Source organism: Apteryx rowi, unplaced genomic scaffold (assembly GCF_003343035.1).
Source record: "Apteryx rowi isolate R43461 unplaced genomic scaffold, aptRow1 scaffold_896, whole genome shotgun sequence".
NCBI classification, from domain to species: Eukaryota; Metazoa; Chordata; class Aves; order Apterygiformes; family Apterygidae; genus Apteryx; species Apteryx rowi.
Genome location: NW_020451200.1, coordinates 202,703 through 273,659, shown reverse-complemented (window position 1 = coordinate 273,659; position 70,957 = coordinate 202,703). Strand labels below are relative to the sequence as shown.

General features: G+C 35.5%; 1 protein-coding gene across 4 annotated transcripts; it reads left to right on the top strand.

The window, feature by feature from the left end:
* Positions 1-14,014: 14,014 nt before the first annotated feature.
* FAM49A (family with sequence similarity 49 member A) lies at positions 14,015-56,180 on the top strand. 4 transcript variants are annotated; one of them, XM_026091043.1, is made up of 13 exons: positions 14,015-14,068; positions 15,875-15,942; positions 32,399-32,614; positions 34,471-34,550; positions 45,959-46,080; positions 46,997-47,102; positions 48,204-48,340; positions 48,424-48,501; positions 48,772-48,888; positions 48,980-49,059; positions 50,498-50,624; positions 53,330-53,451; positions 55,519-56,180. In XM_026091043.1, the coding sequence occupies exons 3-13, from the start codon at positions 32,610-32,612 to the stop codon at positions 55,580-55,582; spliced, it is 1,038 nt and encodes a 345-aa protein (XP_025946828.1). In that variant the 5' UTR covers positions 14,015-14,068; positions 15,875-15,942; positions 32,399-32,609; the 3' UTR covers positions 55,583-56,180. The 4 variants fall into 4 exon arrangements, with proteins under 4 accessions (XP_025946828.1, XP_025946830.1, XP_025946829.1 ...); XM_026091045.1 differs by having other exon boundaries at positions 53,381-53,451; positions 55,519-56,106; XM_026091044.1 differs by lacking the exon at positions 32,399-32,614.
* Positions 56,181-70,957: the final 14,777 nt, after the last annotated feature.

Here is a 70,957-nt window from a genome sequence, read left to right as displayed (position 1 = left end):
ACACACACACACACACATATATATATGTTTAAGTTTGTCATTTCGCTGTCAAAATATGTCTCACTGATTTTGCTACCAGTCAACAGAATGCAGATTTCATACATATCATGCATGAAAAGCAAAATCCTTTGAAATATATCACAGATCCACAGCACAGGCCCATTTCCTCTGGGAGCAGATGAGTGCTATTTAACCATAGCTCAGTTAATGACTTCTGTCATTGTGCAAATCAATAAGGCCTCTACAATGGTTCACTTTATTTATTTTCCCGTTTGAACATGAGCAAGTATAATTGTGTTCTTTAATTAAACCAATTTTAATTATATTTTGCATGCTTAAATGCAGTATTTTTGTACTCTGATGTACAGTCTTAGACATGCAAATAATAATAATACAGCAAGCATCATGTTCATTTCTCTGGTCCTTTTAGCAGCCTCCCAAAGAAAGCTATTTTATTTGCCAAAGGAGCTGAGGACTTCCCAAATGTGAGGTCCTACCAGTCAGCAGTGAACTTTTATTTCAGTAGGAAAATAGCTGATGGTAACAATAGCCCAAAGACAAATTATACTTGCCAAGAGGAAATTTATTTCTGAGCAAAGAGGAGAAGGCATTATAGATATAATACTACCTACATCATGAATCCTAGGCACTTGGACTAAAATTGTATGGAAACCCAAATAGTTGAAATGTCTCGGCAAGTTCTTAATCCTAAAGTACTTTTCTAAAAGCATAGCAGAAAATATAGAAAAGTATCTTGCTACCATCTTATAAGGCAAACATGAGCATCTTCACAAAATGTCATAAACCATCAAATATAATATTTTCCTTCTTTACTTTTATTTAGAACTGTTTTATTGTATTTCTAAGCAAACTATGCTTTTTCACCGTAACTTTCCAAAAGCGTGTGGTGCTGGTCCAGCCCTGCTGACCATTACCTCCTAGATCGATATGAACACAGCCTTCAAACTTTTGTAGTCTCATTTATTACCACCGTGTCAGGATGTTTGTTTTCTTTTCAGTTTTCTTTTGGGTTTTATAGTCTTTAAATATGTTTGTTGGGATGTTGGGTGGAAAGCATTCGAGTAAGCCAACTCTGTACTAGCACTTAGTAAAGAAAGCTATGTTTAGTTGTTATATATTTGTTTATTTGTATAAGGAAAGAACTACTCGGCACAGTAGAAGTAGTTAAAATTGACTGAATAAATTTGGACAGTTAGTCCTTCTCCCTTACACTTCACACTATATCACTGCCCAACGCAGTGGTGAACTCCCCCACCGACAGCTACCGCGTTCTGAGTTTTACTACGAAACAAATCACCATCAGTGACTTTGTATTTCTTGTTACGGACAACATTTTCACTGTAACTTTCCCAATTTTTCTGTGATGTTGCAAGGCAGACATGGCCTTGTAAAAATAGAAAATATCACTAATTTTTTGAGCCCACTGTTCGCATCTGTTGTTTGTCTATCATGTTGCCTATGTTACTGAACTTTCCAGATTTTGCAATCATGCATATCTCTAATGTCCACTTGTCTAGTGAAGTGTTATTCAATTGCAGTGCATGGACCACTGGTATCTGCTAAATCTCAGAAAGTGGAACGCAGGATGCAAAGCAGCGTCATTTACAAAAGGACATGATGGATCTTGAAGTCTGAATAGCTTTCCAAATGCATACCTTAGCAAATTCAGAAGATATAGATCAGAGGACAGAATTATCAGAGGAAACATTAAGAACTTTACATATATTAATCACTCCATCTCACCACTTTCAAACATACTGGACACTGGATTTTTTTTTCCAGAAAATTTAGCTAGTTTTCAGATTAAAAAAAACGACAAACACTGGTCTAATGCATGTTACCTGAAGAGTGTTTGTTCATATAAAATGCTAATCATATTGAAAAAGAGAAAAAAAGGACTTCATAATCAGTCTTGCACTGTGTTAACTTGGGTTTGAATCTTGACTTTGGTTTAAGCTTTTCAGTAACATCCATTAATTGTGTTGACCACTTTCAGTAACATCCATGTCAAAATGCTACTTTCTGTTACAGCATTATATCTGGAAAAATTATAGGTCTGAAGTCTGAATTCTGCAGTCACTGACTTTTAGAGAATGAATTATGTGTTCATCCTGAGTTTGACCTGAGTCGTCTTTTGCTTACAACTACTGCAACTCCTCTGAGTTACAATGCACCTCCTCTGGCTTGACGCGTCCTTGCGGCACGAATTACTAGAGTCTGTAAATGCATTCTTGGAAAGTATTGCTACACATTTACCTTATTTTTAGGATTCTTCCCTGTCTGTTCATTTTTGACCATAGTTTGTGATGGGATGCTGGACCAGGGGCTGTTTTTGTGGGAAGTCAAAAGACCATCTAATTTCCCTAACTGTGCAAAAGAAGCAAGATTCATTTTCAAATTATTTAAAGATTATTAGCTGATATCATTGTGTCACTCTCTATCCCGCTGTTCTCTGCATCTCAAATTAACTAAATGCAACCTCTTCTGACAGGGCTGTGGAGTGTTTCTCTATCTCTGCTATTCACTCCTGGGAAAGAAGATTGCTACCTAGGGTTACATCCTCAACCTGTGTAAATTGTCGTGGCTCAACTGGAAATTAGTGGAACTATAGCAATTTATACCTGCTGAGGATCTGGTCTCTGGAGAGCACTGAAAAGAAGGTAGAAAGCTTTATTGATGTCTCACATCTAATTTAGATTCTCATTTAGGCCTTCTTGGCCAAATTCTCTTCCAGTACTACTTCCCTGAAATTAATGGAATTATGCCAGCAGGGAATTTGACCTTCTATTTTTGGACCAGAGGTTCTTATTTTCAAATAGAACAAAACAGGCTCCTCACAGTTGAAGCAACACTGGAAGGCTTTTGAGTTTATGGCAAACACCAGGCTGGACAAAAATAAGCTAATTTATGCAATGATGCTCTGAATCAAGCCAGGACTGGTTATTGTTCAAACTTAATCATAGAGCAAGCCAGTTGCCCTGCTTCCCTGTGTCATGCTATAAGCAACACATTCCAGATAGGGAAACTTTCCAAGTTGGCTCCTTCACCAACCAGAAGACTTGGCCAGTGGTTTATTTCTCCTTTTGAGAATAAAATAAGGGATGTCAGAAGCCAGCTGCCTCCAGCATTGCTCTACACATTAATGCTCTGTCAATTGCCATTCTCTTGTGGTATTTTTTGGTGTTTCCTTTGAGGCTCAAGTATTTATTTTGTTCACTGAACAGAAGCTCTATAAAGATAGTGTTGAGTGCTTGAAGCAAGCCTGAAAAAGCAAAGAAAAATCAGAGATCAATACTGGCCAGCCGAAGACAAGACATAGTGGCAGTAAGACACGTTACGTGAGTGATCTGAAGTTTCTTAGGAGCTCAAGGCAAGATCCAAAATAGCGTGTACATGAATAAAGTGACATTCGTGTGGAGTTTTGAGTGTCTGAATGTAAGAGAGAAGGCATTTGTTCCCAAAGATTTCACTGTACGGTATTTGGCATTCTGGATTCAATTGCATTTAGTTAATCATAATTTATATAGATGTTACAGGCATTTTCCCCCATGATTTCTTAACAAAATTATGACTCTCTGCTGAGCACCATTGCCCCAGTTAAAGCCTTGTGAATCTGCGTAAGGAAATCTGGATCTGTGATATTTCTTTCTCCAAGCTGCGTAGATGCGTCAGAGAGGGTGTTTTATGTTTTCTAGTCAATCTGTGATAGGATCCGAACTGTTATGGCCATGTCCATAATGTGCCAATTTCTTTTTATCCTTTCAGTTAAAAACAAATTATAGGCAATTACCAGTGTGTTTATGGAAATGTTTTCTATCCTTCACAGAAGTAGCATAAAAATAGTATTTTGTTAAAATCATTTTTAGGGTATTTTTTTTTCTTTTTTTCCACCTCTTTCTCTGCCAGTTCCTCACTTTCTGCTGAGGAAAATATGCAATTAAACAGACACCAAGCTGGAAAAACAAAAACACAGCAACTGAATGAAAAATGTCTGTGAAGCTGAAACATGTTTATTTTGCAAAAATATTCCACTGTCAGCTTTCTTTATATGCATCTAAAAGAAATCATTAATTCAGAGATGCAGTTTATTGTGACTAAGCACAGAGCTCAGCTGATGAGAAGTTCTGAAGCTCTCCTTTGAGAGAGTCTGTTCTGTTGTTGATGAATAACATGAATCACTTTCGATTTGACAAATAATTTCAAGATCTAGGGAATCTGGAAACTTCTTTGCTTCCAGACTAGCTTTTCCTCTCTGTATAATTTTCCAACACATTCAGTTTTCATGAGCTTTTTACCTTACTCCCAGCCATTTCAGTATCAGATGTCAAACATGAGAGCTACTGGGTCTTATAAAACGTCCCGAGGAGTCCCTGAAAAGCTCCGGATACTGAAGTGTCCTCTGCGTTTCTCCCTGTGCACTGTGCCTCTCTCTTACCAGTATCTTTGCAGGCTTTATCTTTTGCATATTTTTCTGTGTCTGATGGCTGAAATGTCAACGTTCAGTCATGGACACAGAGGGCAACAAAACCTCAGTAGTAAGAAATCAAAAACATAATAAAAGAAAATAATTATGGTATTATATAAATGGACAGTACACTTGCATCTTGAGCACTGCAAGCAGTTTTGGTCATCCAGGGCTGCAAATGGATGCGGTAAAGCATTTAGAGAAGTGCGAGAAGTGTGGAACACCTTACTCAGAAGGAGAAACTAGATGGGTTAGGACTTTTCAGCATCAAAAAGGTGAAGTGGGGGAGAGAAGACAAGGAGAGGAGGTTATGGAGAAAGGATGTACAACAGGAGGAAAGACATGAAAAGGTAACTCAGGAGCGTGTATTCACTGTTTTTGTAACAATATAATTAGAATGCAAGAAGGTTTCGAAACAAATGAAGTTATTTTTCACATGCTGCACAATTATTTTGTGCAACAGGATTTTGGGGAAACCAAGAATATAAATAGGTTCAAGATGAATTAGAAAATTCTTGGAGGATAAGGCTAGGAGTGACTATTAAAGGCAATAATCCACATGCAAAATATATTGCAGAAAATCCCAAACTACTGCAGGCTGAAGAAATACACCAAGAAAATGATCTTTTTGTTTATGTCCTTATCTTTTTCTCTGAACATTATTACTAGCTGCTGCTGGAGATAGAATCCTAAACCACATATTTACTGGTCTGATTCATATAATTTATATATGTGTGTGTGTGTGTGTATATGTGTGTGTGTGTATATATATATATATGTATGTATGTGTGTGTATGTATGTGTATATATATGTGTATATATATATATATAATTTATTTATTTTAAGGACAGACATTCTTACCCTGCAAATACTTATGTGTGTTTTAACTTTGATGCTTGGGCTGTGACCCAGCAAGTGTAACACATGTAACTGAATTCATTTGTTCACAGGATCAGTCCCAAAGAAAGCAGTGACATGCTAGTTACAATATTAAAATCAAATTCAGACTGATTGCACATAAGTAACTGAAGAAAAACAATGTGGGTCCAAATCTACAATATATATCCTGTAATGCCGGCAAATTACTTAATTCCGCAAAAGATTTCTGCATGTATTGTGTAGGTCTCTGTATGTATGCTGTGTGTGGTCTGGCTGATGTACACTATCACCTGTGCTTGGAGAAGAAATGGGTATTCTTGTAACTTCTTGATTCTTTAGCTATTTATAGGTAGCAGTCCTCTTGCATGATTTTGGCTTTTACCTCTAATATCAGTTATTGAGGCTGAAACAATGATTTCTTTGTTGATCATCAAACACTGCTATTATTTCTTTTTGCCTGGTATATATGGGATTCAATATATCATTTACCTTTCCCTAGTTTTGAGCCTACTGAGCCGTTCTTGATGGCTCTCTTGAAGAGCCCAAGTTTTGCAAGTTAGATCAGTAGTCATTTTCTCTGATTCTGTCTTGTAGAGCTGTGTTTGGTACTGAACAAAAAGAATTGTCACTAAATTGTATGTGTGTGATAGGGTCCAAGGCATTGTGGAAAACATATAGAAATATATGGAATAGAAAGTACTATATTTCACAAGAGTGTATTTTAATTGCTCTTCTGAGTCATGCTGTCACTATGACTGTTTCCAAAAGAAGACATTTGTATGCTAGTGATGGGATATTCATGCAAGAAAGGAGATATTACATAAGCAAATGAAAATATTACATGCCCTTAATCCTTTAGTTTTTAATGTATTCTTTAGTGAGTAGTTCAGCATGCATGAAGCATTTTGTGACAAGTAATTATGTATGTATTGAGTAAATGACAGTTGATTCATGGTGTCCTTCTTTCAGAGTATATATTCTTCATAAATATATATAATTCACTGAGGTAGGGAGGAGTGAATAATATTACAGCTTTGAGCTTCTTAATTCATGTGGCAATGCAGTCCTGGTTGTGGTGCTGACTTCCTTTCCTCTGTTTTACCCATAAAAGGAGAAAACTGTTGCCATATGACTTGTTTTAGAAATAGTCACGAGATACGGATTGGGAGGGGGAGAGGTTATTCAGGTAGCTTTCGTTCTTGTGCTAATTCTTTCACATGATGAGACATTCTGCTTTCTGTGTTTAATTTGATAATACCATTAGATTGTGTTATGTTTTACTTCTGTTGATGTCTGTTGAAGAAAATACTTTTTCTTATCACATTTTTTTTCCTATATGCATGGGAGATTCTGAAGGGAAATTGGATACAAATGAGTTTGGAATGAAGAAAAATCCCATTTCCTTGGAACTAGGCTATCCTCCAAGCCTGGAGAAACTTTCCTCCTGGTGATTAAAAGAATGACTGTGTGTGGTATTCTCCCATCTTGTGCCAGTGACTGTAGATATGCCTGCCTAAGTTTATTGCTTCATTTTGCACTATTAAAGTTTCTGCTCCAGTTTCTCAGGAAACAGAAATACTCAGGTGATTCTCTGAAGACTTGCCCAGAAATCAATTCTGGAAGTCTCAGGTGCCTTTCCAAGATTGGAGTCCTTTTGCTCACTTGTTCTGCAGTCTTGTAATGACTTCAAGGGCAAGTAAAGTAAGAGCTTCCTGATCTTCTTTGACATATTCTGACAAAGAGCAATGACCTCACATTCATGAGGGTCACAGTCTCTTCATAGGGTGAAGACAAGTAATGGCTCTAAGTTCCACCCAGTTTATACTATGGTTTACCAGATGGCAATCAACTGGCTTATGTCTATGCTAGTATCAAAGTGTGCAGCCAGCACTGCAGTTCTCTTTACTTAACGATGCTATGAAACAATTTGACTTGGAGACATGTAAATTAGCTGACTCCCTTCTTGCTCTGTATAATCCAAGATGTTTTACTGGTAGAATGGTCTACCAGTGGAAGCCAGACTTTTTCTTGGACATCTGTGGAAAATAGAGATGTTTGACCCAAATATTTACCTTTGTATGAACTGAAGTATTTTGTCAGGGCCACTGGATGAAATGAAGCTCTTGGCAATGATCAGTTRTTTTCCCAGCATCATCGTTATCTAGTGTCACCATAGGTATTTTGGGCTCCGTGTCAGAGGAAACACAGCAAAAGAAATAGAATAATTTTGATTCTGAAGTCTTTTTTTATCAAAGTGGTTTATTAATTTTTTCCACATCAGAATTGGGATTTAGGCCAACATCTGTAAGAAACAGATGTCTGTCTCATGCCAGTGGTGTTATCACTGAGGTTTTAATAAGTTGTTACTGCATTTATTTGGGAAGATTTTTGTTGTGTTGTAGACTTGGTTTTTTTGCGAGTTTGAATTGACAGTGGGTTTTCTGGTTATACACAATGATCTTTAGGTGAGTGTTGATGTCATTTTTGGGGTAGGTGTGGCATATCTTTTTGAAAGACAGAAATTTTACACATAGTTTAAGGGACTATGATTAAAGTACTTCCAGGTAAATGGAGGCATGGGAATTCAACATCTGGGACTTTTATGTTAGACAAAGGACTATCAAGATTGCATGATACTTTACAGTTTTTCAGAACAGTTTACTGGACCAGGTTGGTAGACAATACTACAACAGTTATAAATAAATGGTCAAGGTTTTGTAGAGTAATATGCAGGTTTGTCTGTACATTACTCTTGCAAGGCTACTTCAGGGTAACTAAAACTGGGATTTGAGAAGCATGTAGTGAGTTGTTCTGTCAGTATACAGTTATGAAAAGAGGGCATATTTCTGCACTGGCAGTATAACTTTTTCATTACCTGCAACATTGTGTAATCATTTAGATCTATAAGAAGTTTAAAATATAGTAATTCTTGTTAAGTGTAATATTTATGTCCAGTTTGTACCACTGTAGTCATATTTTCCTTTGGAAAATCTTTATATTGTTTTCTGCGTTTACAGAGGACTTTTGCCCACTTGCATTGCTTGTGGTCTTTTTTGTGCAAATTGAGAGTAAACTTTTTTGTCCAAGGTTTGCAAAAAAACTTTTAAATAAATTTGAATTTCTGACTTAGAAAAAAGAAGCAAAGTCATGTAGACATAAGTAGTTTGAGTTATTGAAAAAAACACAGCAAATTTACAACCTCTTTAACGCTAATCTTGTAAAATGCTTGAATTTGCTYTTTGCCCCCACAGCAGTATATGTAAAGTTTGGAGAACCAGAGTCTCAGCTGCTATATATTGGCATAGGCCTGTATATACCAGCTGACAGTCTCGACCGATATTCTACTGGCAGTGATCCAGGCAGTTAAAATGAAGAAGTCAGATGCTCATCTTCAGTCTATCTGAACATGTTTTTAAAAAACCTAAAACCTACAGAGTGCAAAATTTCAGTCACTTATGGTACATATTATACTTCCAGGTACGCAAATATTAAACTGTTAACCAAAGAACAACAGAACTAAGTAAGTTTAGCTCTAGTTTTATATGAACCCTTGATTTAAAAACAGCAACCTAGATTAAGATGTGATATTAAAGCTAGAAGCTATAATGCCTTGAAAAGGAGAATTCTGAAATGCATTGGCTACTGATGGAATTAACTTTTAAAGTGATGTTCTCCAGAAGCAACTGGGAACTATAATCATGATATGTGTTTATCAGTAGTAAACTAAATAAGGAGCAGCTATGGCATGTGCTTGTCTGTGCTGTTACATTTTTAGTACCGTTTGTGGCATGGTTTTGTCCTTTGCCAACTAACACTCTCCCAGATAATGCCCAAGCATAGTCCTGGGTTTACTATAGACAAGGGACCATTAGCAAAATGCTATTTGGGGCTGGCCATCCTGTTTTGGAGGGATAGGATTTTAGCTGTACAGCCGTGAGCTGTGCCATGCTAGCTGATTTCAAGCTCAGAGAAAGACTTTTTGCCCTGGTCTATTTTATTTACTGATATATATGTAACCACTGATGCTACTTTCCAGGAAGCTAGGATTCAGAAACTTAGGAATGCAATGGCAGGATTATCTTTGCAAGCTCACAAGGGCAGAGAAAAAATTCTGTTGAATCTGGAAGCGAGAAGCAATGTTTGGAAAGCTGGAAAAGTAATTCAGAGGGACTTCCATCATAAATAATTGAGCTTCTTAATGTTTGTGTAAGAAAAGCCCTGGGGTRTACAGAGGTATAATTAGCCATTTGAAGCATTATTTAAAAACAAAAAAAAATCAAGAATTATGGCCTGCCATTTTAATTAAAAATAAGCTAAATGTAAACAGATGGCATTTCCAGCATTCTCTGACCAGAGGATATATATACTGGTTATAGTGTAAAACTTGCACCTTTCCTGCGCTTTGCCTTCTGTTAACTAAAGTAGCGGTAGCAACCTGCTAGCACCACCCTGAATGATGATCTTTAGGCTTTTTAGGGAGTCTCTGCCTCAAGCAGATGTTCTAACCCTCTTTTTTTGTTGTTATTGTTCTAACCCATATGTGTGTGTGTGTGTTTGGTTTGGTTTTTTTTCCTCCTTTTTTTTGTTAGCAGTGTTAAAGCTATTAGCATCCTAATGACTTAGCAGAGTCTTGTCCAACTGACAACTCATGGGTTGAATCTAGTCCATGGAGTACTTCCATCTGTCTCTCAACCTCTTTTATAGGAAATGAGGAATAGCTGTTTGGACAATGTGGGCTGCTTTGTGAACTGAACATGTATCCCTCTGCTTGGAAATGGTCCAGCATTCAGAAATGGAGCCACTGCCTCCTGGTCCCCACGGGGGCAGTGATGGGCCAAGTGTGTGCCATTTCCTGTGCTGGGAATTCCTAATGCAATTTGTGATCTGAGGGGTGTGTGGATAGTGGATCAAAACTAGGGTCAGGTGCTACTACTGTAGAGGATGGACTGCCCTAAACAGAAGAGCCCTGTATTGCCAGACATTTCTCTCATCTTTTTGTGGTAATATGTAAGCAGTACCGGCTTGCTACTAAAAGCTTTAACAGGCTTGTACTTTTTCAGTCTATATTTTGACAATTGTGTGCTTCTTTCTTTCCCCCTCCCCTATATCTTAAAACAAAATACAGTTTTGTAACTTCATTTTGAAACATGTACTGTCTACCTCTTGAGACAAGGAGTTCTGAAATATGRAATAATACTGCTGTTGCATTGTTACGATTTAGAATCTGGCCCCTATATAGCACACTTCATCTTAACTGACTCCTCTGTTTTTCCTTTGATCTGCAGCATTATGTAATCCCTTGTGTAATGCAACTTCACTTAACTTTTTATTTGCAAGGAACTTTGCTATTAATGCTCGTTTGAATACTGAGCATACAGCCTTAATTATTTCTTACACAGCAGGAAACTTTCAAAGTAGCAGCTGTGTTTTGCCTTAAGTTAAATTGGTTGTGGACTATGACTGCTCAAATCCCTGAGTGTATAATGAGCTTTACTCCCAGCAAGCTCCCTAGACTACAACCATAAGGGTACTGAACTGACTTCTGTGTTTCATGTCATACATACATTTTAACTAGGGATAAATTGACTTAGTGGGTGTTACCAAAACAGTAACAGAGAATTCTCTTCTACATTAATATGTGATGGTTTTCCTCCTTGTTGCCTGCCTTCCCTTAAAAAACCATAGGGATTTTTTTGCTAAGGTTTCAAGAGCATGCATCAATTCATGTTGTTCCTGTGCATTTATACCACATTGGTGTTTAAGAAAAGATCACTTTTTCTTTCTTCCTGAATTTTCATGATGAAGAGAACGGTTGCTAATAAAAATGTTTATTCACCCTGTGTTTAGGTCAGAGTGCTGTAGAGATTATATTAGTATTTAGTTATTTTATAAACATTTTTAAAACATTCTCGATTCCCCCTGACTTTGCTGCAGAAGACTCTAATACCAATCTTGAATGTTAATTTCTAATTTTAAAGGAATATTCTGTTTTAAAGACCAAAACATGGAAATGTAAAGCTCAGTCAGAATAGTTTATCTTTCTCCCATAGTGCTTGCTTTCCCAGTGGATGGTATCTCACTCGATTCAAATGTTTTACCTCAACAAACTTGCCTTGTAGGCCACTCCACACATTTATTGTTTGCTGAACAAAAAGTGCTTCCTGACATGTGTTTGTAGACATTCCTGTTTAGTTTTGTTTTTAATGTGCATTTTATACCTCGTTGTCATATTAGTGTCACTCCAATTTATTACAGCTATTTTTACATGCCATTTGAGATTTTTAGTCTAATTTTGTTTTAGACTGAAACAAGTTTGGATAGCTGGAATAAGTTTTTTTTAATAGACTGAAAAGTAGACTCCCAGAATGTAATAAATTTTTTCTTAAAAAAAAAAAAAAAAAAACAACTAATAGTGTTAGCTAGTACTTAAGTTATGCTTAGGATAGCTATTCTATACAAGTTTCAAAGTTTTTGTAATTTTGTGATTCAGCTGAGCAGGAAATGCCCCTTTTTTAGTTCTTGGGGATTTATTTTTTCTTTTAGTTTCCAAAATGTAGTCTTTCTATACAAGAATGTGGTTGGCCTTCAAAGTAGTTGTATGATTGGCACTTTCCAGGCAAAACCTGTAACCTTTTTGTGAGTATATTTTGCACCTGCAACATGAGAGTTTACTGTTGCCAGCACTGTTTATTTTCTCTAAATAAACCAAGTTATATATCAAAACAAACTGGTCTACATAATCATATGGAAACAACCAACATATTTCAAGAAAATTCTCATTTACATTTCACTAGGTTTATGTTAGATTTCAAAATGTTTAATTACTGTTACCAGTACTATTAGGCAAGGCTTATGTTCTCTGAACGTACACATTAAAAACAACAACAACAAAAAACTAGTCTTCTTGTTTTGCAATACACATCTTCTAAAGTTTCTGTCAAATATATTTTATCTTCTATTCTTACATCTACTTCATATCACTTATCCTATTTCAATTCTTATAGCATTTTTGCTATTCTGTAGAGTTTTAGACTAGATTTTTTTGTGTCCCAATTACAATTGGCTTAAAGGTTTCAGGCATTTTTTTAATGATAATTAAACTTTTAAGTCCTGTTCTATAATTAATTTCTCTGAAAACTGTACCTGTTCAAATGGGTTTGTGAAATATATTCTATGCATTTGAAGGAAATGCAGTTGTTGTTCACTGTTAAATTATGATTTTTGTAGTCATATTTCCATTTAATACCTCAAAAAGAAGAGGAAATGTAGTACCTTCCCCTCCCCCCCCTCCAGTATGTCTTTACTTCTAATTTATTTCTTCAGTTAAATTCAACTGTTGCCTGTGGCTTCTATGACTAAAGCTTTTTGAGCTTCCTCCGATCATAGATCAAATAAATAGTTCTGCAGATGTCCACTCTGGCATGAGATTTTATTAAATACCATTTATTTAAATTTAAGCTGTTTGGATAACAAATATTTTCCTCCCCTCTCTCACATTCATTGAATCTCTTTTCGTGTCAAGTCATTGTGTACTTCCAACAAACAGGTTAATATGACGTGAGACTGTTCTGTGCTAGATTTGACTTTACAAAAGCTAAAGATTCCTCCTCTTTCTTTTGACAAGCATCTAAACTTCACAGGCYTGTTTGTTTATCTGCATTTTTGTTTCTGCTCTTTTCAGTCGCTTCCCATGTGTAATCCTTTCTTTTCCTTTTTCTCCATTGTGTAAATCTTTGTTTCGATTTAACACCAATCTTGTACATGCTGTTGCTTAACTACTCTTTCCAGTTAACGGATGAATTCATTTCATAAGGTTTGGAAAATGCCTAAAACGCTTGGTAGCTCGGGAGTTGAGAGATGCTGCGTGGCCCACCTGAGGGGGTGCCCCCTTCCTGAGTCCCCAGCGGCTGCGCGATGCAGTGGCGCTGGGGTTACTGAGCAGGGGGCTTCCAACTTCTCCGGTCAAGAGGGAAAGAGTCACTTTTTCTTTTTTTATCTGACCAGTAAATGCTCTAGAAAATCATGGTATCTAGTGACTGTTTTCCGCAGTTCAGAAATTGTCTTTTACTATATCACTGCTCCGTGGGAGTTCTTAAGATTTCTGGGTCCTGTGAGGTGTTTCCAGTGCTGTCTCTTTCCCTAGGTGCTCCTGTTTAGCCCTTGCCCATGAATAGCGCTGATGCCTCTTTTCCTGACTTTTTTCCCATGAGTAGTGGAGTTAAAACAGTTCAGAGTTGTGGGGGATTTTTAGCTTGGGGTTTTTTTTGTTTGTTGTGGGTGTTTTGGGTTTTTTTTTTTTCAGTTTCATTTCTTCATGACTGTGCATAGCAGCAGTGAACTGCTGAGAGTCTGGTCAAGTTTAACTCTTCAGTATCTTCCTAAGCTTTGTGTGAACTTTCATTTGCTATCTTAAACACAGTAACAGTAGTTCACTATCCTGGTGTACTCTACTATGAGAAAACGGACCTTTTAGTTTGGACRTAAATCCACAGCAGAAGATACCTTGCAGCAGTACTAATTACTTTAAAAAGAAGGATATTACTATGATGTTTTGAAGGCATTTGGGTAACTTTTCTCGCTTTTATTTAGTAATTAAAAACTGTTTCATTAATAACAATTCTTTCTAATATATATATTTTTTAAATTGACAGACTGCAGTTTCTATCTAATTATAAGGAAGGCTCTGGATCATCCTTAACAAGGTAGGAGTTAACTCATATATGCTTGTTTTACACAGAACTGCTGTCTGAAAGATTAGTGTTGTAAATGATAAATGAACTCTCAGCCTCCCTTGAATGACGTACTTGTATGTAGTTTTACTGTTGTACCTAACTGATGCTTTCAAAATTCTTCCTGGGCATAATACTCTGGCCTTGGGTTTTATTTGTTTGTTTTTGTTATTATAGCACAGCTGAGAATTTTTTTCCTATACAGTTTGTACAGTTACTCCACTACTTGTTTTGACACATTTCACTATGATTGTTACAAGTTTTTGGTCTGCTGTGTAGACCTTAGGACAATTAAAAAATTTGGCTAGACATGGAATAGAATTTGTTCTCATCCCTTTTGGAAGTCCTGTGGCTTTTAGGCCTTCTACTGACAGTTTTTTCAAATCTCAGCAAGGTTCCTATAAAATGTCTCAAGTATAAACTCTAAACACCATCCACTGCTTCTGGCTGTAAATTATCTCTGGTTCTGAAGCAAAATAAAGTAATGCTGAAAATAGACATTTTTTCCCTAGAGAAAGGGAGTTCCCTGACTTGACCAGCTACTAGTTGGTATAAAGGTTTTGTTTATACAGTGGAGCTATTCCTAATTAGTTCCCTGTGTGGGTGCTCTACTTGAAATTAATGTTTCATTCTAATTTAATTTAGTCTGCTTTTATAATACTTTGTTATAGCTTGTAGTAAAGCACTTATTTTTAGGAAAAAAGTATCTGCACCCCACCACCCCGTGAGTTTCAAAAGAGAATTCTCCTCTAGGCAGTAATCAAACACTCTTACTTTTTTAAATTCAATGACTAAAAATCCATAGTTACATAGAACCAGTTACTATTCATATTTTTATAGTTACAGCTGCAGAAGCACAACTGTGCAGTTTCCAGAGCCAAAACAGAACTCAGATGATTTATGGACCTGATCACCTGACCTCTGTTCCCATAGTCATGAGAATAGGGAACCAGTACTTTTGTGAAGACAACTGTTTGAAGTTATATTAGCAATATTGTGGTGATAGTTGAAACAAGTTCAGTTCCAAGCTCTCTTTTAGTGCCTTTTTTGTTTGTTTGTTTTTAGCTGTCTTCACCTTTGCTCTGGGAGCAAACTTGCATTGCTGTAAGTTCTTTTATTTAGAAAGATGAAAAAGTGCAATAGGAGCAGCTGTTCTTAAATTCTGGCTCTTATAGGTCCTTATGAGGACCTGGGTACCTTGTTTTTCTCAGCCTCCACCATGCGCTTGCAGAATAAAATGGTCACCGGCATTTAAACTTCATTCTTGATTTTCATAGTTTTGAAAGATTGGAAACTTCATTTGTGAATTTAGAACTGCTTTAACGGGACTTCTTTCAATGTAAATATTGTTTTAAATAAGTATAGCCATTATAATAAATAGATAAATATTATGGAAAACTGTTTGCATTTTCATTATGATTTATTTTAGTTATTAAAATAATGTATACCAGTACCAATGATTATTATTTTTCTTTGGCTGTACCAGTCCTGGCAACAGTTTGTCATAAGATCCAAACTAACTTGAATCTGTTCCACAGAAATTGTATGGAATAAAAATTCAGCTTAAATACCTGAACATTTCAACTTGCTAGCATTTTTGAATAGTATAACTTTAAATGTGTTCTGGTGTTCCAAATTTCACTCTTAACAGAATAATTTCAGATTTCCACTGCTACAGTCTGGTATATTCCCTTTTTAAGCTAGGAAGTTTCATTTTAAAATTGAGAGAGGACAAAGCACAGTGATTACAAGTGTAAACTTGAATGTTTTTCATGACAGACGGACGTTGAATGTTTAGCATCACTTCTTTGGATTGTTGAATGTGAATTGGAACTGCTATACTTTAGGTAAGATATAACCAAGTGTTCGTGTTAAGTACCCCCTTTCTTCTTCACTGATTATCAGCAAACTGATGAATGTAAAATGCTATACTTTACCATGTATAAAATGTTTATTTTTGTTGAATGTGCCTAATTCTATTAGAGATTTTAAATAATAATAGTTCAGTTGTTCTAAATGTTTACTTTCCATGAGAGAAACCACATCAGCAACTCTGCATGGTCTAAATATGTTATTTGATTTTAAGATGGAATAAGTAGTTGTCTTACCAGCTTATTGCCACTAAAAGTAGTGGTCCAGTTCTGTCTGCCCCTTCTCTTGCACCAACACTTGTGCTCATCTGTAATGTATCAGTTCAGGGAATTTGTTGCTGAAAAATCTATGGGGTTTTGAAAGCTTCTTGGAGGWTATTTTTCTATCAGTTTAGACCTCTGAATCAGCTCATTGTAGGATCAAGTAAGGGCTGGTGTTGACACAAGGAAATCGGTGCCAGTACCTGTGGCAACGAGTTGTTAGATTGGCTTTACTGTGTCTTCAAACTTCATGCTCGCTCTCTGCTCCAAGAAAAGGTTTGAGGCGTGAGAAAGAATATGAAGGAGTTGTGGACTCCAGACTATGACTGCAGACTTCAATAACTGAGAAGGAAGGAGAGGGTGATAGAATAGAGCTAGATGGTTTTGATAGGTRGGGGTAATTATCACAGTAGTTGCTGCTGAAGATTGCCTTCTTCCTCAGAGTGAAATACAGGAAGTCATACTAATTTGGATACTACTGGTTACCACGTAGATTAGAAAAACAGAAGAGGGAACCAACTTAAGTGTCACTCTTAGCATATGGCCAAATTGTGGTCAGTACTGTTACAGAGCTGCAAGGCTTTAGGTCACAGAAAACAGTTCTGTTGGTTCTGACCCAAACAAGCTACTTCTTACCAGCCCTTTTTAGGCTGCTAGGAAATGTGAAGCAGACATGACATTTGAGCTGGGCTATCTACTGCAGCATGTAACACTTAAAATCTTAATGGGAATAATCCCATATTTTATTGGAGGAAGGAAGGCTCTGTGAGATAGTGGCTTTGATCCAATGGTTTCTAGGAGGAAACAGAAATCAAGTATGGAGAGGAATCTTTTAAGCTAACCCTGCTTTAGTTACAGTGAATGCAGTCAGTAGTTCAGCTATTGTGAGAGTCATTCAGCAGGGGATGCTGTGAGCAAATGACAACCAAAAAAATCAATTTGTTTTAGGCAAAAACAAGCCCAACATGGCAACAGTCTGCCTGGATTGTTGTCAAAGCAGACTTGCTGTGCCCAGGTGAACCCGGGGATCTCGGTGTCACTCTATCAAATTAAAGGTATTTGTTAATGGCTGTTTGTTCAAAAGAAACAAAACCACCTGCAGAGGACTTTGGAGGGTCTAAAGATTTGTTAATTTAAGGCTGCAAAGGATTCTACTGAATGCRGAACCAGTATAGCTGAAAAGCAACAGTATTCCTATTTTATTTCACTGAATGGCTGAACAAACTGTGGTCCAAGGGAGGAGGTGGTTGTGAGGGGTGGAAGGAAGGATTTGTGCCTAGATTAAAGGCTGTAATCATAGCTCTAATAACTTCTGCAGTGGAGGAAATTATTCTTCCCTACCTTGTAAACTAATGACACGATACTTGTAAGAACTGTGTGCTTAACCAATGCAGCTACTTTGTGTATTTTATTTTTCTGCTTTATTTTCTCCTTTAAGGGTCTTTTACTTTGTTACAGTCCTGTGGAATTCAAAAGAGGAATTATGCATATGACATACCTATTGAATTGTATACAGATAATATTTTAATTAAAATTTAGGGCCCGTTCTACTTTTAAGTGAAGGAAGGCCTTTTTTAGTTGAAGGAGCTCAAAATCCAGTGCTCTTCATAGGCTCACACATCCTGATTGGGGAACTGAGATGAGCTGAATCATGGGGTAAGGAGGTCTTTGGGACAAGCAAAGTAAAGTGAAAATGAAGAATAAAGGAAAAAATGATAGGAATGTAGATGAAGACTCTGACATGTTAAAAAAAAAATGAAGTGATGTAAAACAAGGAATGTGAGTGAAATGAGGAAATAGAGATTTACTAAATTACGGATTCTTTTAAATTTAGTCAGTAGAAAGTTAATAATACAGTACAGTGTAATTCACAGCTTTTATTAGTTCCATTGGTAGGAACTAATAAACTGTGAGGAACTATAACTGATAGGATTTTTTTTTTTTTTTTTTTAAGCTGGGTAAATTCTTGAAATCCTTATTGCTTGCTATTAGAGACCTTTTACAGATGTTAAGAAAAAATATTATTTTAAAATCAAGCTCTTAAATATGCCTTTAATAGCCTTAAATATTGACTTGATCAGATTTCTATGACAAAATACAGACTGGAGTAGCATCTAAACACTTTGTTCTAAAAGAAAAGTTTCTGAAAATCAAATCTTAATGACAGCGACAAGCCAGCAATAATTTCTTAATACCAGTGCAGCAGAAGGAATTCTTTGTACTCATAGCTGTGCTCAAAAAGTCTTATGATGAGATTTTCCACTTTTCTTAGTGAAAAGAGGAAGATTGAATTTTAGTCTGTTATCAAAATCATCTCTTAAAAATGTTTTGAAGTGTATGATATGAAATATTGTTATAATTCTTCAGAATTTGAATTCCCTTATCAGATTAAACTCTTGTTGTCAAAAATGTTTTTTGTATATGTATATGCATGTGTATGGTGATCTATTAAAGCTGCTTTTTAAATGACATTAGGGGATGGGAGAATGTGGGATGGGAAGAGAATTCATTTCCAATTTCCTGTTTTCTAAGAATACACAGTGAAGTTTAACTCAATATCATAATAAACAATGAAGGATAAATTATGGTGATATTGTTCAGGTCTTCAGATGATAACCCTTTGGTATAGTCTGAAAATAGGAACTGGTTGACAAAAATTACATCTGGTCATTTTCTACCAAAAGTGTTTTGAATTATTAAGATGAATACAGCAATGCAGGGAGATCACCTCAAACATTTAATTCAGAGATGCCTTTTGAAAGCTTCATTGACTGCACAAGGAGCTAGCATTAATTCAGCTAAAGCTGAATCTCTAGTGTGAATTTTTACTTCACACACGCACAAAATATGTATTTTTAGATGTTATATTCTTAGATATCCTCAGGAGTGGTAACTRTTAATAACTTTTCAGGTTCCACGATAAAATGAGTATTTAAAAAAACCACCACCGCCACCACTACSAACAAAAAACCCCATCAAAACCAAAAAGAATAGTGTAATCATAAACTTAGAATACATTTTAAGAATTTTATAGAAAATAATTCAAAGTTCAATAACAAGATAATGTTTCACATGTCTATTACTGTGAATTCTTTGGGAAATTGTTCTTTTCTATGCTTGCAGAATATCTAGTACAAGAATTCTGTGCTGTGAGAAGTAGTTGCATATGACATCAATACAACTGTGTAACAAATAATTTTCAACTAAGATTGCTAGTTAATTCATTATCAGATGTTTTACAGATATCATATGAATGTGTTTCAGGGAGATGTATGAAGAAAGGTCACATGGTAACTATAATTCCTTGTCTTGTGTTTTTTGCCAAACATGTTTTATGAAGAAGTGGGTACACTCTGAATCTGGAATTCGGCTTTAGGCCTGATTTTTATCTGTAATGGTGGACTGCAATTCAGTAAGTGCCCAACATCCAAATACCTTTCCTGGGTTTTCCATCCTCAGTGGAGTACTATCTCCCAGCAGGTGTTAATGGCAAGGTGTTCTCTAATACACAGTAGAAAACTTAATGAAGTCCTTGAAATCAAGGACAGAATTTTTTAAAAGTAAAAAACCCACAAATTCTATTGACTCTTCCTGAAACAAAGACTCTAATTTTTCACCAGTAGCAAGAGGAATGGCTGTATAATATCTTCCTTTTAAATAAGAACTGTTTCAAAGATCTTTTTCTTATTTAAAAAAAAAAAAAATCTCTTTTGCAATGTTCACCTTCATTAACACAACTTGCTGACTTCCTTCCTCAGCTACAGTTCTTCCTACACTCAGAGGTCAGAAAAGAGCAAGATCAACAAGCCGCACATCTGGCTGTCTCTCTTTCCAACTGGAACAAAGAAACAATTTTTAAATGGCTTTTTGAGTTAATTGTAAACAATTTGCTTTTGGAGTCACTGACTTTCAGCAAATGTTTGTTGTAGGCGGATGTCAGGAAAAAGGACTATGTCCTAATGCAATTCCTCCATGACCGGTGAGGAAAAAAATCCCCCCAAAAATCTCTCTYTCAGAAAAAAGAGAATGTCTTGTCCTTCTAGCATTGAAGCATGCACAGAATTTTGAGTGCATGTGTAGGACACTTCACAAGCTTAAAATACATGCTTTGAAGTAGAAAAGGCAGACTTAGAAGTAGTTACTTTATTTTATTTTCCCATACTCTCTTATACAGTGACAATGACTTTTTTAACATTATTTTCAGTAGCTGTTTATGTATGTACAAATTGACAGTGATAAAAAAACAGGGACAAACAATAGGAGTAGAACAAACTTATTTTAGAGTTCTGTTCTAATACACTTATTGTATTTAGACCTTCTCTTAATGCTTTTGTCCAATAAATATTTCTGAAAATAAGTATATTTACTTTCATTAATCTTTAACATTTTTTAAAACTAAATTCTAAACAATCATTGAAATGCAATGTATTTCTTACTTTTCCAATGATTAGTTTTTAAAAAACTAACTTTTAGTATCAGCTAGAGATAATCCAGTCTAAGCCTATTAAACTTTTTTTTTTTTTTTAACGTGTTACCTGAAGTAAAGTATCTAAGTATCTGGTGACTTTGGCGCTTTCACACTTTGCAACAGGAAGTAGAAGATTTGTTGGTTTACAGCATTTCTGAAACCTCAGCCACTTTTTAAGTTTTTGAGCTCATGTTTCTCCAATATTTTGGTTGCTTTGTTTAATATGTCTTTCTATTATGATACTTTTATTTCTGACCTGACCCTTGTGCTACATATTTGCAAATGACTTGATATGAAGAGAAAATTGGTAGTTCTAGCTTACTAATAAATTTGACTATTTGGAATGATGCCTAAATTTCTGACATATTTGAATCAAACAAATCACCCAAAGATAATTTTTTCCTTCAATTTATTTGTAGGAAGAAAAACGCACTGTGCTAAGATTGTCAAATTGATGTATTTGAGTTCATAATGCCACTTAGTGGATAACTGCCTTAACTACAGTCTTTTTCGCAAAACAAATCGAGTGGCAGAAAGCTATATACTGTGGTTTTTCTTCTGTCTAGAATATGTTGATAGTAGCATGTTTTTCAAAAAAACAAAAAAAAACACCCCTTCCATTATTGCCACCCATTTTTACAATAGCCAATTCAGTTTCTGGATGAAGTATATTAAAATGTAGGTATCATTTATTTCAGAATATGAAACTTCTTAGAGGAAAATAAGGAACTTCTCATTACTTATTTCATTATACTGGAACGATTAATCTTCTTGGTCTTCTTGCACTGGTTCTTTAGGTTAATGAAGTATAATTGTAGTCTGCTGATAATGGTGTTTAAGTAAGGGTTTTATTTAGCATTTATGGTTGGAAATTGGTGACTCGGTAAACCATGAAATAGAACAAGCTGATTCTTCAAGAATTTAACTGAAGAAGACCTGACTGAAGGTAGTTAGTAGACCTTTTCCCTGAAGGCATTGTGGAAGGCATACACAAAACAGGAGTATAGCACTAATTTAGTTAGAACCTTTTGTAGACATCAAATAATTTTTCTTTGGAATATATCAGAAAGATGGGATAGACACAAAGTCTATTCAGTTACAGTGATGCACAATTACTACTTCCTGAAGTATATTCTCTGCGCAAAAACATTTCATTACTAAGTAGTTTGGATAGTAGTATTAATAACCTGGTGCATCTGGTGCCAAATTAAAATTATTAAAAAAACCTGAACTTTTGTATCTGAGACAAATATGTACACACACACACACGCGCGCGGTGTATATATGTGTATTTTTTTCCTAATATCATTGTATTCCAAAAAAAAAATACATTCTATAATAAAAGAACACTGTCCTTCCTCTGCAGTTTAATTGCTCTTATGAAAGAGATTTTTTCCACTGTGAAAACATATATTGATTTATTGACTTTTTTTTTTGCCTTTAAATTCTTTTTCAGCCTTTAAACTTTTCTTTGAACTCTTTTTTTCCCCGTAAGTAAATTTCTATTACTTCCTAGGAACCTAGGTAATCTTCAGTCATATCTTGAATGCTTTTTAACTAAATCTCTCAGTTTTTTTTTCTGAACTCTTCAACTGCATTGTTTTTATTAGTAAGGCAGTTAAATGAACTACAACTAAAATAATGATTGGCTCAGAGGTGAACAAGCAATTCAACTCCCTGTTATGCTTCAATGCCTTAATATAAGCTGATTGCGTAAATTACAAAAATTCAAAGAAAATGCATAGATTTTGGTTGGTGTTATGTAATACCTGTATCTTCTTTAAGAAACTTTCTATCTTCCACTTGTTTATCATGATATTAGGGGAGAAATGTTTTTTCCATCTTATCGCATCCTCCAAAGAACTTGTATCATCTAAGGCATGAAGTAAAAGAGAACCTGAGTTTTACAACTCTCAGTGCTGAAATCACACAGATGCTCTTTCTCCCTAACCACTACTATATACTATATACTGTACTGTTGTACAAATGCTTGTATTTCCGGATGCCCAGAGTAGAAGGCTTTGAGCAAGCAGATAGAAAGCTCTGGTTAAGTAGACAATTTTAATCTTGATTTATATTATTTTGTTACAGCTTTAATCTTTTTTTTTTAAATTTATTCTGTAACAAGCAGCTCATTTACTGTTCTTAGTTGAATGTGTGTATATGTATACAAGTGTATGTATGTGTGTGTACATATATAGTTTTTACACTGTATTAAGATTTTTAACCAGTTACTTAGCAGTTTCTAAAAATATTTTTAAATGTACTATTTAGATGGTTATTAATAATTGGCATTTTTTGTTAGAAAGTAATGAATGATGTCTTTACAAAGTGGTTTCTTTTACCTGTGATATGTCTCCTCTATTTATGTGTAAATGGGGCATTAGTTACAATTTGATCTCTTTTAGGTAAAAATAAAACTTTAAATTTTGGTGTAAACCCAAGTATAGTGTCTTTTCTATAGCTTATAGTTCTAAAAGGCATGATTTGCCTTTCATACTGATGTAGTCAAGAAAGGCAATAACAAAGTGTCTGATGTAACTACATTTTTGATTGCAGATAATCGACATTTCAAAGTTGATGTTATCCTGTGTATCTAATTTTTAATCAGAGATTGCAAAAGGAAAACCAGATTTCTTGGTTTTCAACTCTTAGTCTGCTGCTTAACTTCAAAAGAAATAGTATTAATCTAAACTTGTTGAATAAGCTTATAAAAATGGTATTTCCATTCACATGTAGAAAACAGTACTGCTGCCAAAGACTTAGCATGTGTTACATGCCGTGTTGAGATGCCCTGCTATGAACACTCACGGACTAGTGATTTTTGCTTTCTGCTAAGCCTGGTTAAGTGGCACGTTGCTTAACATTTAGGAGAAATGTCACTGGTTTTAATAATTTTAAATGTAAATTTACACTTTTAAACTAAATTCCTGGTTTAAGTGGGAGGAAAGGGAAAACAATGTAAAATTAAAAAAAAAAAAAAAGTGCTGTCCTGAAACTTGGTTATTAAAATGCTTGCCTAGGTTCGTTTGGCTTTAGTCAGAAAAATAAGGGTAGTGGAGAAACTCACCTACTATATTCCCTGCAAAAATTGAGTTTTCAGTATCTCTTACAGAAATAAGTTAGCACTGATGGTTCAGTGTAAATATTAAATAAACATTAGATCTAAACCATTAGCCTTTTCTTGGTTACAAGAGAGGCACATGAATTTCAATAAGACTTTGGATGAGTCTAGGCCCTAGACTCAAAAATTAAAAATGTTGCTCAGAAATCACATTTTTTTACCCTGTGATATGAAAGTTATGTAAAGGTAATAAGCATTTCAAATAAAAAGTTGTTTGCCTAGTTTTCATGTAGGGCATTAATTTTCCTGTGTTTTTTGTACCACGTTTTTGTTTGTCTTTTAATAATACAATACTCTTCAAGGATTTGGTTAATTAAAAACACTCAAAATGCTAAATGTCTCCTGTTGAGTTTCTCTTACAAACAGCAGAGGGCACTATATAATCAACAAAAGACTTCCTGAGGTTGTTTTATCTCTTTTTCATGTGAAGCCACGTTGAATAAGCAAATGTCTGTAGGCTGGTCTGTGAGTTTTAAGTGTCTCCTTCACAGGAAATCGACTGAGTAGCATTGTAGGGTTGTCAAAACAACTGTACAATGTCCACTTTTGTGCATATGTTTAGCTTTGCTCACATCACAGAACAGTACTCTGTTTTCTTTGTATAACGGGCCTCTATAGGCTGTGCATCTTGTAATGTGAAGGGAATAAACTGTGTCATAAAAGGACTTGTAATTAATCACCATTGAAACTTATCAATTAATCAAGAATAGATTTAATAGGAAGGCAGAAGTAGGCCATAATCACTACTGTGCATCAATTTTATTTTCTCAGAAAAACGTTATTGTGCAAATTTCATTGCTAAATTAAGAATACTTTCCAGCAGTGATTTGAGTTAATTACTGTAAAACCTGTCAGGGTCAGTATGTTATTTTAATTTTTGTTTACACTTATGAGAAAATATTTTTTAATTAGAAGGATGATTTTAATTCAGCGCCATCCACAGTACTCTTCCCTTACTTGTCATCTAATGCAAATAGCAGATTGATTAATATGTCAGAAAAGTTGGAATGGCTTTTAACAGCTCATGTTGGGACACAAAAATTTGGTTTGCATTCTGTGTTAGTAAAACATGGTTTACAAATAGATTTTGGTAGGGGATATGCTTCTGAAGGTATTAGGCACAATGCAGAATTAAGAATCTCTTCGTGTTCCCCTCATTAAGAAGGCTAATGTGCCTATTAATTAAAAGCAATTTTCAAGGCAGGATGTTTTAYAGAAATTCCATGATTCCAATCTTCTCCTGTATGTTTTAGTGAATTAAATATCTAGTGTGAAAGAATAAAAGTTAATAAAATAATATCTGAAGAGATAAAAAATGATACAAAGCTAACAAGGCTGAAAGGAAGAGTTTTACTGGAATTTTTACTTTTCTATAACTCCCATCTAATATACAGATTAGACTAATATTTTGGAGAAAATGTGTTCTTGCTCAATATTCAGCCCCCAATCCCTTAACTCTGAGAGCAATCTTTGAGAAATTCTGTAGCTTAGTAGCTGTCTAGCTGGTTATATGTTTAATTTATGGCCCAGTATGATGATCAAATACCTTTTTCTCAGTCTTTCTGCTTACCTGCAACTGTGRGTTGGGGGGGGGGAGGCGGAGGGAAGGGATGTTTTTCCTCTCCTTTTCAAGTGTAGTGTTTTACGCTTGTATTTACTGAATTTCTTCTGGATCATATCTCCAATTTATCAAAGTGATTTTGAACTGTACCTGTTTTCCAGAATATTTGTATTCCTGTCTAGCTTAATATGTATTTTATTTTGTACTCCACTGTCCGTCACTAAGTAGAAGTATTGAACATAACCATATCTATGCAACAGATAACAGATACAGTATAAAATTACCTTCCTATTTTAACAGTAAACCACTCATAATTACTTGTTCAAGTTTTCAGTGTTGCAATGAATTTATGGTGCTAAGTAGAATTTTCTCTTTTCTCATCTACAGTCATTTGCCAAAGCTTCCTTCTTTATATATTTCTTTTCTTCCTTCTGTCCTTCCATATGCTCAGGCAGGCATATTGATTTCTAATGCTCTATTTTGTCCATTGGAACAGCCTGTTGTGTACTTTAACTGTTGGCTTTCCTGCACTCCTTTATCCATTATGTTAACTTTCCAAGAGACCTATTCTTCCAGATACCTGAAATTATTGAAACTATTTTTTTCAAATCATGATCTTTAATTTGCTGCTTTTTTCTTTCTTCCCTAAGAATAGTAAACTCTGCTGTTTTTAATTAATTTCTCCCACATTTCCTTCCTGAGGTTTCAGTCAGTTCCTCCCATAAGTATCAATCAAGCCTAAAGCAGCCATTCCTCTAGTAACCTCCTCCATGTTCTAGAAGGAACATTTATCACTAATCAGCTCCAGGAACTTGTACAGATATATGGTTAATTATACTTACTAAAGCTTCTTGCCCAATTCTACTCTTCAGATGCCTCCATAGTTCAGCAAAACCTTCTTTACCACTGTCTTGGGATTAGGTGGTCTCTAAAATATCTAGGGATGGTACCTGTTCTTTGCTCCTTTACCCTCATCAAGAGACATATAGTAATTTTTTATTCTCTTACCTTTTTATGAATTTAAGGAAAAAAGTGTATATACTTCTCCAGCCTATTTACAGTATTTTTTAGATAATGTCTTCTTTTTAGTGGAACTGCTACTATTTCCATGAACAGCATCATATTATGAAAGAGTCAGCCGGTTTTCCTGTTTTGTGTTACAAGATCTATTAAATATGGCCAGTATTACTCAGATGGAAGTATTTTAAACTAATAGCAACTAATCCCTACAAAGAGCAGTATTTCATCTTTAATCCCCAAATCTTGAGCAAGTGATACATAATGTATCAGCCATAGCTATCTTAATTCCTGTAGTGTCAGTATATTTCTTTGATTAGAATTGTCATCTTAGTATTGTAAGATATTGTTTGACTTCCCCCCCCCAACCTCTTCCAGAAAAAGATGCTTGTAAATACTGCTTCAGATCCTTATTCATTACCCTACGAAAGAGAAATACAGATTTTAGCCAGCAAAATCCATTACATCCTGTATACTGACACATTCAGAGCAGATCACTAGTAACTGTGCAATAAGAAATCCAGTCATTGTGGGATTTATGTCTGTCTTGACTGAGATTAGATGTGCTATTTTGGCATTTATATTTTGAAGAGAAGTAAAATGGATAAAGAACAAAGTTAACGTGCAAAGGCTTATCCTTATTGTCAATTGGAACAAGAAATAACTTGAAAATAAAATCACGTTCAGGAAAATCTTAATCATAGTTCTACAAAGAACTAGAATATGCTAGTTTTTATCATGTTTTTTTTCAGGTATCTGCATTGGATTTTCTATGAGAATACTATAAAATATTCTGTGTAACATAGTCAGTAGGATGAATAATTGGCATTCATTGACAGCCTGAAAGGAGCAGCTACACTTTTTTTTCCTGTTTCTGACTTTGAGTCYCATTTCTGAGTCTGTATCTGAGGATGTATATGATCAGTAATAGATTTCCACTCGTATCCATGAATATTGAAACCAGATAGCTTTTCATATGCCCAGATCCTTAGACTTCCAAAACTGTGTGCGCTGTTATGTTCATTTCCTTTTACATTATGATTTTGGCGAGAGAAGACAAGGACAAGGGAGTTTTAWGATGAAGAAGATGAGGCTGCTGCTCTTCTCTTACAAGAGAGCTTCAGAAGCTCTCAGACTTAGAAGAGCTTCAGAACTGAGAGAAACTCCATCTGGAAAAACATGAAGTGGTTTTGTTTTGAAGGAAGAAACACTTCAACTAGCCAAACCTGCTCCCTTCCTGCTAAAGGTGTCCCTCTCCCATGTGTCGGTTAGGTAAGCAGTATCCTGCTTTGTTTACCTAATAACATCAGTTGATAGAAGCTCTGTTTATTGTGTAAGGGGAAATTTTGTCCCTTTGTGTATAAGCATTTGTGGATGTGATGCCAATATTTCTTGAATTGAAACTAGATTACTATAGTTACTGTACAGTGAAGGAGCATGACATTCTCAAACATGTAATTTCATTTCAAACACATAATTTCCGAATGTGTAACTTTAATTTTATTCTAACCCTTTTTTAGTATGATACCTTGATGGTGACCTATGAATCTGAATCTGGATATTTTGATAAAAATATCTAGTGGCCTGGTTTTCATGCCTTTATGATGGCTCTTTTTGGCATTACACATGTTGAAATATGTGTTTTCTGTTCTAAGTATGCTCTGGTTTGAAGGTTGATATATAAAATAATTCTCCCCTAAGTGATAAGTTCATCTGAGGTAATACATTTTTTGCCTTTTGATTTTTAGCAAATCCGTGAGCCAAGCTCTTTAATCCTTGGGGCTACAGGTATTAATGTTGCTGGCCAACTCTTAACATTTTGTGATTAGTGAAAAATGCATTTGTCATTACAAACTATTTATTAACTCTCTTTGACTTGCCTCACCTTTTTTTTTTTTTTTTTTTTTTTTGTAGCTTTTAACTGTGTCCTGCAATCTACATCTCAGTTGACAGTAAAAACTCTTGGCTTGAAGCCCTATTTATCTAGGAACTGTATTAAAATAATTGTTCAAAGCAGAAATTATCCTTTTATCTTGGATTACCTTCACCTTGAGCAATGTTCTTCTCTTATCCACTTTTCACTACTTTACATCTTTTTTTTTGGTGTGGGGGAGGGAGGTTGCCTGTTTATCCTTTACCTGCTTAAAGAATGTGTGGTCCTGTTTTTTTCTTTGCTTGCTTGTAAGTTGCTTTTTGGTGCTTCTTGATATGCAAATAAGTTTTCACAGGTTAACTTTGTTCATAAAAAGGAAATTATGAAAATCTTAAATTCATATTTATTTGTCATAAGTGTGGATTAAATGGTTTTAATTTTTCTGGGAAATGAATATATCTTGGACTCTGAAAAGAAATTTTTTCCACATAAGGCACTGGCCTTACTAAAGATGTCTGTAGGTGCTTCTCTGTGAAATATCTCTGGTTGTTTGAAATTATCATTTCAAACACAGTTACACAACTATTTTTTTTTATGTTCGTTAATATAACAATGCAATCTTACGCTTATTTCTAAAATAATTTCCCTATAGGAATAATACCGCTTTTCATAACTAACATTTATTTGCACAGTTGAGGGTATTGTGACACCAAATCAAACATTTACCAGTAGAATAATTGATGACAGTGATACTAGCATATTYATGAAAATATTCTTAACTATAAGAAAATTGGAGAGATGATCAGAAAAAAATCCTGTGCAGTTTGGGGATAAAGTACTCTATGGAGGCAAGAATAGTCAATTGCCAAAATACAGAAAGGGAAGCAATGGGTAAAATAAAACTCTACAAATTATATTTGAGGTATGTATAAAGAACAGTTCTTTCCTAAAAGACATGATTCCTTCATTATACTTGGTGCTGTACTTAGATATAGTTAAGTATTGTATCTAGAGTTGAGTGACCTGTTTTAATAAGAATTTGGACCAGYTGGAGAAAATTCAGGGCCGAACAATGCAGAAGTATAATAAAGCATGACCTATCATGCAAGAGCTTAAGAACTACTGGAACTAATCGAGACAAAAAAGACAGAGGGAGGTACTGCCATATTCATATGTGTAAAAGGATGTCGCAGATAGGGATAATATTTTAGTGAATAGGACAGTAGGTAAAGGGTTTAATGTATCAGTAGCAATTCCCTTTGACACTGTAGAATCTCCACCTTTTGAAGAGCTTTAAGAATAGGTTGGACAAACATCTGTCCAGAATGGCGTAGAGCTACAGTCGTTCTGTCGTGAGATCTAGATAACTCCTAACTGCCGACGGGGTTGGTGTCATTGCTGTGGGTGTGAATCGCAATCCATGCTTGAATGTTCCTGACTCCAGTACTGCACTTTTCACAGCAATAATATTCTCATGTTCATACATACGATAACGTCCACTATGGTGCGTGAGCTCGCAGAATTCCATTTCCCTGCTGATCCTGAGCGAGCAAGGAGCAGGGATGGTGCGTGGGCTACACATCTGAAAGAGCTCCCGTCACCTGGTGCCTCCGCTATCTGGATGAATTCAAGCACTGCATCATTCCAGTCTACCTGGAATTAGTCTTCCACAAATACTCTAGGAAATTAGATATTTTTAGTATTTCTATTGCATAAAAGGGAAAAAAAAGCAAAAATGTTAATCAGGATTTCTTTATTCACTTTAATTCCTTAATATAATAGTATTATTTTCCGAGTTGTGCACTTCTGTTTTCTTACAAGCACCTCAGTGAACTTTGTGGGTAAATATCACAACAGTTTGGATTTGTGCTTTTGATCTAAGAGACCTTCTTGGGATTGGATGCTGCTGTTTTTTGAAATTGCAGTTAATTATTCATGCAGTAAGGTCAGTTCCACTGCTTTAATGATACTAGTGTGCTTAGTACAGTAGAGTTTCCCTAGCCTGCAGACAGAATGCCTCACTTTTCACAAATGCAGATGTACTGGGAGAAGTTATCACTCCTAAATATTCACTGCCACTTCTGAACTTGGAGTCTCTGTTTCTCCTAGAATCCATCAATGGAGCTGCTCATGAGAACACTCCTAACCCCATTTAGTTAGGATGATCTAAATGAATTTAAACAGTAGGTATTTGCTGATCCAGCTGATCTTGACAAAAGCCTTTGAGAGTATGTTTATGTAAGCAGGCAGATTTAGGAAATAATTTCTGGCAAAGGAGCACTGATGAGTAGCCAAGAGTTGAGCTGGTGTACGTGCCCTTTTTTCACTAACACGTTGTTTAAATGCTTGTCTGTCTAGGTACTCCTTCAGCATAGCTACTGTGATGCTGGTGTTTCTGAGTTTGTACTGATATAAATTAGTCCTGTAAGGGGAGAGGAAATAAATGGTATCTTTTATAAAGTTATGACTTCTTAGCAATGTATAYACTATTACAGCTATCAGTTTAAAAAAAAATACAAAACACCACTCTAAATTATGTAGTCACTAAAATAGCATATAAGCAAAGATAAAGAAGAGTTAAATAATGTGGCATTTAGAATGTGTGCAAAATCTGGTTGACAATAGCCAGTTTGTGAACATTTGCTAAGTTTTCAAAACTGTATTTCAGTATACTTGAGAAGATGTTAAATCCAAGTCAGATTGGAAGGGTTTCCTTTTAGTTTTAGGTATGTATTTTTGTTTTCATTGGTGTTTTTCTTTGGGGGGAGGTATTTTATTTATCAAAATTTAAAAAATAAATTGATTGTTTTAGTGTAGGAAAAGGAATTTCTTTTCCTGTCCTAGATAATTCCTCTAGAATGTGTAAACTAAATTTATTAAACTTGAGAAACTGTGGTTTGTTAGAAAACCAACTTGTGTTGTTTTGGCTCCAAGTTCAATACTTTGTAAAATATGCATTTGACTAGTGGTATATAAAATACAAAATGTTAACTGTACCTTCTTGTTCACTATTGTCTTTATAACTTACTTATATTTTTGTGTGCATCTAAATACTAAGCATAAAGATGGACTGATTAGTTTTAAGCTGCCAGCAATTAATGGCTTAGAAAATACTTTCTCTGTGCTTATGTACATTTTTACCTAAGCTTTAATAGTTTGGAARGCAGTAGAAAAGATGGAAAATGCAAACATGATTCTCATGTCAAAATGTCATCACCTCTAAAGCCTACTATTAAAAGTTGGAATTTTAAGGGGTTTGGACACTACAGAGAAGTTGCTATCACTTAGGAGTGCTGCAATTGCAATATTTTTAATATATGCATTGACTCTCACTTCAATATTTAAACTGATTTTGCAGTTTAAAAAAAAAAAGTGCTTTCCAGTTTAATCAAATGGAATGTTATACTTAAGATTAAACTTGTATGAATGTTTTGTTACTGTACATTAGCTGCTTATTTGCATTTAAGTCACAACTAGAGCATATATACTGACCTGCTCAGAATTTGTCATTAGTTACTTCGAAATCTGGTTAAAAATTATCCTGGAAGTGGCATGCAGTTCATGAGGAATACAGTATTAGAATTTCCAGGGAAAGAAAGGTGGGGACACCCAAGTGCTGGGAAGCAGGAAGGTATAAAGAATAAAATAATTCAGTTTGGGGATAAGGAAATATTATGCCTTAACCCTTTTGTTAAGGTGAAGGCTAGCCTTTTAATATGGAATTAAAAGCTTAGTGCTAGATGATGACTTAGAGTTTAAAGTGAAAGTTATTTGCAACAAGGTCTTGTCTTTAGTTTTGTTTTTAGGAAGCCATAAAGAAATTATATCACAAATGAGACACGTTTAGYGACTGACTGAACCACATCTTCTAGATGTTGAAGTTAAATATCACTGTTTTGGTTTTGTGCACATTGGAGATAGAAAGTGTCAAAGCAGCATCTTCAGGATCATGGCTGACCATGAAAATTGGTGCAAAGCTTGTGGCAGGATTCTCATTTTGTACCTGTGACCTAAACGGCTGCATCAGTGTCTAAATAAGGATTGAAAGAAAGGTGAATAAAGTGAAAAATGAGTTAAGGATTATAGCGAAAGTTCAGGAAAAATACTCGTGTTTGGAAATCTCCACAGCCTTGATATGCTGTACTCCTGTAAGGAGGATCAGAGATTGGGCACATGATCTCAAACTACTCAATGCAAATGAGGGAGCATATCCTGTTTTTGGCAAAGAGAACAGCTTTCTTGCTGTTTGAAGCATACTATTAACCGAACCAGTCTCTGGATGCAGTACTGACTTTGGCAGTAGAAGAAATGGTTGGATACTCTCTGAAGATTGAAGGCAATGAGGTAAGATACAGCTTAAAATGAGAGTTGAAAGTGAGGAATCTGAACTGAGTCAATTTAGATTGTGATAGTATTTCTTAATAATATAAATTGTTTCTTTCAAGGTTATGAAAAGGAAATAAATATATGTGTGTTATCTTGTCCCTTTTACACGATGCTGATAAAATGTATTACTCTAGTGTGAAAAAATATTAAATTACTAAAGATACGAGGTTTAATGTTGTATAAACTCTATTCTGTTCTGTTTGCATGTTTTTTCCCCTTTGTAGGATAATCAGAAAGTTAGACTGAGTTCAAAAAGTGCAGATCTTGTTCTGAAAGTAAAACTGTGTTACTTCTTCTGCATATAAGTGGTCATAACTGTATGAATAATGGAGAATTTTCCTCATGTTTCAATAGTGTGTATACAACATGCTGCTAATTATAAAGAGCTTGACAGTCTGCTCACTGGATCTGTTCTGGAGAGAAAATTTTGAAGAACTATTTCATGCAAAACATTAAAGCCATTTGTCTAACAAAAACTGGGTTTATGTGAAACTTCATGCTCTGAATGGATTATTGACTAAATTTATATCATTTTATGGATTGATTAGGACTGCTTTAAAATCACCAAACCTTCCATTACAGGGCTCTTCCTAGGTTTTCCTACTATGGAAATGTATCCTTTATATGCATATAGAAATGAGGGTTAATGGTACTTTTTCTTCTATAATGCTTGGGGGGAGAATTTGGGGGGAGGGATCTGTTTCCTCCGATGAAGTATCAGCCATGTGCATGCTTAGAATCAGCTTTTTGTGTTCGGATTTCTTAAATGGCAAAAGAGTTAAACTGAAAAATAGATCAGCGTCAGATGTTAGCCCCAAGATCCATGGTTTAGAGCACTGAGAATGTTTATCTTTGAGGCAAAAAAAAAAAAAAAAAGTTTTCAATCTGACTTTTAAATCTTAAGTTACATTTTTCTACATCCCTCTAGGCGGACTCTCTTTATTTCTTATATGTGCTTTTCACGGCTTGATTTTTCTCTCTTCTGAGAAAAAGTTCAAGTTTGCCCAAGAAAACTATACTTCTACAGTTTCAGAATAATGGGTCCTCCTAAGGGCTGCACTGGTAAAAACCTACGTTGTCTTCACTTCTCCTTCCTTCTCTTTCAAAGAGAGTTGTTTTTTCACAAATTGGTCACTTTTCCCTTTGGGAGTTTTTCTTGTTGACTTGGAATGCTAAAGCTTCCAAGATGGGCTGAAAAGAATTTGAACTTAAACTTTTTTTTTTCCAAAAATGCATACATAAATTTTTAAAGTTAAAAGGAATAGGATTTTTAGCTATTTTTCTAATAATTTTGATAGTAATATTTTATAAGGCCTTACTGGTTAGAAACAATTTGACTCTGCCTTAAACTGAATTAGTTTCCATAAACAATATTTTCCATAATTTCATGCTTAAGAATTCAAACCAAGGATTAAGGGGCCCTCCCCTGCCTTTTTTTTTTTTTTCCCTCCGAACTCTGGAATGGGATTCAGTATTCTGGGTTTAGCAGTTCAGAGGATTAACAAATATAGATATGGATAGTTCTGAGTTTGTTTTTCTTGCTAAGTAAACAAGCTCATAAATATCTTTCTCTGCTTAGCAAAGTTGTACTGATGCTTGAATTCCAGTTTGTTGAATAGAATTACTTCTGAATTTATACAAGGTCTTACTCTCTGTCCCAACACACAAAGATCACAGAATTGAACATCAAAGTGTTTTTCACGGTTCAGAACTTGTCATAAGATTTAATATATGATGCAGACTGTGTCAAGCTTTTAGTTGTAACCTTCTAATTTTACGTATATAATTGTTTATGATTTTGTTGCATTTACTAGGTTTGCTGGGATGGGTAATCTTCTTAAGGTCCTTACCAGGGAAATTGAAAACTATCCACATTTTTTCCTGGATTTTGAAAGTAAGTTCAAAGAATTAGAAGGCAATGAGAGAATCTTTTCCCTGACTTTACACAAACTGAGGAAAAACTTTTAAAATTTGATTGCTTGCAGTATAAATTTTCCAGCAGAACAAGTCTGTCCAAGTCCTTGCCTCTAAAATCGTTTATTCACTCAGGACTCCTTTTCTCTTCCTTTTCTATTTTTCAGGAGCCAAATGGGAAATCTTTTAAAAGTTCTCACTTGCACAGAGCTTGATCAGGGGCCAAATTTTTTCCTTGACTTTGAAAGTGAGCAAAGCTTCTTGCCTGGCTTGCCTTCTTTGCTTATTACTTCCTAACAAACTGCATGCGCTTACGCATCATAAAGCAATTCAAAAGAGATTTGCAAACAAATCAAATTACACTTCATTTGAATATTGGTTTCTGATATTTATAAAACCATATAAAATGATTTAAATCACTTCTGAACAGAGAAGGGGGCAGAATGATAGATATATGAGCGAAGTCTTATCTTTTCTGTTTCAAGACATTTATAATCCATCATTAAATTTGCATGTGAATGAACTTCTTTAACAAATCAAGGGTAAAATTTTTCTTATGTTGTTTCATTGAATGAAAATGTATATTGGAAATAAAAATAAAAAGCTTAAATATGAACAGGGTAGGTGGCACTCTTTTTTGCCTGGTTCAGTAGTGATTTAACTGGGTTATTGCAGTTTCTAAAAAAGTAATGAAGTGGTCAAAGTGTATGTGCTTGATTGCATCTCTCTTAATTGCATGTTTATCAGACTGCAAAACAGTATTTCGCCTACTAATTCCCTGGTCACATCTGTGTCTATATCAAAACTATTCACTTTTGCTGGTTAGTTTTCCTGCATGTACTTCTAGACATTTTTTTGAAAACTGGTCATCAAGTCCTTAAATATGGATTTAATCTTACCCCACTACTTGTGTGTGATGCTTTTTATTTTAAATGCTAACAGTGTATGATGTTTTGCTTTTCAATATCTTTATTCTAAAAAAAAGATGTTTTTGAAAGAAGCCAATTTTTTTAAAAAATAACTTCATTTTGAAGCATGGTTTAAAAGAGAATTTCAGCTGATTAGACACAAATTTTATCACCATGAAACAGTTTTCTTGAATAATTTATTCCTGAATTATTTTTCTGAAAAAAATTACTGAACTGATGAGACTTTATGTATATTTATGGTTCAAAAAGTCACTTAAACATATATTTTAAATCTTACGTATGAAATTGTTCAACCTGCTTTCTTGGATAAGAGCTAGAGTTTATGAATACAACTTTACACATATCTTAACTTTCTCCTCCTGAACTTACCACATTATGAAGAATCAGTTTTAAATTATGGATGAAAATTAATTGGTTGGTTTAGGTTTAGAAAAAGGTACTGCAAGCYTTGTATCCTCTTTTCGGTCTCCATAATTTGAGAATTTTATTGTAAAACTGGGTTGTTAAACCTCTGTCTAAACCATCGTGCARTTTTGTCTGTCAAACTCCAGAACGCTTTAGCGGAGCTCTGTGGCTTGCCAAGCTGTCGCAAAGGTTTTCGGCTGCCTCGACCTCCAGGCCTGACCAGCCCCATGACGCCATGCGTTGTAAGAATGTGCTGCTAAGCAGCGCTGCAGGCGTGGCAGGACACAGGTGGCCTGGCAGCGGGGGGCCTCCTAGGAGCGCAGGGAGCAGGGGAAATACCTATTTTATGGCCTTGGCAGTGGAGGTTGCTTTTTTTCCCAAAGTACGTTTGCCAACAAGAGCTAAGATGGGGTGATGATGAGAACCCCCGCTCCCTGAGGAGGTGACAAGTGATCAGGCTAGGCACGTGCGCACACTCCTCGGGCACTCGCCAGAGAGGAACTGAACTACCCCCAAATTTAAGTAAGTTTGACACTCCCGAGTGGAAAGGTTAAAATGTGTTGCGGTTTTATTGCTTTTAAAATAAAGTCCTGGAGGCTTTTATTGGATGAAATGTGTATTGTGTAGAAGAGAGGTAACTGAAGAGCCCTTTAGTTGGGGACTTTGATCTCCTTTATTTAGCCCTTGTAAGGAGTGAAAGGAAGCTCTTTTGTTAATAGGCATGAATAAGAATCTACTTACATGCTTGCTGGACTTGTTTGGTGACTTTCTGTGTGCTTAGTTTTCCGTTTGAGTTCAGTGGATGAAAGTGGCCACTGGAGCTGACCATTCAGAGGACGTATTAAAAATCCTTGTATCTGTAAGGTAGAGTTGCTGCAGACAGAACCACTGTAGTTCTGCTCTGGAGTTGGGGCCGGTTTTTTATACCCCATTAAACAAGATGGCTAGGGCTGCTAAACTGGGGAGATACGCCTGAAACATCTCGGGCATATACACTTATCATGTAACCACTTGGGCACGTGCTGAAATCTCTGTATATGGTAGATAGTTCTGATGATGTCTGTGTAGTATGAGGAACAAGTTAATTTTATGGATCAGTGCTTTATTACTCACCTTCCTGTTCCATGCCCATCCTCCCTCCCCCCGCCCCCCCCCCMCACAACTGCTTTTAATCTTTTCGTGAATCTTTCACACAAAAATGATTGTTTACCCAATAGTTAACGATAGTAATGCAAATTTAGAACAAATACACAYTTATACCTTTATGTGTATAGAACAATTTTGCATACTTTATAGATTTGGGGCTTGCTGTGTTATCTACGTAGAGACTGATTGTAACTGCAAATTTCAAATTTAACATTTTGTTTATAATTACATATTATAGAATATGTATTTATTTATGAATATTTGTTAAATTCAGATACTTTAAAATAGAATCACCATAGGTAAAGATCCACTATTTGTATCAGACTGATCCAAAAAGCCAGACACTTAGCATGCTGTTCCTATTTTTTCCTGCACTTCTATTTATTATTGTCTATCTGATGTCAGCAGTAGTAAGTATTATTTGAATCTAGTGCAGTTACCAAGGCTTCCTTGTAAAAAAAAAAATCAAAAAGAAGCCTTTCCAGAGCCTTGGATCGACACTAAGTAAAGCAGAATGACTTGGTGTCTCATTTAATGTGAAATAAGATTATGATAGATTCATAGTAGAGAAGAGAGAGAACTTGGATGTTTTTGTGTTATCATTTGTGTTACAAAGAAAAGGTAAGTTTAGTCAAGTGATGGAGACTAGAATTACTTCCATAGTTCTGTAATTCTCCTGTGACAACCCCTTAGTATGATGAACTCTTGATATTCCAGGATAAAAAAAAATAGGGACATTCTGGTTTAGGCCCCCCTGCCCCCCCCCTTTTTTTCATAAATAGAATGTGGCTGTTGTCAGTAATTTTATTGGTATTCTCCATCTACCCCCAAGTGACTTAATCTGTCTGCAAGCAGAGCTAGCAGTTTTGTTTCTGCTTTCTTCAAAAAGTGCTTTCCAGTCACGGTGGGTGTTGGACATTGCAAATAACTTAGAAAATGTTTTTGATCTGGTGAATTTAAAATAAGGCAGACTTAAGATTACTGTGGATGCAAATGTTTGCATCCCAATTACCCAATTATATTTCCTTTTCTAATCCTCCTTAATTGTATTAGTGGGATGTGCACATAGTCTGTAGATTGAAGTAGTTTATGCTTTTTCTTGACATCTAAAGGACAAAATATACACACACGTATATTTTTATGTATTTATATTTTTATACACACGCGCGTGCAAAATCTTTTCTATCCAGGTTAAAAAGGACAGGTTAGGTAGCTATTTTAAGGAGAGCAATAATCCTTTTGTTTTGTTGCTGAAGCCTTTCAGCAAATGGGGTTTTGACTGTATTTATATTGGGCTCAGACTCAGTATAGGAATATCATAACTTCATTCATTTTCAAATATACTGCATAAATAGATTAGCTGTAAGACTCTTTAAATATTTACTAATCTTCCAACTATCTTCCAACTAGATCCATGCAATAGATCTTAGATGAGAAGCTTAAAGGAAGGATTAGCTTGATTGTAGAAATGCAATATTCCTTTCTGTCCACAAAGATTTATTCCAGCTGTGCAACACCTGTTTTGACACATTGGTCTGAGAAGAATATTATGCCTGTTTGCATCTCTGGTTTAGATTGTGAAAAATAACTAAAATTAAGTTAAATAGGCAAAACTATAGTTTCAAATTTTAGTGAAGTAATTGCTGTTCAGATCTTTCTTGAATATGTTGCTGTACTCATGTAAGTATCCGAGGAAGGCTTCTGCTCAGTTTCACTGCAAGAATTAATACTGAACATTATGCAGGAAGCATTCTGGAGAATGTCCCTTTTTAAATGAGAGGTGTTTTGAGATTATATATTTTATGTATTTCATTATTTGCATCAGGATATTGCTTTTTAGTTTTTGTGGTGGTTTTTTTTCATTAGCAATACACTCAAATCCCAAACTATATCTGTCAGCACTACTTCTGAAATGGTTAGAGTTTTTGAGTACTCCTGCCACGATATTTTGTGCTGCTCTTCATTTGGAGTTTATTGTAGCTGAAAAGAAAGCATGTGACATACCGTGTTTCTTCCTGCTATGCACACAGTGTGCCATGCAAATACTGTTTAAAAAAAAAAAAAAGAAGCAGCAGCAGCAAAACCAAACAGCCCTTTTCCTAGTAAGCAGAACAGATACAGTCTCTTACTCAAAAATCAGAGGCTTTGTGTGTTGATACTGGCCAAAAATAATATAAGTGTTCATATAAAGAAAGTGGGAAAAGAATGTTAAGGTGTTAAATTCATTTCACAGTCGACTTAAGCAAATCTAAATCTGTGCTGCCCAAAATAGGTGATCCTATAGGTGACATTTCGTTGCATAGTCTCATATCCTTATTCTAGGATTAACATGTACAAACACGATTGCACCAATCATGTGGATGATTGCTATGTGGGAAAATGCCCTGGCTAAGAACTCTCTCCACCAAAAAAAAAAACTTAAAAAAACCCCACTACTTCACCTCTTTCCCCCACCTAACAATCTTTAAGCCAGATCAGCGTGTGATCCAAATGACTGCACGTTCAAAGAGCCATAGGACTGGCACATGGGGGGAAATAAAAATGCAGGATAGAAGAACAAGCAGCTCAGGAGACTTGGATGTCTTAGGTCAGTCATGAAACTGCACCGTAAGGTCAGCATAGTAGGATTATTTCCCCCTCGCCATTACTCTTAATAATAATAATAATAATAATAATAATAATAATAATACATGTTTAGGCAATGTGTTGTAGGGGTGAGTTGTCCTGTGCAACATCTCTTTAAATTTATTTTCCTGTGAATTATGATTCTCCAGAACAGAATTCTATATCTTGATTAAAATTTTTAGCAGAACATCTTGTATCAGATCTTCTGAAAAATTCCATTGTATTGGATTTCAAGTTGCTTTTCATTGGTTGCATGCTCCTTTTGCTCTCATATTTTTCACGAGCCTGTTCTTTTCATATTTAGCCTTAGCCCCTCCAGTACATTTCTTCTGGATATTTCTTGAGTTCTTGAAAAATGGCCCAATCGAAACAGGAACACATAGGAAAAAAAGTGTTTTCACCGAGCTCAAAGGTGRTTTTTTTCAAATTCTGACTTGCACTGTATTTGAAAATAGAAACAAACTTCTCTTTTTAATGGTTTTTTCCCAAATTTCACATTCCAAATGTTATTAAAATACTGAACTGTCTTAATTTTCCCCTAGAAAATTTTGAGGTTCAGAAAGATTTGTTAAAAATCTTCCCTATTTTTTCCCCTTTCTGCAGATGCTTATGTGATTGGTTGCATTTTTTATGACACCTTTTACTGCCATTATTTTTTATTCCAAATTGGGAACCAAGTTTCATAACTGTCATGGTCATACTTAAATGGTCAAATCCAGTATTAATTTCAGTTAATGTTGTATATCAACAGTTCTGTATGCTCTTCAGTAATCATTTTAGAGTTATGCAGCTCCTATGGATCTGTGCAAACAGACGTTATTTAAAGCTAAATTTTTCTGTTAATGTAGAGGCTTCTGGTATATGCTTGCTGAATAATTCAGCATTTTGAAGCTTCATTCAGTCCAGCCTTGAAAGCAAACAACAGTGCCAGAGACAGATGGTAATTGTCTCTCCAGTGCGTGATATGGTGAAGAGTTTTCTCCTGTGCAGATGAAAAAGCCCTTTCTTTGGGGCAAACTAGATACATTCAGCCAAATTACTGTTTTTTKGGGGGGGGTTGTTGTTGTTTTTTAAGGTCTGCTGAAATAGCTTACATAGAGAAAAAGAATCTCTTCATTTCTGGAAGGTCAACTGAATTGTTCTTTTACACTTGTATCTTATTGTGGGTATTCTTATTCAAAATATAGATTTGAACTAATATACCAATTCCTTAATTTCTTTTCACTTTTGAGTTGAGAGCTAAGTTTGCTAGGAAGACTATATGACAGAACCAAGTCTTTCTAATGAAGACTTTCATTAGCCCATAAGGTAGATTCTCTTGAAATGGATTTTGTCAATTCAAAACGCGTTTTGTTCTTTAGATCTTGACCTTGTTTAAATCAGTAACAGATGAATGGATTCTGAGTATTTGAGGCTCTTTCCATAGCAGCTTATGAATGTTGTTTTTAACAAAAAAATCTATTGTCAGATTACTGCTGCCCATAGAGGACCTTTTTCAGGGGAATGCAAAGTAAATACTTGAATTGGTATTTTTGGAAATAATGGGAAGTGTGTGGTAACAACAGCTTGTTTTGAACTTAAAAGACTGAAGTTTTATTACATTCTTCGGAATGCTTATTGTAAGTTACTGGGAAGAAAACAGAAAATGTCTTTAAGTGGCATCTTCAGTCCCATCCTCTCCCCAAATAAAAAGAACTTTTATAGGCCTAAGCTTTCTGAACTTAGAGAGCTACGTAGGTAGCCTGAGCAGGTTCCCCTGCTTCCTAAATGTTAGCTAGATGGGCTTGTTATCTGATCCCGATTTAATCTCCCCACTCCCCCTGCCAAGAATCAAGGCCACTTATTTTCCAGGATTGCCCCCCACCCTGATGCAAGGATTCGTGAAGTTTTTGGTGATAATTGTTCATGGAAGATGTTTGGCAACAGAGCCACTGCCCAGTTTTTGCATAATAGGGTATTAATTAATACCTTTGCTCCAGAGGGGAAAGATTTGATCTGATCTGTATCCAGCTTCAGGGAGATTAAAGTCTAGTCTCCTGCCCTGCTAAGAGTGCCCGAAGCAAGAAGTTATGGTTCAGTTTGAGAGGGATCACATCCGTGTCTTCTCTTGAAGCCATCCATCCACTGAGTCTGGCAGAGCTGGAGGGAGGAGCAAACGAGAGGAAGTCTGACACTAATTTCCCTGGCATTGCATCATGCCCATAGCAATTACTGACAATTTAGGGAGCTTAATTTTGTTTTCGTTAGTTTAGAAAGGATGAAATTTAAAATCCAGTGTATAATGGAACTTTGGCTTAAACCATGGACAGGATACTATTTCAAAATAGTACCATTCTTTTTATTATATGGAACACAGCATGTTTTCATATCCTRTGAAATGCAGTTTTCGCTATAGTAAGTAATGCTTTGCAACTTGTCTTTTTTTTAAGGACATAAACTAGCTCTTTGTCTAATCTAATCTTTGTCTAATCTTCCCAGATTGGAAGGGGAAAAATCAATGTCATTGTGACAAACCTGAAATAGGACTTCAGCATAATACAGTAAAATACATACACCACCCTAACTTACTTTTGCTGGCTGGTGAGCTTTAGTAGCCATATTCAGCGATGGACAGGACAAGAAAGGCTGGAAGCAGAGCCTGCAAGACATCTTGTTATACTTACTGTTCTGTTACTAGGCTGTCAGAGCCAGCTGACTATGATGGTTTAGACAGATATGATGCCTCATTTAAAGAAATGCAAAGACTATCTTCCGTGGGAATCCTCTTAACTTGGGGTCATTTTGTCTCAAGGTAGAATAGAATTCTGTGCTTTTGGTCTGCATTTGAAATTCAAAAAGGGTGTATGGATTGGAAACACTTCTTTTACTACTCTCCTTTATTTCTTCACAAAAACTAACTCTCGAGATATTGTTATATTTGACTTTGTATTGGTAAAGGTTTCATATACATTCTCTTATGTGTAATCTTGTCTTATGAGTACTTATGTCTTCCTATGTCTATATAGCAGTTTCTATGTTTTTTCTAATGCGAAGTTGGTGAAGAATGATGTAGATACTTTGGACGGTTTGGTTTTTTTGAACCTAGGGCCAGGCATTTTCCTGAGAAAGAAGAGGATAATGGTTCTACCCTCCCACCCTACTATGCACTTGAAATATTTATTGCATCCACAAATTGGTAATAGTTGGTCTAGCTTTCCCCTTTTTCTTATGAAACCTGAAGCCGCATCTAAAGCATGGAATAGGCTACTTGTAAAAATGAAAGAGATTATTTGTTCATGGATTGGAGGAGTTATCATATCCTGCTTATTTCTGATGGAGCCAATGGAATTATTCTTCTCTCCAAAGCTATAATTTCTGCTTTTTAAATTAGAATTTGCTGGTAGAAGCTGTATGTGGAAGTCAAACCTAGTTTGACTCTTGAAATGATTTGATAGAGAATTGTAGTTGTCAGTTTTAAGGTTCACAGTGGAAAAACACAGGCAAAGGCTTTTGGAGGTGGAACAGTTTACTAGTCCATCTTATTAAAGTGAATGTACTCTGAAAGCTAATCATGGGTACTGTAAAGACTATCAGACTTTAAATGCAGTAGTTTAGTGACTATGGTAACTTATTGTTGAGGGGACCTGCATTCAGTGTGGATAACTGTTAATGCTTCTAGTTTTATTTATAAATGTGCTCAAATTACTTAAGCAGATGTTGTTTCTCTGTCCATTAAKGTGAGAAGAGATAATTACTAGGAAGCAGTGATTCCATATTATTAAATTTTGATTCAGGAATAACATTTATTACTCAAATCAGAGAAATGAGCTTTGGCTTTGTTAGAATAGAAGACAATATAAAAGGCTAAAAATTTAGTCATAAAGAATTCTGTATCCCTTTTTATTATTATTATTACTATTACTATTGTTCACAGCGAGATGAAATCTTTTTCAAAGTGATCTATTACAGGTATTTTAGTTGGCCATTTTTTGGTGAGATCTTTGTGTAAAATCCCTTTTGAAACACAATCATAATCTTATCTGAGCATCTGTTTGCATAACATATTTTATAAGTGAGACGCATGTTAAAAAAAAAAAAAGCCTGAATCATCCTCTCTACCTTTATTTTTAAGTTAAGTACTTTCAGCATAAACATAAACCGCTTCTGCAAGTGCAAGCTAAGCCTGTTGCTTTGTAGCCTTTGCAGTCCTCTTCCTCTCCCTTCCCTTTCACTCTTCCATTCACCCACCTTCTTCCTACTCCTGCTTCCCCAGGTGCTGGGATACTATAGAAAACTCAACTGGTTTCAAATATTCATCCTTCTGTCAAGTTTCAAAAAATTAATTGGGAAAATCTGAAAAAGAACTATAGATGGTTTTACTGAAGAGCATGCTTAATCTAAAAGTGCTGAACAGTCTGTAGTATTTAAATCTCTATAGGGGTTAATATTTTTTAAAGCAAATAAACTGTAAAAAGTAACACAAAAGTACTTTGTTAACCAATCCATGCTTCAGGTGATCTGAATATGCAAATTTACATTCTTAACTTGTACTAATAGATTACTTATTCTGTTTTGTGTCTTAATATTTACTGAAAATGTTATTTTAATTAACTTGTATTTAATTGTTAAAATGTAGATGCTGATACATAGGTGAATCCTACCTGTCCCCTTCTCTGTTGTTCCATGGTGTATAACTTTTTAGTAAGATTACCACTTTCATCATTAAGCTCAGAAATGTTTACTGTTTTGTTTCCTTCTTTATCAGAAGGTACATGGCAATGGGTCAGTGACCTGAGACACCTGAGATTTCTTGCAGCTTGGGAAAAGAACCAGTCAGTAAAACTGAACTTCACATAGTGAACTGTGTCTCAGAGTTGTGGTTTTGCTGTTTGAGGAAGTTTTCCCTTTGGCTCTACTTTCCCCCTGAGGTGTTTCTAAGAGCTGGCATCCCTGATATCAGGGAGTGAGCTAAGCCAAGAAGGGCATGGGCTTCCAATCTCAGTTTTTCTCTGAAGGATGCAGAGTAGTCTATATGGTGTTAGGAAGGAAACAAGCTAAGCTTTTTGGAGGACTGGAATTTTTTAGTCACTTCAGGTTATCTTGGATATAAAACCCAGTTGAGTAAGCCCAGCTAATTATTACTTTCTTCCATTCTCTATTTTAACAAGATTATTAGGGCAAACTTCCAAAGTAAAATCAAACTTCCAGAATGTAGAATCAGAATTGTTTCACCTGCTCACTTTCATGGGACTTGTAATGAAACACAAGTATAGAAAAGCTCTTAAGCATTAGTTGCTTCAGAGCTACAGACAGATAAGTCTCATCCATTCGTGTTCGGTTAGTGCAAGGTCCATAGATAACTTGATGCATTTAAACAAATTAAACAGTGAGTCTTAATATAGGTATTCAGTAGTGCCTAAGCAAAAATGATAATTTTCTGAGATGGTATTCAAGGCACGCTTGAGGGGTATTTTTTWGTTTTTGTTTTTAAGATCATGATCCTAAAGATAAGGATTTTTGTCTTGTTAAAATTTTAACCTGAAAGGCTTTGAGAACCTCTGTTCTTTACCATACATTGCAAGTTGCACTGTTGTGTTTGGTTCTGAAGGGGGGGAGTGGGCAGTAAATGAATCCCATGCTGGTATGCAGCCAGAGAACTGGGTCTCCTTTCTTTAAGGAAAAAAGGCTACATAGAAAAAGTGTTTTTAATATTTCCTGTTTATTAAAAGAGAGAGATATGTAGTAGTTCTTTCTAATCAGTGAGTTTTGAACTGAAGATATCACAGTGCTTTTAATTCCTTGCAGTTGTCATAAGGGGCATGATATTCCCCTGCTCCATCCACTGAAAGGTCTGATTTTATTCCCAAGCTGCAAGAAATCGGAACAACTCTTTGTAATTAAGGTGTAGAGCTGATGAAACAGAGGGACGTTTTTACTAAAGGATTGATGCATTGTCCTATTTTCTAATAACATTGTGATTCTGCTTCACTTTTAAATGTTTGTTTATGAGAAGAGCCATTCTGAGCAAGAACTTGCCAAATTTGCTAGAAAAAAACTTTGTTGTAGATCAGACACTCCCTCCCCCTTTGACTAGAAAGTACAAACTTTGTTTTTACTTTAGAAAGTACAAACTTTGTTTTTACTTTCTGATGCAGAATTGCAGTGTGGTAAAATTATAAAAATAGAATCAGAATGGAGTTACAATCAGTCAAGTTGGATATAATGTTAAGTAGAATTCAGTAATGTTGCCATTTTTATTGCAGCTACCTTTTGACTTTGTGCCTTTTGCTTTTATGTTTCTTAGATGCACAGCCCACAGACGGAGAAAGGGAAGTATGGAATCAGATCAGTGCAGTTTTACAGGACTCAGAAAGTATGCTTGCAGACCTTCAGGCTTACAAAGGAGCTGGACAAGAAATTAGAGATGTATGTTTTTTAAAGTTAATGACCGTTCTTTGGAAGCAAAATCAAGCATAATTTGATGTATTCCTTGTTTCTTTTTTGTATTCATGCACATCCTATTAAATTATATGAAAATGTTCATTAAAATAGTATTTGGAAAACATGTTACAGAGCATGTGTAACACTGAATGTAAAGTCATAATGTCAAATCCTTAAATGATGGCTGCTGAACTTCTTGTGGGGTTTGCTATTAATAATTAGTAATTATTTTGCTCTTTGAGAAACACAGTTTCATATACGTTATTTCATATATCTTATGGTAAGAGTCAAAATTGAGTATATGGAAGAAATAATATTCAGATGTCAGAAATGCACTATAAAGAAAAAGTTAATAACTGCTCTTCTGTGTAAATGAAATAATGAATCACAGTAAATTACAATATTATTTGAACTTTGCAGGTGTCTTATTCTATGAAACTGGTCCTGTAACTTACAATTAGACTAAACCAACCAAATCTTTTCTTGCATCAACCTCACAATTACTGTTAGTGCGAGCTGATGGTTACTTAAGAACATGTTGCAGATTTCAAAAGCATTAAAACCTTAAAAAAAAAAAAAAAATTTCTGCAGCCAATAGTCATGCAAAAGGTCTTCCCTGATGTTTCTGCCATATTTTTTCCCCGAAGAATGTGTTAAAACGTTCCCATATGGCAGTGTTGCGCTTGAACAAAAAATATTAAATCCCTATGTTAAAAGGAGAGAGGGAGGGTGGAAAATAATGGTGTTTTTTCGACTTACTAATTTTCTGTTCCTACGCAGTGTCATTTGTTCATGGTTTTACAATACTTATATTTTAAAATAATGTACCAGAAAACTTCTGAACCACCTTTTGCTTGTCATTCATGGGTCATAGTTCTTCACAGTGACATTTTCATTTCAGGCAATACAAAACCCCAATGATATCCAACTGCAAGAAAAAGCATGGAATTCAGTATGTCCTCTGGTTGTAAGGCTGAAGCGCTTTTATGAGTTTTCACTCAGATTAGGTGAGCACTGTTTTAGTATATCTGTTTTATTAAGTTCTTTTATATATACAGATATATGAAGTTTCTTTACCATTAACTTTTTAAAAGTTATTCTTTATCAACAGACATTTACCTGCGTTTTACATTTATCAGAGCATATTTTTAATCTTTAGTTTCAAAATTATCGTAGCTTTTCACCTCATCACTTAAATCTGTACTAAAGAATACAAGCAGTGTGTGTGATTTAACTATGTAAACTTTCTCTGTTGCATCATGGTTCTGCACTTCACTGCTCTTTATTGTACTAATGCAATTTTTTTTTTTTTTTTAAATTGGGTCTTGAAGAGATCAGAGTTTTAAAAAGAATTAAAACTGAAAATATTTTGAGACTCTTTTGTAGGGATAATGGAGGGAGGGAAGTGTCAAAAAACTGTCTCACAGGGTGAAAATCCAAGGTTGGACATACTGCAAGCTGGCTTTGCCATTCCCACATCTGCTGCCCTTCCCCCCCTCCCTCCCCCCCCCGGCCCCTTCCAAATCATGTAATTACACCTTGAAATAGGAGTCTGGAGGAGAGGCAGTGTGCAAAAACTTATAAAGTGGGAGAGCCCACAATAGAAGGCAATTCTTCTACAGTGATGTCCTGTTTACTACATCTATCACTTTTTGAGTAATGCTAGTACTTACAGCTGCAGGAGCTGGACCACATTGCTGTCAGTAGCTGAGTACCATTTTAGTAACGTGCCAGAACTATCTCTACACTGAGCTGATGGCCAATAGAAGAAGGTGAAGGAGAGAGGGTAGAAGGTTTGGATGCAGAAAAAATGCCATTTCTAGCATTTTTGATAGGAAACCCAGATAAAGGATGTCAGAAAGGATAAGACATGAAAGAAAAGGGAAAAAGAGCTTAGTGGTACAAAATGGAGAGAAAATGGCAGAGAGACTGAAGAGGCAGATGTCTGACAAATGTTTCTTGTCTTAGAATAGTAAGAAAAAACAGTCCTGTCAGGCCTCTGCATATTCAAAGGTTTCTTCYGTTCTGACAAAGTATATTTATAAACTTACTTAAAAAATTGTCATAATGTGGACTGAATAAAATTTTTGCTTCTAACTCTTATTCAGAGAAAGCCCTGCAGAGCTTATTGGAGTCCTTGACGTGCCCACCTTATACTCCAACTCAACACCTGGAACGGGAACAGGCTCTAGCTAAAGAGTTTGCAGAAATCTTGCATTTTACTCTTCGTTTTGATGAACTCAAGGTTAATAAAATCTTTTAATATGTGCTGATTTTTTCCATATATTTTGAACACCTGAAACTGATTATTTCCTGTCTTCCTTTAAGATGAGAAACCCAGCAATTCAGAATGACTTCAGTTATTATAGGCGGACAATAAGTCGCAACAGAATAAACAATATGCATGTAAGTAAATACAACTTTGATATGCTGTTCTCACTGAGGTATTTACCAGTGTGTATTTATGCCAGTTGTGGTAATGTTTTTTCTTTTGATTCACTAGCTGTCATGTTCCCTCTGTCACACAGAGTTAATCACGAGTCCAGATCAAGTGATTAGACTGGAACTATTCATGCAACAATCTGCTTGCTGACATGAACATGTACTACATATTTTCTTGCTGCTGGAAATTTTAAGAGTTTTACTAACTATTTTTTTTCCTCATGTTTTTATTAGCTAGACATTGAGAATGAAGTAAACAACGAAATGGCCAATAGGATGTCGCTGTTTTATGCAGAAGCCACACCAATGCTGAAAACACTCAGTAATGCAACTACATATTTTGTGTCAGAAGTAGGTAATGGGAGAGAAAAAGTACAATACATTCTTAATTTTAGTTTTACAAGATGATTTACTGAACAGTGGCTGTTTTTAACCCTTCTAGAACAAAACCTTACCAATTGAGAACACAACAGACTGTCTAAGTACTATGGCTAGCGTATGTAAAGTCATGTTGGAAACACCGTAAGTTTTGCATTAAATCTTATTTTTCTTGTATAAGAGAATTTACATTGTATTTTAAGTAACTACCTAGGATAATCAGTTTTTCCAAATGAATTCCAGTATGTTGGCCTTAAGGTGTTACCACATTTGTATACAAAGCATGATCTGGTGTTAGAAAGCCTGGTCACCTGTTTTAACCACCTTGGATATTTTTCATGAATCAGAAYTGAATTTTGTTAAGGAAGGCTTAATGGTGAGGTTATTGCTTTTGTTTTATCAAAATTCTGGAAAGGTGTATGTAGATGGGAGTCATCTCACAGTCAAGGGATGTCTTAGAAGTAGTCACTGAAGTCTAACCTGGTTGTGTAAGCTTATTGTATGATTAGAGAAATAGAAAGTTGTGATTCACCCAACAGAAGATAAATGCATTTACTGTTATGTTCGACATCTTGTTTTAACTGTGTGATAATAAAACATTTTCAGATCTAGAGGTCCATAGCCTTTTATTCTGGTCATGTTATGATGCTGTGCTATTTAAACAGAAGAAGAAAAATGAAGTCCTAATAAACTGGGAGGTAGCATAGTACAGCTTCTAATGTTTTATTGAAATGTTTAAATTAAAAAAAAAAATCAAGTTTTATATTGAAAACCAATGAATGACAGTAGATAAATGTATATATTGCTTAGTAATATATTGTCTACTCAATAATACTTTAAGGAAACTGAATGCTTTCTGTTTCTCAGGCTTCTTCTGTGCTGTATTTCAGTTTTCATTTCCTGATGATTTCAGGGATTAAGGCGGATAGGAACTGTTTTAACTGTGCAATCAGTATGCTTATTTTGCCATTGAAAAAATAAAGGAAAAACTCTTTGGCATGAGTTCAGTCTAGTCCCATATAACTGGCCTCTGCATTTTAGATTCTTAAGGAACATGGGTTGTTGAAGTTGCCTTTATATTTAGGGGAGAGAGCAAGAGATGCATGTGAAGGCAGTCCACCTAGGTGAAGCCCTGAGCTTACTAGCTGCTAAAATTAGAACCCACCTAAATGTTAACTGCTTCAAAGTGGGAATTTAAACAAAAGGAGTAGCTTTCCTTTAAGGTCCTAGTATCTTACATTTCTAAGAGTAAACAGAAATATCAATAGTCAATCTCCATCATATTTCATGACCTATGAAAGCTTTTGGTAAAATGTCCAAGATTAACTTCACAGATGTGAGAATCTGAACTTTGAAGTGTTAGAAGGGGGTTACATATCTCTGTTTCCTAGCTTTTTTTCTAAATTGGCAAGGATTTTTGCAGTTCAAAGATCCCACTGGTATATGATTTCTTTAAAATATTACTAAGATTCTTTTTCAACTTTAAAATACAATATTTAGAGTTCATACATTCATAATCTAGTTTGCAAAACTGTCCAGTTAAAAAGTCATGATTTTTTTTTTTTTTGGTTCTGTTTTCCAGAGAGTACAGGAGTAGATTCACCAGTGAAGAGACTCTTATGTTCTGCATGCGAGTAATGGTGGGAGTTATTATTCTGTATGATCATGTTCACCCTGTGGGAGCTTTCTCAAAGACATCAAAGATTGATGTAAGAGTGACTTTTTAATACTCTAAGTTTGAGAATACTCATCTAGATTTTTTCAGCACAAACGTATGGTTTTTGTTTTAAATTATTATAAATATAAATATATTATTTAAATATAAATATATATATTTATATTTAATATATTTAATATATTTAAATATATATAATATATTTAAATATTTATATATTTAAAAATAAATATATAAATTATTTWAATAGCTTTTGAATGGCAAAATTTAAATTCATCTTCACCTACATATTTTCATATATTAGCTTGTTTGAAATTAAAATAAAGGTCAGGGTTTTTTCTTTATATTTTCTTCCTTACACAGATACCCATTTGCCTTTGTTAACTCTGCTCTCCTACCAACTGTACGGTTACACTAAAATAACTTTGTATTACACCTACTCTGGAATAAGTTCTGCTGACATCATTTTTATTAATCATGTAATTTATTCTGAAATGCTCACTTTTGGCAGTAATTCTGTTGTAAATAAGCAAATTTTCTACATTTTCTCTGCTTTGGCTGAGATCTAAAGTAGCAGAACCTAAATGTTATTATTGTCATGTTGATAATGAGCCTTTAGTTTTAGTTTTGGCATGGCCAGACACAGGGAAATCAATGTTATTTTTTCATCTGACGTATTACAAGCACACACAGAGAAGTACTCTATCTGTGCTACCTGTTTTTATGTTTTTACAACCCTGAATCTCCTGAAACATGTCTCCCAGCAGAAATAAGTTGGAATTCATGAAAAAGATGTTAATAGCCTTTCCCTTTGCAAGATAACCTACTTCAGCGTTTATATAAATATATATATATATATATATAATTAATTTTTGGAGTCATCTTTAGCATTTTTCATTTGTAGATATCATTATTTTACTTCATCTCTTGTTTGACTCTGTTTTTCAGAAGAAAAGCTATGCCACAAAGAGGTGAATTGATTTGCTTAAGGTCATGCAGCAGATAAAGCCTGGGAATTGAATGCAGACTTCCTGACTTTTAGTTCAGTCTCTTGTCTAGAGGGCTGTGTTCCTATATAAGTAAAATTTTTGTTAGGACCAAAAGTACAGTGTTTGTGCTTTCCTTTTCACATTTATCATAAAGCCCTGTGATCCTACAGGACAGAGGTAAAGTGTAAAGGAAGCACTTCTATTAGGTATGAAATGTACAGTTCAGTTTTTAAAAATGAGTGCACAATCCCAAATCTTAATTTGCTTAGTTAGTTTAGAGAGCCTTCTCTAACAAAAAAACTCTTATAATATTTCAGATGGTGTGTTGGTTTTAATATGAAAAATGACTCTCTTCTGCAGACCAGTCAGTTCTTGGGAGCCATTTCAAGAGAAGGCCAGGGACAATGGAGCAAATTAACGTTCCCCTATTCTTTCATGGCTGGAAGCTGTATTTCAAGCTGTTAATTACAGGCACCTAGCTTAGATGTCCTAACTGATTCTCTTCTTTGACTGATTTAAGGATTCTAACAGAAACAGAAATGAATGGTTTGAATTTTTATTCCCCTTTGAGTTTAGGTCTGATCTGATAGGACATCTAAGCCTGTAATGAGTGATGTGAACATAGTCTCAAGTGTCTCTGATTCAGAAGTAACTATGTTATCTAACAATATGTGCTGCTACCCTGAGAATTTCATCTGATCTGCTCTTTGCATAGCTAGCTTTATCTTACAGGTAGAAATGAGCCAACTGACCTGTTGTTGTTAGGCTGGTCATTGAGCAGAAGCATTGAGCGTTGTTACATTTTCCAAATAACTTTGGCAAATACATGGACTCCAGTTAACTGTTCCATAATAAGGCAGAGTTGCTGTTTAGCTACCAAAAAAAAAATACTAGATTTAGCACTGTAATGTGACTTCGAAAATGAGAAGGTTCAGATCCTGACTTTGCCTCATCTTTATCTGTCATGTTAAATAAGACGGAATTAATTTAGGCTAACTTCTGAATAACTATTAGATATCTTCATAGCAATGGGAAGAAATAGGCGCTTCTGCAGTATGATTCACCATGTCTGAAATTATATTCTGAACAGGTTGGAGGAATTTCTTGTTTCTCTTTATTGACTATATAGGGAGTCAGTGTATTTGATCAGATGAGTTCAGCCTCTGCTTTTTGTGCTTCATTTCATCTTTTGTAAATTTGGACAGTGTTTTCAGTCTGTTTTTTACAGTCTCCAAGACAGACATTCTTTCACTGTGGTGTTTAAAATCAAACATCTTAGACTTCTCAGATTAAGTTTGTAACTATTAGTTATGAAAAAAAATCATAAGTTATCACCAGTTAGATTTACAACTACAAACTGAATAATGAAAATTACTTTCCTGTGTGCAAGCACAAAACTGAAAGTCAAATTTGAAGCATCTCTTGTGACGGACACTAAAAGCAATGACATGGAACTCTTTACAAGTCTCATCATTTTTAGCTTGTATCAGCTGTTGTTGATTTATTTATTTTTTTTCTAAGTTAGAATTGGAGAAATCATGTGTAAGGTTAAATATATAGTTATTAAAGTATATATACTTATTAAAGTAGACATTGTTTTTGTTAAAGTTAGACTTTTAATAAATTAAAATAGTTTTTAATAACTTATAATGCTTTTCTTGTGTCTCAAAGAACAGCATTAACACTTACATTAACATTAACACAAGAAACTAAGCTGCCTATCATTAGTGAAATTTTTCCTTGTTTTCAGCTAGTGCAATTTATATATCATTGTTCAATAGTGGCATCCTTCTGTTCCCAGATGAAGGGTTGCATAAAAGTTTTAAAGGAACAACCACCTGACACTGTGGAAGGACTTCTGAATGCTCTCAGGTATGTATGGGATAATTGTTTGATTCAGCCTCAACAAATTCCTCTTTTTCTCTCCCAGCCTCCTTGTATTTAAGACTCTTCTCACTTAAGAAGCTTGTTTTATTTAAAAAAAAGTCCTTTCAGGTGTTTTACCTGGGGTTTTCTTAAGTAAAATTAATACCTTTCAGTTCCATTTCACTTTGATAGGCAATGAGTATGAATATTGGAAGTCTTAATGTCCCCATTCAGAGATACTTAAGGTTTGTTTAATCTTCTAAAAATTTTACCAACTAAAAGGTAAACATTAGGTCTAAGGTGGTTTTCTAGGCTCCCATTATACTCAAAGAGAAGAAACTGGCATCTTTGCAGAGTGATTTATACTATTTCTTTCTAAGATAAGTTGAATTACTTTTCTGTTTTTATTGCTTACAGACAGCACCAAAATGCTGAATTTAAATTAGATAACTTTAATTATTGAAAAGTTAGTTAGATGACACAGATTTCACTGTTGACTCTCCTGTAGACTTAAGTCACTTCCGACAAACACCTGGAGCTATATTAAAAACTAATGTGTTGCTTCACAACTAATTGTTAGACACTTTTTCTTAGAACAGACTTCAGAACTTGAAATATTTGCCTAAGCTGTCTATAGTATCAAGAGCTGGAGTCCTCAAAACTGGATGCAAATAGCTAGCCCTCTGTGCAGACCCAGTAAAGGAGGCTAGGTGGAAGTATGAGGAGGGAGCAGGAGAGAGAAACTGCAAATTTAGATAACTGATTTACTCATCTATTCCTGCATTGGAATGTTTTTTAGACAGATTGAATAGACTGACAGTTTTTAAGGCACTGCTAGAAATTTTTCTTTTATTAAAATACCCCCAGTGATTAGAACACTTTCAGAAGCTAACAGTGGAATTTCTATTTCTCATGTAAATACCCTTGATATTTCCCTTCTCAATTTGCCTGTGATCTAGTAAACTATTTTTTAAAATTCTGCTAAATAGTACAACTTCAAGAAGACAGCAACCTAAATCCCAATCCTGTAGCTAAGCATTCAAGGCACTGTCTTAGGAAGCAAGACATAATGGTCTGACTTCCCTGAAATTGAGGAGAGAGGCATAGTACCAAGTTTGGTATTTTGGTTTGGTACTGTAGTACCACAGCTGTATTGAATTCTCTAGCTATTGAGCTACTGGATAGAGTAAGAACTGCAGTCATAACCACCTCCATCTTTGCTGATCATGTCTGTTGAATTAGAGTTGATGTGGAGTTAAATACTACAGGTATGTTTTGAGCTTATGTGATGATTGGTCTCTCTAGGAACATAAACAGTGGAGAATGTTTGGGCTTAAATGGAAAAAAAAATACACTAAAGCTCTTCAGTCCTTCCAGGATATTCCCAGAAGTGTAACTCACTACTGAACAAACTCTGCTGGTTTAAAACAAAACGAAACAAAACAAAATAAAACAAACCCTCTATATAATGGTATATCAGGAGATGCAAGGGTACAGGACCTTTAAGAAACCTGCTCTTAAAATTATACTCCTAGTTTCTGCTTAAATTCAAACTAGCTTCCTAAATCCTTTTGTAGTTTTCACCCAAATTCTTATGTCTTTCCATGTTTTTTTTTTCTTCTGAGATCTCTAAGTGAAAACAAAGATAAAGAGAGAATTCCTGCAAAAAATTATGATAATTTAGTAGACAAATGGTAAACAGTATCAAGTGCTGTCATTGAAATAAGATTTGAATTCAGTTTCCTGCTCAGTTGCAGAAGTTTTTTGACTGCAGACCCATCTTTTAAATTTAAATTAACATACTTGTTGCACTGAAGTTACTATGAGTGTTGGCTTGAGGCCAGGGACCACAATTCTCCACCTACTAACAGGGAATCATTTATTGAAAAGGGTATATTGATGGTAAAGAGGACCTGTCAGACTATTAGCAGTTAAGCTCCAGTATCAATGACAACATGTAAGTGTCTTTAAATACGTAGTAGAACTGTATTCATTTCCAAAACAAGCACTGAAGTGTTCACTTCTCTGTTTATTTTACAAAATGCTGTTTTAATTTGTACTTGTAATTTTTAGGTTCACTACAAAACACCTGAATGATGAATCTACTTCAAAACAAATCCGAGCTATGCTGCAGTAGCATCCTGGGACAAGCAGATATTTGTATTGGCCACAGAAGATGTGYATGTTTACATAATTTAATACTGTTTGATGTTAATACTTGTGTGTATTTACATAACCATTTTCTTCACATTGCTAAAATATATGAACCTGTAGTCATAACCTGACTGACTTTATATAGTGCAGACTAAGTTTTGATGCTAGCCTTTATCTTTTGTCTTTTAAAATACTTTTTTACTTAGATACTTCATCTACATCTACAACAGTCTTATCTGTGCATTTTAATCCTCAACCTTCTCTTCACAGAAGTAAGTAGTAAAGACAAAATGGAAATTAAATAAACAGAAATATCAAATAGTTACCAGAGAAATGAAATTTAAAGTAGTAGAAAGTTAATATAAGTGAAAATAAAATTCAAATATTGGGTGTGTTTTAAAAACATATGCACAGGTTTTTAGTCACTTAGTTTTACAATAGCTCACCAAACTTGTATGAGTAGAAGGTAACCTGAATGTTCATCACGTTCATAAAATGTGCTGTCTTCCCTGTATTAAATGGAAGGTTGAGAACCCTCTGATTTCAAGGATTACGGGCTAGCTGACATCCAAATATGTATTGAGAAAGAGGTCATTTTACCTCTTTTATTTAGTATAGCCTGTATCTTTCCACTATTGAGAAATTACTACCGTTTTTCAAGTTCAATATAAGTAAACATAAAATGTATTCTAAGATCGTTGCTGGATTTTGAATTTGTATAATTTTATTAGGTTTAGAAAGGAAAGGGCAAATTCTAATGCCTTGACTTAAGGAGAAAAGGATTTGTCAGTGTAACTATATCATGGTAAATATCTGCCAGAGACAGCTCTAACTGGTAAGTAATTTTTTTGCTGATATGAAATGGTTTAAAGCAGAACACACTTCCATAGCAGCAAATTTCCTTAGTGTCAAATTGGCCTCATCAGACTAGGGTCAATTTAAAGAGGTTTTAAGAGTTGAGCTGTTATTAGGCACTCARTCGAGTTCTTTTATACTAATATTCATCAGCTGATTGAGAGTGAACACAGAAGTAAATTTCAGCTCACTGCTCCTCATTGTTTTTCAGATGTGATAGACCCTTCAAGGAGTTGAGTTCCTTGCTGAGTTGTTTGTTCATAGTTTCTAGTAAATTTTCCAGTAAATGGAATAGAAATATTTTGCCAAAAGCAGCAAAGTGCTCTTGTTCTGTTAAGTGTTTCTTGAGTGATCTGCAGTTGCTGTACATATTCTTGCAGAGGTCACATTCTGAAACTGTTAATTTCTGTGTACTTTGCTTGCATGTATGCATGAAAACTCCAGTTCTTGTGCACAGATTTGTATTTGTTTATCCTTGTGTTTGTAAGTCAGGGTTTGTGTGCTGTCACTGGAATTTTCATGCATTCACATGGAATTTTCAATTTTCACTCCCGAAAGCTTTACCCTTAATATTTTGAAGATGTATTTGGTCTGCTAAGACTCAGCTGCTCTGTGACAAATTTAGTCATTGAACTCAGTCCTTAAGCAGTATTAAGACTGTAAACTCTTTGGCATAGGAATTGTCTTAGTTTATTTCTGAGCAGAACTGCCATGTTTCAAACCTTGTTAGAACCCATAGAAGCTAGTATTATACATATGATACTGTATACCACTGCAACTCTAGAGTTCATTTCATAGATCTGCAATCGTAGTAGCAGATCACTATACTGTCATCAGGAACAGAATCAGAAATTGATAGTAGCCTTTTCTTTCTTCTGGAAGCAGTGATCACACCATGTTTTAAGGTAGAAAATCCACTGTTTACAAACTCCATTTTTTAATGGGGGGACATTTACAAATGTATGTTAGGGAGAATAATGCTTTCTTCATAGCCACTTTCAGATAGGTAAATGTAGGTGGATTCCAGGTCATTCTGTTGAGCTTTGTTAGATAAAGTTAATACATGTTTACCTGCACTTATTTGTCAAACAAGGAACTCTTATCTTTAGGTAGCCCAGAGGAGAGTTACTTGTCACTTGTATAATAAAAATGTAAAACCTTAAAGCATTCTGCGTGTTGTCATGTGCTGTTTGCTGAAGTCACTGAATTTCCTTGCCTAGTATGTTTTTGTACAGAATTTTGTTTGAAATAATAATAAAAAAGTTTGGTACAGTAAGCATTTGGACTGTCTGTATTTAGAAATGCTATAAAAAAGTAAAAGTACCTTGTTTAAAGTTTTGGGTCTGGGATATAGTAGGCTCACCTAAATGTATAGTTTATAGTCTTTTAAAAATGAAACATTTTCAATGGTTTTTAATGCCACAACAATATAAGCTCAAGTCAGTTACACAATTCCTGGATTTTTCTGTTGGTTCATGACACTTGTCTTTCATCTGGACTAGGGAAAATTGTTAATACTGTTCTACAAAGCAGGGGAGATAAAYCCCATCCATGATTTTACATATCTGCACATTAGTCATCTAGGCTATGGTGGCCATCTTGGGTTGCCTTTCTAATCAGTAGGATCACCTGAGGATGAATCATTTAGTCTTAAGATGAGTGCCAATTAATTGCTCTCTGAAGAGGAGCTATATAGACTAATGGTCAAAGCTATTGAGCTCTGTTGACCTCTTGTCAGTGCTTCTTGTTACCTTGGCTCATGATCATTTAAGAATACACAGTTTGTCATATTGTAAATATTTAGGCCTCATAATGACAGCATTTTTGAAATGTATATAAATGCCTGTGACTAGTTTGGGTCAGAATAGCCCTAGAAAAAATTGGCTTGTTTCATGGTGGGGGAAAATATTATTTTTGGTTGATATGAGTTTGAAAGACCAGAATTTGCTGCTGCAAATAAATGAATAGGTGTCATCTCTACTCAGCATAGTTTAAGACTTAAGCTTTCTGCTATTAGTAAGTGACTATCAGGAAGCATAGTTACTAAGTTTATATTTACTAGTATGTGACAGGCCATATCACTCAGATAAAATAACCTAATGCTTTCCATGTCTGTTAACATTTACAAAGCAAAGTCTTCTATGTTGCTTTGTGTTGTATTTCAGCTAAATTCAAACTGGAAATATGGTGCTAGTAGTATGTAGATGACTTGTGTTCTTATATTTAATCTAAATTAAACAAGGATAGGACATTTTCCTCCTATTTCCTTCCTGAGAAGCTTAATGGAATCAATATACTACTACAAAAAAACTAGTGCTAGTGGGTATATGCAAATTTGGGGGAAACACTGCATCTTTTTTCATCATATAGTGGTTYGTATTCATGTTTAAATATCTCTACACCCTCAGAGAAAACCTATTTGAATATTGTAAGTATCCTTATCTTCAGCTTCCACATTTACCAAATATGGCTTAAAAGAACAATGAGAAATAAAAAAGAACAATCAAGTGTTGGAGCAACAATAGGAACTAAGGAATTCACAGGATCACAGAATAGCTGAAGTTAGGAGGGGCCTGTGGAGATCTGGTCCAACCCCCCTGCTCAAGTAAGGTCAGCTAGACCACGTTGCCCAGGACCATGTCCAGCTGGGTTTTGAATATCTCCAAGGATGGAGTCTCCACAACCTCTCTGGGCAAATTGTTCCAGCATTCAACCACCTTCATAGTAAAAAAAAAAAAGAAAAAAAAAAAAAAAAGTGTTTTCGTATGTTCAGGCAGAATTTCTTATGTTTCAGTTTGTGCCTATTGCCTCTCATCCTGTCACTGGGCACCACTGAGAAGAATCTAGCTCTGTCTTCTTTGTTCTCTCCCCCACCATTAGGTATTTATACACATTGATAAGATTCCCCCAAGCCTTTTCTTCTCCAAGGTAAACAGTCCCAGCTTTCTCAGCCTCTTCTCATATGACAGATGCTCCAGTCCCTTATAGTGGTACTTTGCTGGACTTGCTCTAGTATGTCCGTGTTACTCCTATATTGAAGTGCCTAGAACTGGACACAGCATTCCAGATGTGGTCTTACCAGTGCTGAATAGAAGAGAAGGTTCACCTCCCTAGACCTGCTGTCAATGCTCTTCCTAACATAGCCCAAGATGTTAGCTGCCTTTGCTATGAGGGCACATTGCTAGCTCATGGTCAGCTTGTCCACCAGAACCCCCAGGTTCTACAAAGCTGCTTTCCAGCTGATTAGCCCTCAGCCTCTTGTGGTACATGGGATTATTCCTCCTTATACGTGCAGGACTCTGCATTTGCCTTTATTGAACTGCATGAGGTTCTTCTCTGCCCAATTCTGCAGCCCATCAGGGTCATTCTGAAGCAGCACAACCATCTGGTGTATCAGCCACTCCTCCCAGTTTTGTATCATCAGCAAACTTGCTAAGGTGCACTCTGTCCCATTGTCCAGATCATTAATGAAGTTGTTAAACAGTACTGGCACCAGTATCAATGCCTGCGGGACTAATGAGTGGTCTCCAGCTGGACTGATCAGCAACCAGCAGCTGATCACAACCCTTTGAGCTCAGCAGTCCAGCAGGTTTCCAGTCCACCTCACTTGTCCATTCATCTAGTCTGTATGTCATTGGTTTGTCTATGAGGATGTTATGGGAGACAGTGTCGAAAATCTTGCTAAAGTCAAGAAAAACAATATCCCCTGCTCTTCCCTCATCCATCAAGCTAGTCATCTCATCAGAGAAGGCTGTCAGGTTGGTCAGGAACAATTTCCCCCTTCATAAATCTGTGCTGACTACTCCTAATCACTTTCTTGTCCTTTGTATGTTTAGAAAAGATTTCCAGGTTTGGTTGCTCTATCGCCTTCCTAGGGACTGAAGTGAAACAGACTGGCCTGTAGTTCCCTGGATCCTCTTTCTTGCCCTTCTTGAAGATAGGAGTGGCATTTGCTCTATTCTAGTCATCAGGAACCTCCCCTGATCACCATGACCTTTCAAAGCTTGTTGAGAGGAGCCTTGCAGTGACATGAGCCAGCTCTCTCAGCACCAATGAGTGTATCCTCTCAGGTCCTATGTACCTGTGTATGTACGGTTTGTTCAAATGTTCCCTAACCTGAACCTTCTGCACCAAGGGTAAGTTTTCCTTGCTCCAGASTCTCCCTGTGGTCTCTGGCCTGGGATTGCTAAAGGCTAGTCTTACCAGTAAAGATCGATGTGAAGAAGGCATCTTTGGCCCCTACTTTGGCCTTTTCTGTGTTCTTTGTCATCAGGCTTCTTGCCCCATTCAGCAGCAGGCACACATTTTCCCTAGCCTTCCTTTTGCTGCTGATGTACCTGTAGAAGCCTTTGTTGTTGCCCTTCATGTCCCTTGCCGGATTCAACTCCATTTGGGCTTTAGCTTTCTTAATCCCATCCCTGCACACTTGGACAATGTCTTTATATTCCTCCCGAATTACTTGTCCCTGTTTCCGCCTCTTGTGTGCTCTCTGTTTTTGTTTGAGTTTAGTCAGGAGCTCCTTGTTCATCCATGCAGGCCTTCTGCCACCTTTGCTTGACTTCCTGCTCATTGTGGTGGACCATTCTTGAGCTTGGAGGAGGTGATCCTTGAAAATTGACCAGTTCTCCTGGACCCCTCTTCTCTCCAGGACCGTGATCCATGGATTTCTTCCAAGCAGATCCCTGAATAGGTCAAATTAAAATTCCCATATTAAAGCTGTCCTGGAAATCATCTTGTCCTTGTATAGTTGGAAAAATGCTGAAAATACTGCATATATTCTAAAACTATTAGAAAGTTTAAGTGTGTGATTGTAGGAACATCAAAAGCCAAAAAAACCCAAAATTTTGCTTATACAAGAGTTCGTTAATAGTCAGTTGTAGGTAGTTGGAAGAGTTCTTTTTGATTTCCTTAGAAAATAGGACACACAACTATTCTCTTGCCTCTGATAAATTCTCTAATGCAGACTTCCAGAATCTCTGGATGCAATGAAGCAGATTGCATAAGGTAATGGGAGCCAGTGAGCTAAAACAATGACATGGTTTTGATTTGCAAATAAGTGAGTAACCCCTTTTTAGTTAAACTGAAATATTATAGCAGATCCCCAGGTATCTAGTAGTTTAACACAGTAGTCTGTAATGCTTCCTGCTACAGACTAATAAAAATGAATTCCTGTCTGCCACATAATCAAAATTCTGCAAACCTGAATCTCTTTCACACCAATTTGACACAAATGTAACTCAGTTGATTTCAATAGAGCTGTTTCTGATTGACAGTGGTGTAAATGATACCCTTTGTATTTTTTCAGTCATGGCCTTTGACCTAAGTTGCTTATTACTGAGCAAATTGAGCCTTCTGCAAGTGCAGATCAATGATGTAACATGATAATCTTGCAGAGACCTCTTGCTCTTGTCTGTTTTGAAATTAAAACTAAAATTAACAGTGCAGTAGGTGTTCCAGAAAATCAGTAAGTATATAGTTAAAAAGCAAACCAGCCAAGCATTAATCCCTAGTTTAACAGGAAGATATCTCAGGATTTTTCAACAGATTTAAATTTGGGGTCCAGCTGGAATCAACATAACCCTTGGATAGTTGGGCTGTGACAATTAAATATCTAGACTTGGGTATTAAGAAATTCTTCACATACCTCTTCCCATTTTAGAACTGTTAATGAAACTTAAGGTTCAAATATATTTTATGTGTCTTGGATAAAAATTGACATTACAGTCCATGTGGTTGTTCTCATTCTGATACTGCATTCACCTGAATGAAATCCTGAAAGAAATATAAATGGCTCTTAGTAAAGTGGCAAACAGCTACAGCTACTCTACTACTGCCTTGAATATTGTGGAGGAATTTGTCTGTCTTCTCTAGACACACAAAAGAAGTTGGATGATGGTAGTGGAAGATGATGAACCTCAGCTGGTGAATGAGCACTGAAACAGGTTGCCCAGAGAGGTGGTAGAGTCTCCATCCTTGGAGATATTCAAAAGCTATCTGGACAGGGTCCTGGGCAACCTGATCTAGCTGACCCTGCTTGAACAGGGAGGGGATTGACTAGATGATCTCTAAAGGTCCCTTCCAACTTCAACCTCTGTGATTCTGTGATTCAGCTGGTTTAAATTGTCCATAATGAAAAGAGGACAAAGCACGAGACTTGTCATGGATGCAATCACCCGGCAGTTCAGAACATGAGCATCCTGGGGATTTTGTGATGTGGCTACGTCCTAGTGTCAGATCACGTGAGATGGGCAGCGAACTTCTGAAGGACTTTGGCCAGGAAGTATTTCAACCCAAAAGGAAGAATTTTGTCTATTTACAGGCATGATTTTAGGGTGTCCTGGTAGGACAAAGCTTAAGGGAGACCTTTAACCTTACCTCCCTTTCTCTGGCTGCAGCACTGCTCTGTGCAGAGCCTACATTTCCAATCCATTTGCAGCCTGAAGGCACACCCCTGCTACYTGATGCTTAGCTTTATCATGTAATGTAATGAATATAGTGTGAGGGAATGCGAGGTGATTCACCTTAGCTCAGCCCTCCCACCACCTTGTTATTCTTGTAAATGCAAACTTTCCAGTGAATTCAGAGAGACTGCAACTGAACCTCAGTTTGTTACAGAGAAGGTTATTGAAAAAAAGTGATCTTATACTTTTTTTTTTTTGCACACAAGGCTGTGATTAATTATAGTCACTTTAACCATTTAACTCAAACTTAAATAGTATGCAGCATCAGAGCTCAAAGGCTCTCTAATAGAAACCTACCCCAAAAGATTCCTTAGGCTGACCTTGAACTAGGACTCTTAGAGGAACTTTATTAAACAAGGATACTTGATCCTAATTACTGAGATACTGTCAATATAACACAGAAGCAGATATCTCTCTACATTTTTTTTAACCATTTATCTAACCAACCTTATTAAAGGATTTTTTGGAGGTGTTTATTATGTATATCAGGTGAAATGTACATATTCTTCTGATTAATTTAGGATTACACGTACTCAGGTATACATTCATAATAGTATTTGTAATATTTACACAGTCAAACATTGTTTTTAACTACTGATGTAGTCAATTCTTCACAGCTGTGTTTTAAAACTGCAGGTGAATGCCGCATTTGTTTAACACAGTCTGTCAAAGTGACATTTGCTTTATTAATTTTAGAAGTTTAATAACCTAATGAAGATTTCTTTTGTTCAGAGGCTTCACATTCACACTGAGACCCACTATTCTGATTGTGTTGCACTATAGCTATTATTTTAATTGATTGAGATATGCAAATAAGACAAAATAATTTTTCTTTATTTTTGTCATTCATGGTATAATCGGCCAGATCTTTAAATAATATAGCTCAGTGTAAGTTAAGGGAAATCAATAAAAGTACTCGAATGTAAGGTGTCTGAAAACTGGTTTAAATTATTTTATTGAAAAACATTGCTTCTGATAAAAGATTATTTTTCAAACAAATACTGGTAGTCCTCCTTATTATATGTATTGTCCAAATGGAAAATGGTGTTTTACCAATACAGATATTACTGGAATATGCAAATGTTTGAATTAAGAGATTCAGYGTTACAGAAATGAGAAGACATGGAACAATTTGGGTTAGAGTTTGACAGATGTGCCCAATCCACGGATCTTTGTTAATGCTGAAAAGCCCAACCTGACTCAGTCATTTCATACTTCTAAAATACATACCTGGTAAAAAAAAATCTGTCTTCTCTTCCTTAAATGCTGATCTCAAGAACAATTTGAAATGTCATAGCTAATAAAAATCAGCCAAGAAAACATTTGTGGTTCTTAACTCTGAGAGGTACAGTATTCAGTCTAATTCAGATTATTTTCATGCCAGGTAGTAGTTGGGCCATTTCAGTGTAAAATATGAAATATGAAATGCCCATGAAATAGCAGTTTTTGGTCTAATGTGAACAGTCAGTCTGGGATCTTCTGTGTATTTGGAAAGTCCATTTTTTCCTGTGCTGTTCATTCAATTGTATCATAATTGTATTAGAAACTTCTGCTGGAGGAATTCCTCTGAGACATCTCTTATTGACTTCATGGGTCAAGTAGCATAAAAATGAAAGATAGCATTCTAGACTTTGCAGTGACAGGTCATTTACCTCCCTGATCTTGAAAGCAGAATGAAAATAATTCATGATCAAAGTACTGGCATCAGAGCTGCTAAAAAGACATCCTCTTACCTTCTTTTTAACTGAATTATTTTTTTCCTTCCTTTTCAAAATTAGAAAACATATTTTTGCCTCTAATTGAAGCAGAGAAATTCTTCCAAAGCTTTTTTCACATGGGAGTGGTAAGCATTTTGAAGCATCAAATTTTGAATCCTGCCTGCAAAGGACATCTTCACAAATACAGGTGATTGGTTATAACCTTAATTTTCACTTAGTGTCTCAATGGACACCACTTACAAGAGCCTTGGGCTTTGCCTGAGGTGACAAATTACATCCTACTCTATGCAGTCCTCCAAAGACTATGGAGAGACAGGCTGCTAAAGAGGGTGGTTCATTCATTCTTAAACTCCAATTTTAGAGTGGGCTGAATCACCCCCTAGAAGTGCCTCTCTCTCTCCACTGACTAGAAGGATCCTAGATTGCTACCTTGGACGAAATGCTCAACTTWTAGACTGATGCTGAAGAGATGTGCCTGCACATCTAGGTGTTCTCAGTATCAGAAAGGCTTTACTTTGAGGAGGGTCCTGTGCTGTCTTGTGCTGGGATATCTGCAACTCTGAAAGAAGTAYTCACACAACATGAAGAGCAATACAAAACAAAAAAAACGGGTTTTCACTCCGAGTTATTTGATTATTGAAGGTCTGATCCAAAGTCTGTTCAAGTCAGTAGCCTTCAAGCTGCCAAGCTGAATACAGAAMAATCCAAACAAAAACTACTCGTTCTTACAAGCTGTAACTTTTTCTTCATGGGCTCCAATAAATCATCTTGTCTCTCTAGTAGCACTCAGCTATTTGACAGCATAACCAGCAATGCTAATTTCCACAACAGGGTTCAGCAGTTCAATCTTACTGGGTTACTAGGAATACCTTTTGACTTTCTCTCTCTCTGGTCTCTTCCATCTGTATCCACTTTGAGCAAACATCCTCTAGATACTATTATGTTTTAAGACGTGCTACCTTACATTTGCCAAAGTATGAGTTTCATGCTCAGTCACGTTAGTTGAGAGTTAACTGAAATTTCCTTAGTAACACGGGTGTGAATCTGCACACACATTGCATATTGTAATTACAAGAACCATCAAAATAATTATTTTATTACCATACATAATTGTTCAATTGAAAAGGCTCAATAGATATTTGAATAAATCATTTACATCAGCAACAGAATGCAACAGTTGACATAATTACAGAGCTGGTATTTTTAATGCATTGATTTTTTAAAAAATCCCTACATTCACAACTGCAGCATTTACTAAACCCAGGCAAAACCTAGTAATATATATATACACATTATTATATTCTGGGAGTTTGTTTGCATTTTAAAATAAATTTGCCTCCACCATTTTATGCCCATTATTGTGTTTGCTGTCTCTGACATATGAGGAACRTGTGCTGATAGAGTGGGTTTTAAGTCCGTATTCTAGAACACACAGAGAAAAGGTCTGCTCCTGAAATCAGTCCAAAAGTTTTGCTCATCCAAGCAAAGAAAAATAAAACATTCTCCTCAGCTGGAAGGCTGAACATCAGAGCCAAGCACTGTTCAGTAACTGTTTTCAAAGACATATATTTTGCATTTGAATCTATTGAAGAAAATTGCAAACTACCAATGGCCAAATGACAAACATAAAAGAATTTAAGATGAGCTCCAGGTTTAATTGAGTTCAGTATAAAGACTGCATGAATCTTGGCTGACTTTGGATCAGTTTTTAACTGACTTTTAATCATTACCTTTATTTTGAAGACAGATCAAAARCAAATAAAAGTTATGGCTGTTCAGTCTCAGACAGAAGTTCTCATTAAGAACTTATCTCAAGAATATCAGTGAGAATTTGTTTGAATCAAGTTGAGGGACTAGGTCATTTACCAAGCTTTTAATTGCTTTCACTTTCTGTATTTTTCCCTGATTTTGACCTGCTACTATAAACTGTTTTGATCTAGAAACATTTTGAAAATCTTAGGCAAAAAAAGTCTGTGCTGGAATAACCCTGTTCTAGTCAGAAAAAAAATAGCTTTTTATCATAGCTATGGTATGCTTGTGAGAGGAAGATGTCTTCCGTGTGCTTTTTGTAAATTATGAAAAATAAGATAGCATATGACAGAGCAGAATTTGGCCCATAGTTTAATCTTATTAAGCATTTTATTTTTTGTTTTTTTTTTTCACTGTGAGTCAGATTTCTCCTTTATTAGCAGTGCTACTCTCTGTCAAGTATTTTTTCCTGTACTTTGATTTCATATATGTGTATATATATATATTATATATATATATTTTTTTTTGATTCTAGTAAGATCTGTTTTTGTCTTATAGGGAAAGAAAATAAAAAAGGCCAGTCTGTTATCTCACATTTCAGTTAAGTCTAACATATATTTGCTTAGGGGTAAAAAAGGTTGAAGAAAAAAGGGAAATGTCAAAAATGAATAATAAATGGCATATAAACAGAAGCAGATTTTCTGTGATATGTTACCCCTGATAAACTTAATAATGTTTCCCAAATGTGTTGCCTTGATTCAGATCCAAATCTACTGGTCAGGTTTTATCTGCTATTTTTAATTTTACTGCTTAAAAAATTTTACATCATCTTGTAGGAATTCCCTCCTACTGCATAGCTGTATCTAGTTATTTGTAGGTTAAAATTCATCTTAATATAGATTCATATAAAGCATGTGTTACCACAGAGGCAGCAAAAAGACAGATCTGGGTGGATAAAAGAAGCTGGATTTGCAAGGAAGATTTTTCTTTTTTTTTTAATGAAATATGTTTTCCCTTGAGGTCACTCTACTGTTTGATATTGTAGACTCTAAGGTCTTTTCATTCAGTAAACTTTCCTTGCCCTTTAAATAGTGAAATCAGAATGTGAAAGGCGAATACAAACAACTGGGGACAGGGAGACCTGGAAACATTTAGGATCTCACAAAAAGCCTCTGGAACTAGGCAATAAAATCAAGAGGTATTGCAAAACAATTTCTCTCTTTGAAATACTCAGGAAAAAAAGCGTAATTCTCTTCTGTTACAGGTACAGCAGCACTGAGTTCAGTAGAGTTACTCTACTCTAGACTGATCTTAGTGGAGATACTTTTTAGAGAGAGAATCATCCTCAACATCAAATATTAAAGACAATGAAGGCAGCAAAATGGACTGAGAAAAGAAAGGAACGATGCTTCCAATGACATATAGCACGGACAATAATGATAGCAGAAAGCATAACCTTTGTATCAGGAAAATGTTGCAGTGTCACTTGCAGATGGGTCCATTAGCTAGAGGTTTGATTTTTGTTTTTTTTTCACAGTTAACCTATAGGAAGTAGTAGATATCCTGATAGTAATATCCTTAAATACCCGGTTCATGCTTTAGTGCTTCAGCYGTAGTTAATTCAATATTTGCAAGTAGATTGGGCCTGATGAACTTCGTCATAAGATCTTGCCAGTCAGCCCATGGGCCAAAAAATAGACCCTGCTGCTGTTTAGTTTATCAGTAGATATGTAGCCTTTAACTAAACCTGAGTCCTTTTGAGATGATAATGTAGGCACTTTGAATCTTACCCAAAAAAACTGTGATTCAAGAAGACACTATTAAGCTATCCCCAAAATATGCTCATTTCTATTCAGGAAAATGTATAATTTTAATAAATAATGTTATGTAAAATTGTAGCCAGTTGATGAAATATAACTCAACTTTGCACTGTAAAATATAGGAGGAACTTGTGTGTGATTTCTCATCCTCTGTTGAAACACCGTAACGGATTTCAAATGTAGGAATTTATCCTGACTGAAGTTTCTGAACATTAAGGCAATTCTAAGCAAGGACATTCTTCCTTCTAAGGACATTCTAAGCAATAATATTTTAAAACTTCAATAGAAATTAATGGATAAGATATCCTTGTGCTGGCTCTCACTATGAAAACAACCTTTTTGCCTTTGTTTACTAGTTCATAAAATAGGGATAATTATACAAGGCTAGATCATTTAATCAGTGGGTTAACATGGCTTGCATGAGTACACTGGAGCCTGAGATTGCATTTGTTTTTCTTCCTTATTTGAATGCCCTTTAACTGTAAGAGTGGTTTGCTAAAACCATGAATTATGATTAATTTAATCTGAGAAAGGTGAAGTGTAGTATAATTGAATATGGGCAAAATTTTCCTCTTGCTCTTTGTGCCTACTATATAATTATTATAAGTTGATAGTCAAAATAAGCAAGAAAAGAACAAAAGAAAATCTAATAATTATAATGATGGATATAATAAACATGGGTGCCAGACAAAAGCTGAATTTTGTGAACAATTCTTTATGTTAATGCCACTTAATCACTCCTTGATTTTATGGTGCGGGGAAAGACCTTCCCTCTTTTAGTGTAACCAGCTGAGCACCATGTTTTGCCAGCAAACTTGAATCCAATATTACGAGTTTTGTGTTTTCTTCAGGTTTTTTATATGCCTGTAGAGTAAAACCAGGGGTGTGTGAGTTACTGCTGACATAGGCTAAATGCTAAGCCACAGACTTCACCACTCTGCGGGTCGCTTCGCTGCCAGAATCCCAGGATATAAGGATGTATTTAGAGACACTCACGGGCCCTGGCCAGTGCTGATGTAATGGTGCATTCCTGTGGATTGCAGGCTGTTTTAAAAGAGAGATATACTGTTCATGTGCCGAGAGGTAGGAGTCCAACTCTGCTACATCCTGAAAAGAGGCCAAAGAAGGAAGCAAGACACAGCGGCAGTAAGAATAAAAAGAGAAAAATGGGCTGCATATAAGATTTGGGAAAAAAAGGAGAAAAAAAAAAAAACCTTCTGAGTGAGTTGGAAGAGGGAACAATATAGCTTTATGCAAACCGCACTCCACAGAGGATGATGTGTGTACAGCTCAGAGAAGGGGTTTCCTCACTCAAATGCCTATGTAAACATGGCTCAGGAGCCTGAGTCTCTTCTTTTACATATTGTTTATATTCTAGTGCAATTCCATTAGTTTTAATGACATCAGAGGATAATTCTTTCAAAAACCCAGAAGCTTTCCTTTATTCCAAATGCTAAGAAAAGAAAATACTTCATGATTACCCCTGCGGTAAAAGCCTAAGAAGAGAAATCTCACATGTTAAATATACATCACACCGCTTGATTCATAGTGGGAAGGCAGTATAGGAAACTATRTAGATCTTTATACCCTGTTGATGTATAAATGGCCTCAGATGCATCTTTGGGGCAACAAATTATATGAAAAGATTAGTATGAAGCCTAAATATAAGAGAAAATGATATCTGCAGATCTACAGAAGGCAGCTGAGATCTCTGGTCAGCTGAACTGACTCACTTCCACAAGATTTCTACCTAAATAAGGACTATCTAAAAACTGAGCAAAGACCTCACTGTTTGGTTAACTGTGAATACTCAATGTCAGAGACATGACRTTTTCTAACCGCGTTACTTAGTTTGCAATTTTTGCTTGTAAGGGCAGTTTTTTTGTTTTGTCTTCTTTCATATTTGAAAAGGCAGAAACTGGAGGCTGTAGGTGGAACAATTTAGTACTCAAGGATTAATACAGATATTATCTATCATAAGCTCTGGCAGAAGGTTGGTATCGGCTTGCTGACCTGTAGAACAGCCTTCTGTCTGGTATGCCTTAACACAGTCATAATCTAACTGGAAAGGCAAGCCAAAATTTGCATGGATAACACAGAGGCACAGGATCAATATGGTGCAGTCAGAAGTCATCATGGAAACAAAATACACTTCAAAAATGGAATTGTAATCTTGGAATCCATCTACGATAGCCAAAGAAATGAAGTTATAAAATGTACATACTACAAAGTATATAGCTAAATTCAAATATAACATATGTACCTATAAGGTGCTTGCTAAGGTATTCCATGTTCTTTCAGTTACAAGTAAAGGAAGCTTTAAACTGTTGGGGTGGGGACTTTCTTTAGACATCTGTTCTGTATGATAGGTATGAACATATTTGTAAAAAGGATGGTATGAGCTGAATGTCACTTCCCTGTGCATTTAGTAATGCTGCTGCAGTTGTGTAGAGAGCAGAGGCAACTGGTACTCGCCAGTGCGAGGAAGTAAGCCAGGAAGAGACACAGAAAAGGCAGTTTTTGCCAACCAGAAGAGCACAGATACAAGTAATGAGTTATATAATAAAAAGGTAACTCATTTTTCTGATCCTCAACACAGAAGGAGCAAGACTTACTCTCTAGTCTGTGCCTGCGCTTGTGCCGCAGGGTGCTACACTTGCCTCCAGGCAAACGTTGCAGTTATGACGTTGTCCCTTAATGTCACTCATGTACTCTACAACATACTGGGTACAGCAGGTGAAAAGAAGGGATCCCC

What these genes read in the sequence shown, in the direction of transcription:
- FAM49A (XM_026091043.1), top strand. An exon ending in TTCGTTTTGATGAACTCAAG is followed by an intron (nt 48,341 to 48,423) that starts GTTAATAAAATC and finishes TCTTCCTTTAAG; the next exon opens with ATGAGAAACCCAGCAATTCA. An exon ending in AAAGTCATGTTGGAAACACC is followed by an intron (nt 49,060 to 50,497) that starts GTAAGTTTTGCA and finishes TCTGTTTTCCAG; the next exon opens with AGAGTACAGGAGTAGATTCA.